The sequence below is a fragment of the Haemorhous mexicanus genome, chromosome 2 (genome assembly GCF_027477595.1).
Source record: "Haemorhous mexicanus isolate bHaeMex1 chromosome 2, bHaeMex1.pri, whole genome shotgun sequence".
NCBI lineage: Eukaryota > Metazoa > Chordata > Aves > Passeriformes > Fringillidae > Haemorhous > Haemorhous mexicanus.
The window spans coordinates 94,069,910-94,141,764 of record NC_082342.1 but is presented as its reverse complement, the minus strand read 5'-3'; the positions used below and the strand labels follow the sequence as shown (position 1 = coordinate 94,141,764).

General features: G+C 39.9%; 2 protein-coding genes across 3 annotated transcripts in view; one reads left to right on the top strand and one right to left on the bottom strand.

Annotated features, from left to right (window-relative positions):
• Positions 1-8,332, bottom strand: part of C2H2orf49 (chromosome 2 C2orf49 homolog) — an 8,520-nt gene extending 188 nt beyond the window's left edge. Inside the window, exons 1-4 of the mRNA XM_059839572.1 lie at positions 8,166-8,332; positions 6,126-6,292; positions 3,417-3,789; positions 1-1,360 (exon numbers count right to left, since the gene is read on the bottom strand). The exon at positions 1-1,360 is cut by the window's left edge and continues 188 nt beyond it. Of these exons, the coding sequence (XP_059695555.1) occupies positions 1,304-1,360; positions 3,417-3,789; positions 6,126-6,292; positions 8,166-8,303 (735 nt within the window). The 5' untranslated portion in view covers positions 8,304-8,332 and the 3' untranslated portion in view covers positions 1-1,303. The remainder of the gene's footprint in view (positions 1,361-3,416; positions 3,790-6,125; positions 6,293-8,165) is intronic.
• Positions 8,333-11,744: 3,412 nt separating this feature from the next.
• On the top strand, positions 11,745-48,960 carry TGFBRAP1 (transforming growth factor beta receptor associated protein 1). Of its 2 annotated transcripts, none has more exons than XM_059839571.1 (12): positions 11,745-11,868; positions 14,571-15,272; positions 22,041-22,235; positions 23,209-23,363; positions 28,973-29,055; positions 34,985-35,326; positions 36,657-36,714; positions 38,013-38,156; positions 39,368-39,514; positions 40,817-40,976; positions 42,627-43,060; positions 43,682-48,960. In XM_059839571.1, exons 2-12 carry the CDS (start codon positions 14,588-14,590, stop codon positions 43,868-43,870), a joined length of 2,592 nt encoding a protein of 863 aa, XP_059695554.1. In that variant the 5' UTR covers positions 11,745-11,868; positions 14,571-14,587; the 3' UTR covers positions 43,871-48,960. The 2 variants fall into 2 exon arrangements, with proteins under 2 accessions (XP_059695554.1, XP_059695553.1); XM_059839570.1 differs by lacking the exon at positions 11,745-11,868 and adding an exon at positions 11,895-12,072.
• Positions 48,961-71,855: the final 22,895 nt, after the last annotated feature.

The following is a 71,855-nucleotide window of genomic DNA, read 5'->3' as shown; positions in this document are numbered from 1 at the left end:
GAAGTGCCTTTTACATCCTATCAGTGAATGGAGATTTCTGTAAAGAACTAAGCTACAGTTTTTGGTTTCAATATAAACCTATGTTAAAACTGTAAACAAGCTTTCTGATCACTACCAAACTTCTTTCACTGGGTTAACTAAGTGGATTCAGAAGTTGATTCTCTTTTTGTTTTACCAAGCCTGGGAGCATTCTTCTTATTCTTATTTACCACCTGTATCTAAAACTGATCTAAACTGACTTCACCCTGAGCCAGTAAGTTCTAATAAAAATATTTCCATTAACGTAATTAGATTTTTGCCCTGTGAGGCACTACCAATAATCCAGATGAAACACCAAATTTCACTGAAAACCAAAATCCATCTGAAATCAAAGGAAGGGAAAACAGGTTTGTGGGTTTTTTTCTAGAGTGCAATCACATATGTTAATGCTCTCAAGGTACTTCTGTCTTCCCATCCACAACCCTCTTCAACTCTCTGTAGGCTGAGAAAGCACTGGTCTGCATTCCATCGGTTTTCCCCATATTTTATAAATAAGCATGATTGTAACCAGGAAAACAATCAAATTTCCTACACTGGCACATTTTTACACTTATGCATGTCAAAAATATGCCTGTGTACTTAACAGAACATGGCACTAATCCATTCACTACTTCCTCTCAAAGTTTCATATCAGTCTAGTCACGTTTTTCCATCTGTGCATTCCTTGTTTCATATATCAAGAGAAACTTCAATTTGAAGTAATGCTGTTAAAATAGTTCATCTCTTATTAGCAACCTAACTTGTACTGCAAATTCTACACTCCTGTGCAATAAAAAGGAAAAAAAAAGTTCTGTAGACTATCTTATCAGCAGAATGGTCAGTTTTCTCACCTAAATTAATTACCTTTTTAAAGCCAAGAAGGCTCTAGGGATCACTCTAAATTTCAATTCCTATTTTAACTATTTAATCAGACGTGGAATAAAACTGAATCTTAGTGAAACAATGTGTGAATCACAGTGACATGGAGGAGATGAACTATAATAATCTTGAAAACTAAGAGTGGAGAGTTTAGTATAGTGTAATATCACCACCTTTTAAAGAAGTAATTAACTACTTGGTGTACAAGAGTGGATACTTTTAAGGTGACTGGTGATAGTGACTCCAGCTTTACAACAGGGAGTTGTTAAACTTGTTAAAACTTCACAGCAATCTGAATCTCTGTAAGTCTGCAAATTTTAAAATAATTTTATTTCAACTGTTTAAATATGACCTATCTATTTGAAAATATGGAGTAATATTTATATTTCGAGCACCATTAGCTACTTCATGGCCATGTAACATGCTGGATTTTCTTCTTTGCTTCCGAAGGCTTTAGGTCATTCTGAAATACAAGAAAATACATAATTATTCTTAGAGATACTGTGCAAACAGGAGTCAGTCATTAATCTGGCATATTTCAATCTGGTACTATTACAGTGTTCAACTGCAGGCTACTACAACAGCTTTCTATTGCCATCTTGTGGAGAAAGCTAAATATTACAGAATTTCTCTGGTGAAGATAAAAATAGAGCCAATGAATTTAACTACTTCCAAATCATACATGTGTTTTGGTTTTCAGCAACCTACAATTAAATATTCTTAAATTTTAAAAAATTTCTTTCAGTTATGCAGCTTAGAAACAGGTACATACTGGAGTTTCAAAACATATTTCTGAAGTTATTTCAGGTTGTCTTCTTAAAATACTTGTTGAAATGGAATTGTGTAAGGAAAATTCCCCAAATACACAACTAGGAAACCAATTTACTTTTTACTATTTGTCAAATAGTAAAAAACATTAAAAAAAGAAAAAGAAAATTTGGTCTTCTTTTGTAATGACCTAGATAAAAAGAAGAGAAATAATTGCCAAAGCCTCAGATGAACTCATCTTTCAAGTCCCTCTGCCCAAAGAAACTTGTAAAAATCAAGAAAGCCCAAAGCAAAGAAATGGTAGATCAAGTGGTAAAATAATTCCCCTCCATCATCTTAAGTAATTAAGTCAATATTAAGTAATAATAAAAAAAAAGTGAGAAATTAGGGCTTTAAAGGTTCACATAAGCAGAGAAAATACAGGTATATGAGTTTTCAAGAGCATACTGCAACACACTGGTTCAGGGAGCACAATCTAGAGATTGCTCCTCTCTTTAAAAGAGATACTGTAAATATCTCATTTTTTATCCCTGTAAATAAAATAAAAAACTTTAAACTAACACTTTCACTGTTAGTTTATTTACAGGAATACTGTGGACTGCAACCATTGAATGGTTTAAGGGAATTAGACCCAAAGATAATAGGGATAGTTCTGTGCTATTTATTAAATTTTTCTTGAACGTCAAGGAACAGTCACTTGCTTGGGGACACAATTGTCTTTACTGTCATTACACTAAAAATAGATCAGGCTTTACAGCTATCTGTCAAGTACACTAATTCTTCCTGACAGCTTCACTTTCTATTCAATAGCACATTTAAATTAAATACAAAGAAACTGTGAGGTGTACACTAAACAAGTTTCAAAAGCTCTGTAGGTTCAGATCTGACCAATACTTGGAAGAGTTCTAAATACTGAAAGAAGTTAGTAATACTGGTAGTAGAAAACACACCTCTCAAGCATAAATTCCATTCAGAGCCTCAGCCATGATTCTTTTAAAAGCTAAAGCTGTCTTTCACAACAGCCATGTGTTTTGGTACTCATGTTTAATAAAAGTCTGATGGAACATACCAATCCATACAGCAGAATATTACCTGCATTCTTTCATTAAAGGATTTTTTAAAAATATGTTGATATTTTTATATATTATTATTAATAGGAATGCTTTATTGCATCTCATGAGGCAATATTGAGAACACAAAGTTCAGTGTCATGTCTTAGGAAAATGCTAATCAATGTAACTGCACACAGTATATCTAAAGCTCCCCCTGCAGCTCAGCTGAGAACAGATACTTCTATTACCTCCTTTGAAGCCCAGATTTATGCCAGATATTCCCGTATTACAGTGGAAATGTGAAAACTCCTTCATTTGTATCATGAAGGAATACAACACAAGTGTTAAGACCTATGTCTGTATTGTGGCATGTTTTTAAGAGATGGGCCGTTGCTCCTTGCTCATTGACAAGCCCTGTAATCACACCATTGCCAAAACTAACCACTGTTCTTTGTCCCCATCAGGCAGCTACACTACACCATTACCTACAGAGAAGCTTCCCATGATGAGTACAAATTTCTTTAATTTTGGTATTTCCCAAACTAGCTACACTTTACTAATACTCACTGTTTCTAAATACTCTACCATTACTCTAAAATAAAATCATCCTGAAAACTCTTGCAAGGCTCTAACTCTGGCTCCTGTAAATCTCAATTTAAAAAAGAGAAAGCTGCAAAGCGAGATACTGCACAAACATACCGGCAAATCAGATTCCTCTTTCGGAACAGACCTCTTTAACTTCACAACAGTAGTTCCTGCTATTGGAGACAAAGGGTAAACCTTCAGACCAGTCAACACACAGCTGTCAGTCTTTGAAACATTGTTCTGCTGAGCCTCATTATTCCTTATTCCCAGCTTAGCGTTCTCTGACAAACTGGAGGCTGAAAGGTATGTTGAGGCATTGGAAGGAGCCGATAATCTCCTGACTGTGTTGGTGGTGCTTCCAGCTGGAGGAGGCTTCAGGCGATCAGCAGCTCCGTTCTCTGTCTTTTTCACCTTTATGCTTGTACTTGTTGAATTGCCATCGAATACAATTAATGGCCGTTTCCTTAAACCTTCCACTGTTGTAACACTGAAAATACAAATCATAAAATCCACAGAAACGTAGGTTAGATGATCAAAAAATAGCATATCCATGACATGAGTAGCAAAAATTAATTTTATCCTCCCTGAAGAAAACATATATCCCAAAATATTAATATTAAACTCTGACATGCTCCAAACTTAAATAAAAATAAATATACTTATATACACTTACACATACCCAAATAAAAATAAAAAGCAATAAAAGTCACTTCCAAAATATAAAGGCACAGGGGACTGTGTGAGGACCAGTACTCCTCAGCAAGAAGTAAGGAACTGTCTAAGCAGACAATTATAGCTGTACAACCAAAGGCACTACGCTTCTACCACTGCAGTTACTCTAAAGTAACTACAGAGATAATAAGTGTGAAGTATTTCAAAAGATGAGTATTTAAGGAAGGGTGTGCTGCCTTACCTGTAATAACAGCATCTCATATTCTGATACTTCTAAATTTCCCTGTTTCCACTCTTATTCAAAACCATAATGTTAAGGTAAGTCCGAAAGATTGTTAGCTAAGGAATAAAAACACTAAGCAAAAACTCCACACATTTTTAAAATAAATGTTCCTTTGAACAGGAACGCTAAGTGGATTAAATGACATTTTTTTAATAGTTTGTGCCTTTAAGCCTATGTGTAGTTAGAGCAGACCAGTTTAGTAATCACTGATTCATTAAAAGGAATATTATCAAGCTAATATCAAAACAGTATTATCAGAAAACATCTTGACTGATAAAAAAATAAAGTACAAAGTCAACATAACTCCCACTATATGAATTCAGAGTTTTAAAAATGCAATGCTCAAGAATGACAGTGTTTGGAAAGTGTAGATTTAACAAATAAAAAACCCGAACCACCATTAAGAGATATAATATTCCTGTTTAAAAACTTCAATTTTCAGTTTTGATAAAAAGCTCTTTTGCATCTATTTCAGGACACTAACAGTTTCCTACTCAAACACTAACCTCACACTTCCATCCTCAAGTCCACAGATGTAAACAAACTGAGGTACTCTAACCTCTTATGCACATGGAAAATAAACTGGACAGCTTGGTGTTTTAGCCACTGCTACAATTTTAAAAAACATCTAAAAACTAAAAAAAATTTCTAAAAAAAACCCAAATCACTTGACAGAATTTGTTTAGCTCTTCACAATTAGAAACCTCAGCAAAGCTAAAAGAGACTCAAGACATCAACAAGCTGTAATACTGAAAAACTACAGGAATTTCCATTCATCTTTCCTTAGGATTTACTGCTGAACATATCAGAATACCACTCATACATATCACATGTCAAAGTCTTGGGCAGGTGGAAGACTGAGTGAAGAGATTCAGTAAAAGAAACTTTTGAAGAAGATGTTGCTTTCTGAGCAAATAGAAACAGAAAGATTTTTAAAACAAGACAGAATATTTATTTCAGAAAGCAAATGCTATTTTTGAAACAGACACACAAAATTGCTGCAGCATGCACCCCTCACTCTAGATAGAGTAGGCCACCCCTGTCCCCTGAAGAAAGCACAGTTAAATATGCTTTTAGCACTTTCTTTAAACATGGCAAACATGATTATTAATTAGCAATTATACAGTGAAACGAAAAATATTTCCTTTCTCCTCATTATAAAGTACCTTGAAATCTACCAATAACTCATCATCAACACATGCTGGGGAATGAAGGAACAATACCAATTCTCTGGATCAATACAGACTGAGGGTGAAGGCATTGAGAGTAGCCCTGCTGAGAAGGACTTGGGGATATTGGTGGATGAGAGGCTGGCAACATGTGCTTGCAGCCCAGAAAGCCAAACATGTCCAAAGCAGCATGGCCAGTAGGTCAAGGGAAGTGATTCTGCATCCCCTGGTGCAGATTCTGCTCTGGTGAGACCTCACCTGGAGTGCTGCATCCAGATCTGGAGCCTCTGCAAGAAGGACATGGAGCAGCTCCAGAGGAGGATTATAAAATGATCATAAGGAAAGGCTTGAGAGAGTGGAGGCTGCTCATCATGCAGAAGAGAAGGCCCCAGGAAGACCTTATTGCAGCCTTTCAGTACTTAAAGGGGAAGTACAAGAAAGACAGTTCTGTAAAAAGAAGCCCTATAAGCTAGATAGCACTAATAACCTTTAAATGACAAAAGAAAAAAAATTATCTTCCCCTTTTTTCTATTTTTGCAGTAGTAGAATCTAACACTTCTGACACAGGCAGGCCAACACAGCATTCTCTATAAACTGTAACAAAATCCAGAAGCTGTACAAGCTTCACTAATCAGGCAAAGATTAAACAAAATGCATTGTTCTAAATTGTCCAAGTCTGACCCAATAAAGCTAAATTACCTTTTCTTCTCACTTTTCAAGTCATTTTGCTGTCTTTTCTTTTCCATCATTCTGCCCCATCTACTTTTTGGCAAGTCACGCTGAGGCAGGGGAATGGCATGCTGAATATAGAGATCAGTGAGCCCATCTTTGTCCATCTTTACATCATTTTCACCTAATATATTTTTCTGTGGGGAACAGAAAAAGAGATGTCATTTTTATGACAAATTCAACATTCAACCATCTGAGTGGCATAATTTCTTATTTAAAAATCCACTGTAAAGTATTGTATTGGGCCAGGGTTCCAGAAATAAAGGGGTGGCTGGGATGATCAGTTTGGAAAGGCCATGAACTGCTCAGTGCCAACAACAGCCTGGTCTCCTACCTTCCTACTGTCAACTTCCTTCATTTTCTGTGTGGATTACACTCAGCCTGTCCCTTCAGTGAGGCAATGGGAAACACAAGATGTTTTGGTCAGTGCATAGTGGTTTCTTTTTCTGCCACTGGCAAGTGCATCTCTTCACATGTCTCCACATGTGCGTCTTCCTGTGTGTCCTTTGGAGTCTCCTGCCCCCAGTGTCTGCTGCTCTTTAAGTGCATTTGAGCACAGGTGCCATGAGCAACTGTGCTTCAGATTCAGGGGTGTGATGGGCTGCTTTCTTCAACAGTGTGAGATACATGGACCCAGCTGTGACCAGCACTGGGCAGTCATTCACCTTTGCCCACACAGGTCAACCCTGTAGCCTCTCTCCACCCAAAATACTGCAAGTTTTCCCAAGGAAAATAGCAGCCAAAAAAGGGAAAAGTTATGACAGACATACTGTTGTTGATGGCTGATGTTTTCATGCACTCTTAAACATGCTTCCCGGAATCCAACTACAATAAAAGAGCTCTTTTTCACATGACTAGAAAACAGACAACTAGAATGTAATGCAAGTCAAACTTTTGGATGTAGAACTGTGTTATCTTCCCCAGTTCCCAAAGAATAATGGAAATAACTTTCAACCCAACATGAGGAAGAAGTTTCTTAGATTAAAGATGGCAGAGCACTGAAACAAGCTCCCCAGGGAGGTCGTGGACTCTCCCTCTCCGGAGACATTCAAAACCCACCTGGATGTGTTCTTGTGTTACCTGCTCTAGGCGACCCTCCCATGGCAGGGGGGGCTGGACAAAATGATCTCCAGAGGTCCCTTCCAACCCTGACTATTCAGTGATTCTAGGAACCAACAGTTAGAACACCAATTTTCTTTCTAATCATGTATTGGATTGTGAATATTGAATTTCTTGGTATGTCATGCCAAATTTATGAAAAACTCCAGTAACATCCTACAAATTGAGGTCATCGAGAGCAGGTCAAGCCTCTGTCACTACCGATTCTGGCAACACTTCATGACTTCTGATGTTGGCCTGAAACCTATATGGCCATATAGGCTGCACGGACAAAAGTATATGAAAATTCTTTGAGCTTATACAAAACCCTGAAACTTTAATTACTGTTGTTTCATGCACCTGAAATTTTCAGCCAAGGCAGTAGCTAGTATTGCAAACAACATCGGCTAAAGCTTTTTATGGTCCTAAGACGTTTATAACCCACTTTCAAACTCAATTATTTTCCAATTATCAAGTATCAATATTTACGCATTAAAGCATTTGCTTGACTGATTACATAGGCTGCATTTCTTTAACTCACAGAACTATTAGGGTTGGAGGGGACCTCCGGAGATGATCTAGTCCAACCGACCTGCCCAGGCAGGGTCTCCTAGAGCAGGATACACGGGGTATGGACGTGGCAATTTTAACAGTGTAAAGCTCATCCTTCCACAACCAATTTTGCTGTATGCAGACACTGTCTCGATTTGGGCAAATTGCTTTTTAGCAGCCTCGGTGTTCTAGCACAGCCCCTCTGCAAACACGAAGACATCTCCCGCGCCAGAGCCTCCTCTCCGCAAGTTCGTGGTGTCCAGAGCACCGACTTGGTGCCTGCTCTTCCCTGAACGCCGTGACTCTCTTCGTCCCCCCTCAGGGGCCGCCGCTCCGCCCGGCCCGGCTCCCCGGACGCACCTGCTCCAGGGTGAGCCGCAGGAATTCCTCCGAGAGCAGCTCCGGATGCAGTAACAGCAGCTCCGACTCCGAACGCCCAGACCCGCACTCCTCCTCTCCATCGCCGCCGCTAGCCCGGGCTCTTCCCTGCGCCGCCATCTTCTTCCCCCGGCGGCCCCTTCCCGGACTCCCACAATCCCGCGCGCGGAGGGAAACGCGTCTCTCGAGCAGCCGCGCGCCGCGGTGGCGTCACGGGCTGGAGCGGGGCCGCCACGGGGCAGCGGGGCCGCCACGGGGCAGTGGGGCCGGAACGGGGCCTCCACGGGGCAGCGGGGCCGCCACTTGGCAGCGGGGAGGGACGGCAGGAGCCGGACAGCGGGGCCGAGAGTGCGCCTTGCCGCGGAGGCATCACTCCGCGGGGCAGCCGGGTCGGGGAAAACACGCAGAATCCCACAGAATCACAGAATATCCTGAGCTGGAAGAGGCCCACAAGGATCATCAAAGTCCACCTCCTAGCCCTTCACAGGACAGCCCCAAGTATTGTGCCTCATGTCTTGGAGTGTTTTCCAAATGCATGAGCCCTGTCAGGCTTGGTGCTGTGACCACTTCCCTGGGAAGCCTGTGCAGTGCCTGACCACCCTTTGGTGAAGAACTTTCTTCTGATATCCAACTTAAACCTCCCCTGATACAGCCTCAGGCCATTCCCTTGGGTCCTGTCACTGGTCACCAGAGGGAAGGGATCAGTGCCTGCCCCTCATGAGGATCCTGTAGAACCATGATAAGGTCTTTTCTCAGTCTCCTCTTCTCCACTTGAACAGACCAAGTGTCCTCAGCCACTCCTCACACGGCTTCCCCTCAAGGCCCTTCACCCTCATGGCCCTACTTTGGATGCTTTCCAATAGCTTTATGTCTTTTTTAATACTGTGGCACCCAAAACTGCCCCCTGCACTCGAGGTGAGGCCTCAACTCAGAGCAGAGCGGGACAATCCCCTCCCTTGCCTGGCTGGTGATGCTGTTCCTGATGCCCCTCAGGATAGGGTTGGCCCTCCTGGCTGCCAGAGCACTCCTGGCTCATCTTCAACTTGCCATTGACCCCTGGATCTCTTTCCATGGCACTGCTCTCCAGCCTCTTGTTCCCCAGTCTCTCCATACATCCAGGGTTCTCCCATTGCAGGTGCAGAATGCAGCACTCGCCCTTGTTAAACATCATACAGCTGGTGATTGCACAGCTCTAATTTGTCTGGATTTCACTGCAAGGCCTCTCTGCCCTTGAGGGAGTTAGGTGTTGCTGATAAGGTGAGGTCATCTCCCAGCTGATAGCATAGAACATGGAACTGGGAGAACATCTGTTTTATTGGCATTCTGTCATCCCACCAGAGAATGAACGCTTTGTGCTGCTGCATGCCGGAACTTTGCTGTGGAGTTAAACACAATCTCTGTCCTGGCCATAGTTGTGACACCCACTGGTTAACACTGCTTGATAGGCAACAACAAAAGTTGCTTTGTAATTCTGAAGTACAATAGCTGCCTGCCCTTTGGAGTCTGTTCCCCACTTACACGTTTAAAAGCAGAATAGAGCATTACAAATGGTTACATGTGTAAATAACCATGCAGTTTTTACAACATAAAATTACAAGGTAATTTGAAGTACTTGATCCATTTTACAGAATTGCAAGGCACAGGCAACAATGTAACACAATAAAAGTACATCCACGTGGAAGGAGTTGAAGATGCATGACTATGTACATCACTAGAGCCTACATATGTGCAGCACTTCAAAAGGCATAAATTCAAATTTTCAATATTTAAAAATCATTTAAGTGTACAATGAAGCATATTATATCATATGGCTTTCTCAAAATTGTCTTCTGTCAGTATATACAATTTGTTCCCTTGTGCTTTTTCTCTTCAGGGAAGTGGCATCCAAGGGGAACCAGGGGCTGGGTGCCAGAGCTGCCCAAAGCCCAACTTTATATTTCTGTGCCCAGCAGGCACACAGCTATAGAGTAGTTCTATTTTCATTTTCTCATTAATTTCTCACTTCAGCCAATTATGACACAACTGAACTCAAGTAATCTTGTAAATGAATATAGCTTCTAGGGTGAATGTTCAGCGTGGATTTTGGTGTTTATTTCAATGAATGAAATTACTTTCTTGTAAATTACATGGATCACCTCCCTCTTCCTAAAGAACTTGTAAGTTCTGCCTCACAGAAACATATCCTTGTTAACTGAATTAGTTGTGCTGATCAAGATTTTTACCCTGTGATTTTCTTATGTTACTATTTACTTTGTAGGCATTTAGGCATTTGTACCCAAAATTACAGTTCCTCTTTGATTAACCAAAGCATGTCCCCTCACAATAAAGTTCTGAAAGAGATGAAATGCAAACAGTCTGATAAAAATATGTTTCTTTTCCAGTTGCTGTAAAAATAATAGAATTTTAATGAGCTATATTGCTTTCATAGATTTGTTGTCCCAAAATAGTTTCTTCCACCCAGTGAGTAAGAGACCATCCACACAGAGAATTGAGATATTTGAATTCTTTACAGTTCTATGCAGAAAGATGTGCTGAGCAGCAAATCCACAAAGCCAGCATGATGACCATCAAAATTTACCATTTACGTATTTTGGCAAACAAAGGCATTAATGTTCATTGGCTACAAATTACATCGTTCTTTCATTAATTAGTCTTCTATTGGTCAATGATTCCCTCACTTCTCATGCTGATTAGCCCGCACAGTCTTCCTCTTCTCTTGAGCCGGTTGGTTTCTTGGGCAGTGATTCAGCGATCCCTCCCAGAATTACCTTTTACCCAGTTGGAGCTGATTCCAGCAGAGTTGATGAGCAGGCTTTGTTAGTTTCTTCCTTATCTTGGGAATTTTGCCAAATGTATTTGTGGCCCATAAAGTCTGCATTTTTTGTGTCCACTATCAGGAGCACACCCTTCTCGCTAAGCTGTGTTAACCTCCTCCTAGGTCACTGAGGCATGTCAAGCCCTAAACTTCAACAGGGCAATTCTACCGATAAGTAGTTTATCTTTTTAATGTTTAATAGTTGAGAGTTATGTATATTTATTTATTTATATAAATAATAGTAGTAGTATAAGTCTCTTATAATATATGAGACTTATATAATATATAAAATACTATATACAAACAGCTTTATTGTCTCATAATAGATATGAGACTTTTACTATTATTAAGTCAAATTTGAGTGAGAACACTTTCTGGGAACCTGAAAAAAGCATCTCCCACACATATGTATATATATATATATATATATATATATATATATGTATATGTGTGTGTGTGTGTGTGTGTGTATCCCAAGGCTTTGGACTCTCTTATGTATACATTTTAAATATATATACAAATAAATATTAGAATATAGAGAGATAGATAGATATAGATAGATATATTAAAAAAAAAAAAATGCATGAGTCTCTTCTCTCGGCTGCAAAGTTGTAGAGCTCCCCGAGGCGCACCGGGAGTGCATTCCCGGCCGGTGCAACCGGGCTTTCCCGCACGTGACCGGACGCGGCCTGCCGCCACTGCCCGTGCCCGGTGACGCGGGTCGGGGGCGGGGCCGGCACCGCACCGGAAGCGGCGCGTCCCTCCCGCCCGCCGCCGGCGGATCCCAGCGCGCCCCGAGGCGGCCCCGGCCGCCGCCACCGAACCGCGAGGCCTCGGAACGGCGGGCCCGGCTCCGCCGTGCGCCGGCAGGTGCTGCGGGAGGGCGGCGGGAGAGGCTCCGTGTCCGGGCGGGCGGAGGCGGGCGCGCCGGGGCCGGCCGGCGGCGGGCCTGGCTACCCGCGGTGTGTGTGAGGGGACGGGCAGCGCATCCCTGCCCTCCCGGGGCTCCGCGGCTCGGGAGAGTTGTAGCCACAGGTTAATTCGAGCCCACGCACGGTGTAGGGGTGCGCGCAGGTGAGGGAGCGGTGCGGAGGTGAGGGAGGCAGGGTGTTGCTCTTCAAGGCAGGGAGAGCACAATGTAATGCAAGGTTATTGCTTAACTGGAGCGGGGGAGAGCTGCTTCCCACTTCTTGCAGGAAATGAGTGCGTGCCTGTTATTATTGCGCTTAAAAATCAGTGCCTACTACACTGATAATTTTCTTGACTATTGCTTTATTTTTCTCTCACAGGAAAACATCCCCATTATCTTGTTTTCCGGTCTTCTTACATCTAAATGTGGTATAAGAAATACTATCTCTAACTATGGTGTGGCCTCTTGCACTTCAAAGGAACAGCATGTTCTGTAGAACCTGTTCCTTGCAGGGCTCACTGGCCCCTAAGGTTTCATTATTGAGAACAAGAGAAATGCTAAAAAAGAGCTTATGTCCAGGTCATGCATGTTGTCATTGTTTGTTCCTAAAAGCTTTTTCTCGCATCTTTTTTTGTTCTAGAACGGATGTTTTCATTTCTTTGTTACCAGACTTATGTAGTCCTATGGATTTTTTGTTCTTTCTGTTCAGGAGTCATGTATCTGTTAAGATTTCTTTCATACTTTTAATTCCCATCAACTTTGATTTAGGAGATCCTTTTGGACTTTTTAACACATCTTGGTCAGGAGTAGAGTTCTGCATTTCTCTCAGTGGCACATATTAGTATTTTTACTTTGGGCTGCAGGAACATTAACTGAGCCCTTGGCAGCTTCAGGTATGAAAGCTGCCTGACCTCTGCCGACGGTAGTTTATCACTTCAGGCTAAAACAGGCTCTTAAGAACTGTTGGGGCTGTTTTGGCAGTCAACCTTTGGACAGTCCTCTCTAACTTAAAATGCTGTGTTTCTTTTGATCATGTTGGAGAGTAAGGTGGCTGTGTTGCTAGACTTGCATTATCATTTTACCCTCAGCTATTTCTCTAGTGCTTCCTGGGTTTGTTTGGTTGTTTTTTTGTTGAAGGTCATAACACTAATTTACGCTCCAGGTGAGGATGGAACTTGAAAATGTCATGGAAGCCCAAACTAAAATCTTTTTAACTTCTGGTAAAAACCCAAAAAATGAACTCTGAACTATTTGGCACTAACGCTTACTACTGTATCTTGGGAATATGGTTTGCTTCTAGCCACAATCTTAGTTTTATATAATTTTATTTCATGATTACCTGCAAGTTGTGTGCCTTATCTTTTCTAACTTGGTTATAGAAATTTTTGACCATAGTTTTTAGTGTTCTCTTGTAAAAACAATGGATTTTATTAGATGTAGTAATTGGAAACTAAATTTGTTTTGACTGTGTTTAGTTTAATTTTTGCTTACAGGAGCATGATGTTGGTTTCTCTGTTGGTCCACAGAGATTTAATTTGATGTTTTGTACCACCTCTGTATGTGTGGAGCAGAAGTAATTGTGTATGTTTGAGATGTTTAGTGTTGTGCCTGTCTTGGCTAAGTGACCATTACAGACCAGTCATGACAAATTAAAAAGTGATTAAACAAGGCTCGCAGTTTCTCATTAGCTCTTCTTTGGAGTGTTGAGCACAGTTGTCTGCTGGTTTCTTATAAAAATAACACAAGTCTGGAGTATAATAAAATTGCATGGATTGTTTTTAAAACAGTATTATCTGCTTCATAAATTGCATCTGTCCCTTGACAGTGCTTGATTGGAGAAGGGTAGGTATAGTTTGTAGGATAAATATTAGGCGTGCTGGTTAGCACTTAAAGACAAGCTTTTGGAATTGTTGTGGTAGGGGAAAACAGAAACACTCTGAATTTCTGTGGTACTGCATCTTGAGCTTAATGAAGGCTTTATGGGTCATGCACTCTGCATATGTTAAGAAAAACCAACAAGCTACAGACCCAAACCAACAACTTTTGTTATGAGTTGGATGATACCTTGTGTAAGTTATTATTGAACTGGCTTGGAAAGTATGTATTTCTGATTGCTGGAGACGAAGGAATGTAAAATATGTGTTAAAATGGAATATACCTGTGATATTTTGTGAAGGGGCTGTGTATTAATAGGCCTGCAGTGGAATGTAAAGCAACATGACGTGTTAACCAGTAGCACTAAACGCCTTGCAGCCTCTCAGGAAATCTAAGTCCTGAAGCTTGTCTGTTTTTATGTACAGGTGATAGAAACCTGTGCATGACAGGTTTATAAGTAACTAAGTACTGGCAATAACCTCTTGTAAAGCCAGTGTCTGAGAGAGCCAGTAACATGCTGGTTACTTGTGGAGAAGGCATTACTTCAGAATAGCCGGGTACTGTTGTGAATCTGTTTCAGAATAGGTTAGAAGTTGAAGCATACAATTTGATTATTTTCTGTTGTTATTAATGTGCTTGCTCTGGCTTGTGTAGTTGGGTTAGAAATGGAGTATAGACTTAAAAATGCACTAGTTAAGTTTTTGTATAAGTGGATGTTAAATTGCTTTCTCTGATATTTGATTCTATGTGCAAAGGTAAATAGTAGTGTTTTTTTTTCTTTAATTAGATCACCCAGAAGACACAATGAGCGTTAAAGCGTTCAAGCTTGTTTCTGCTGTTGAGCGGGAAATGTTAATGGGAGACAAAAATTACATCAACATCGAGTGTATTGAGTGTTGTGGGAAGAACCTCTATATTGGAACCAATGACTGCTTTATCTATCACTTCCTGTTGGATGAAAAGGTGTCCACAGCTGGAAAAATAACTTTTGCTGCCACCAAGCAACTACACAAATACCTGGGTTTGAAGAAGCCTGTGAGCGAGTTGAAAGCAGCCTCTGCCCTCACGAGACTGCTCGTGCTTTGTGACAACACGATAACACTAGTGAATATGATCAACTTGGAACCTGTCCCCACTGGTGCTAGGATCAAAGGAGCTGTGACATTCACACTGAATGAAAACCCCGTGAGTGGGGATCCTTTCTGTGTTGAAGTTTGCATTATCTCGGTCAAGCGTCGCACCATTCAAATGTTCATGGTGTTTGAAGACAGAGTCCAGATAGTGAAGGAGGTGTTTACTCCAGAACAACCCTGTGCTGTGGCTGTAGATGGTTACTACCTATGCCTTGCCCTGACTACACAGTATATAATTTTGAATTACAATACTGGCGTCTCCCAGGACCTATTTCCTTATTGCAGTGATGAGAAACGGCCAATTGTGAAAAGAATAGGCAGACAAGAGTTTCTGTTGGCTGGCCCTGGAGGCCTAGGTGAGACTAAGGATTTTAATTTTTTGCAATTATTTATAACTTCTCTTTGTTTCTCTGAATTTCTGAAGCAAAACTTTATAAATTAAGTGTTATGCATAATAATGATGATTTCTTTCACAGGTCTGTATTGGAATGCTGAGATAAAAAATGGGATGGTAAATTTTTGATACTTAGTACTATTATAACTCAATAATACTATTTTAACTAAAAAACCTCACTAAATGTTTTTTTATTAATGCACAAGATTTTATGATTATTTTTATTCTCATGATGTATTATGAGATACAAAGCTTGTATCTTGCAGCCCCTAGCAAAAAAAATTGTTGGGTACCAAGTGGAATTTCAGAGATTGATAGACAGTCTGTGGTGACTAGGGGGACTGGGTTTGTGAACTTTGACACAAAATTGTTCAATTAGTGTAGGTGATTTAATTTTTTCCTCAGTTGCTATTCAGAGCAGCTCATATGAAGTCCATTTTATAGATTTTAACAGATTTGCAAGAAGGTGCTGCAGTATTAGTAAGAAATTTTAATGGAAGTAAGTTGCATCCTACCTCCTATAATAGTAAATGCTGTCCTAACTGTAGGTGTTAGCAGATACTACCCAGTTTTTACACTCTCATTTGCTTAGTATTTTTCAGCTCTGTGTTAGCAGAAAATGATAGTTTAAGTATTCAAAAACCAAAGTTAAATCATGTGAAATCATGCTCTTGTCTAAGAGATGACTGTAAGGACTACTGTAATCTATCTAAATGGACAATATGCTGTGAGGCCAGTAATCTTGAGCTTTTTTTGGAAAAGCTGCAATATCCCAGAGCTGACAGACCACAGGCAGAACGCTTTCATGCTGTTTGCCATATGACTCTGCTTTCAGGAGACACTGTTTATGTATTTTCCCTGAAACATTAGGAATAGCATGGCACAAAGTTCACAGCTAATTAGGTTCTTAATTTGGGTTTTGGTTTTTTAATATAAATTCCAAAGAAAATCAAGTGTGCAATATAAATTCCAAAGAAATTCCAAATCATTGTTTATGTTGAAGCTTTGCTTTGTGAAGCTTTGCAAGATGTACATCAACACACCACCTTTTCTCTAAAGAAGTAGACTCTCAGTAGAATTTGAGTTGATGTGAGTAAAAGATGTTCCAAGATGAACTTGGGGTTTTTTTTTCAGATACAGTGCTTTTCTAAGTCATTTTGGCTGCCAACTTCCTATTAAAGCTCTTAGTTCTTTTAAGTATGGACATGCATTTTTGGACATTAACTGTTATAGTAGTGCTAGGGAAGTTAAAATTTGTCATTTAGCTGATTTTCTGAGAAGATTTCATTCTTACTTTAATTTTTAAAAAATTTAGGCATGTTAAACCAGATTCTGTTCCAGTAATTTCTCTTTTCTTATTTCTTTAAGAATATAATTTCAAATACATAATTGTATTTAATTAGGAATCAGAATTTTATTTAGTCTCACTTTTGCTTTTGTCTGGTGTACTGTAAGAGAGATTCATGAAGAGAAGGTTACTTATAAAGTGCAGCATCCTTGTGTAAGTAGAATGCCAGATAAGGGAGATCTTAAGGAAGTGCATTTGTGCTGCTGTAAACATGCTATAAACCACTCTTTTCCTCATGGTATGGGCAAAGTCTTTCTTGTACTGCCTCAGAGACCTTTTAGAGTATTTGTTATCAACTGTACAGTTTTTCCTTGCTTAATTCACCCTTTTTTAATCTCCTCTTCTATACTCCCTCCCCAGTGATGTTTTGACTAAGTATTATCCATCTTGCTGTTCCTCCTTGGTACAATTCCTAGTGTATTTAATATTTGTCTCTTTGAAGTTATGAAGAGGGTTGGGCACCTTTATAGTAGATAAGTGTTGTGTATCTTGGTATCTCAGGTGGGCCTCTGCTGTGGAATGCATGGACTTGAAAAGGCTTGATGTAAATCTTCAGTTCTAATTTTGTTTGCTTTCATATGTCTCATTGATCAGGGCATGCTGGTTTGGCACGTGTTAGAGCATCTATGCTAAGTTCAACCTCTTTTACAGAGGTGGAGATATTCTGCATTAGTATACTTGGCTTTAGAGTGTTTGAGGTGACACTTATCTGTATTAATTTTCTTTTGAGTTAAGACTGGAATTTAGATTGGCAAAAAACAAGTGCTTAAAATGATAATCAATGTAAAATATCTGTGAGTTTATTGTGTATGTAACCTTTTTCTTTATTTGCACTTTGGATTTTAAGCTGATTGTTAGAATTGTTCATAGCAGATCCTTAGCCATTTGGCACTTTGTTGTCTTCAGTTAGGATTTAGTGCTTTCTTTCAAAAGTAGGAGGAACTTCATTTTTGGTGCTTCACTAATTAATTAATTTACAATTGAAAATCAGTCCTTTCTGAGGTGTATGAAACTGCTTACCAAAATTCAGTTTTTTAGTTTGTGAAGCTCTTGTTGCATGTTTTTAATCAGATTTCCTGTTGTAGAGAGGCTTTAAGTGTTTAAAATTACAGTGGACACTTCTTGATATTGGCACAGGATATGCTTCCCAACACCAGCTGGAACAACTTCCCCAAAAGGTCTGAGGTGTTGACTCAGGCTGAGCTCCCAGTGGAGGGTGCAACTCCTCACACCATAGGCTGAACAGAGTGCCTCCTGCCTCGTGCTGAGACTGGACCAAGATAAAATATTGGCCTTGCCTGTATGTGTGCTTGGTTGAGAATTTCTGTTGCCAAGTAAATGAGATGCAGTGGGAGGTCAGCAGAGTACATGGCACTAGAGATGGCAAAAAGGAAGTTAAGCCCAGGCGTGAGGCTTCAACCTCCAGCTGTACAGAGGGGTAGGACAGGCTGGGTCTCTGCTGTTCTGTGATGTCTGACACAGGAAACTCATGACTTCTGATAGTGGGAAGAATTCTCCTTCTGTACTTGCTGATCTACATCTATATAATATGCTCAGTGCTTACAGTAGCAGATGAAAAGAAGGAAGTTCTGTCCAACAAATCTGAGCCTGTACAATGCAGTAGCACCAGGAGGAATTAGCAAATAACAGTAGTGGGAAACTCCCTCATATTGGAAATTAGGAGTTTTCTCATCAATCCTGCTGGTAAAGAAACATCTTGAGGAGTACCTGGATTGTGCAGATCACCAATATATTTTTTAGCTTTTGGTGATGGGTTTTGTCTTTTAGTACTATGGATCCTTATTTAAGGAAGAGATGGAATCCACCAGGTCAAGTGAGGCAAATGTGGTTTTGCCATCTTGACTGAGCATCGTGGTGAGTTGGATTTAGGTTAGGCATGGTGGTAGGCTGTATTGGCAAGGCAAACAAATCAGTGCAAGGTGGTGTGATGAGAGACTCCATAAGCAGCAGAGCTGAAGAAGCTCTGCTTCAGGCATATGCAGAGAAAGAAGTCTTTACAGAACATTGTGTAGTGGAAGCTCTCTCACTTTTCCTGGGAAATCAGCACAGCTGTGTTTTAACAGCTGAGATGGGAGTTACCTTTTACATGGGAGCAGTAGAAAGATGTGGTGGGGTGCCTTGGAACAAATGACGAGGCCAATAAGAGTTTATGGATTTGGGTTAGAGAGCAAACTAACATGGGTGAGCAAACTCATTGTGATAAGTGCCTAAAGCAGATCACTTCATCAGGAAAAAAATGTAGGTAAGACCCTCTTCAGGTAACAGGAAGAAGTCTGTTTTTGCAGGCCCTGGTTTTTAGGGTACACTTGAACCAGTACTTTCTAAAGGGGCAGCACAGCAGCAGACAAGGAGGCCAGGAGTTTTCCAGAGTGCACTTGATAGTGACTGAGGAGATGACGAAGGGGTGTGCTCTGTTGAACATCAGTGTGTTATCAGCATTGTTCTACTCAATCCAAAACACCAGCTGCTAAGAAGAAAATTAACTCTGTCCAGAACCAGGGCAGAGGCCGATGTCCATCTGGCATTGACTGTGCTGAACACCATGAAGGGCAACAGAAAGAGCTTCTACAAGCATATCAGCAGCACAGGAAGGCTAGTGGAAGCCCACTGTTAAATGGAGTGGAGGGCCTGATGCTAAAGAGCATGAAAAACACTGAGGTGCTTAATGCCTTCTTTATGTAAGTCTACTGGTATGACCTTCTTTCAGGAATCATCAGCCCTTAGGAACAGTGGGAAAATCTGCCCTCAGCAGAGAAGGATCAGGTTATGGGAAAAATCCATGGGACATGATAAGATGTTCTCATGAATGCTTGAGGGTGATGGTCAATGTCATTGTGAGGCAGATATTTTTATCCTTGAAAGATCATGATGAGCAGAGGATGTTCCTCAGAACTGGAAGAAACCAAACGTTTTCACTCCTGCTTTAGGTGATCAAGAGAAAGGAACCCTACCCTGATCCCTCAGGAAGGTGATCTGAGAAAATCCTGGAAGCTGTTTCCAAATATACAAAGGGCAAGAATATGATTTGAAGTAATCCGTGTGGATTTAAAAAGGGGAAATTGCCTGACCAGACTGTCTTCTGTGATTAGAGGCTGGCTTGGTGAATGAGGGGAGCTGTAATCCTGTGAAGTTTAGCAAGACTTTGATGCTCTCTGCCATGACATCCTTTGTAGACAGAGGAAGAATGAGCTGGAGAAACAGCTGAGGTGGATTGAAAGCTTGGCTGAAAGATTTGTAGTCTGCAGTGGACGCCAGCCGCTAGTCTTGTACCCCAGGGGGCCAATGTGAGATGAACACTAATATCATTTTAACAACGTGGCTCTTAGGGAAGGGCACACCTTCAACCGTTTGCAGATGATACAAAATATTTCTGTATCTCTTGGTGCTGAAAACAGTGTAGCTTTGTTTCAGGTAACACTTCTAATCCATGGGTAGCCTATGCAATTTTTAATATGGAAATGATTGCCGGCCTCATCTCAAATTTCATCAGATGAATTCCTGTACTATAAAAAGGCTGTGGTTCCTGGTTGTAGTTATGTTTATTGTTATCCTTAGGTGAGAGATGGATGAAAACAGTGCATCATTATGCCACAGAAGCTCTAGCTATTAAAGGCAGAGGGATGTAGAGTGACATTGACTGGAATGCATATCATTTCACTTCCATAAAGGATTTTTTAAATTACCTAAAAAAGAGCTTTCTCATAAAAAAAAAACAAAAACAAAAACACCACCAAAACCAGGGATTTTTATTTGTTTGTGTTAGAACATCACAGAAATAGAAAAGCCTAAGAATGAGTCTTTCAAATATAATAAGCCCTAAGTTTACTACTGGTTAGCATGTATTTAACACCGGTTTTCTCCCATGTTTTGAAGTAGGGTTATATCATGGAATAACAACTGAAAACCTTTAAAACTGGACAGTGCATTTTGCCTGACATAATATTTTACTGCTGAGTCATAAGAATATCAAGATCTATAGAGTAAATTAGGAATTAAATATTACGACTTAGAAATTTTCTGTAAGGTGCTCTGGTTGAAAAGCTGATCATTGTAGTGGAAAAAAACCCTTAGTCAAGGGGAAAGGGCTGATCATTTGAAAGCCACTGTAAGGGATCCAAAAGCTTGGTCTCTACACTGTAGTTCTGTAAAAGTCTACAATCTTCTGTTTTGTTTTCTCTGTTTTACTTTTTTTTTTCTTTCATTGCAAGAAGGTCCTTGTACCCAGCTCGCCTTGCCTCATTATCCTCTGTTTGGAAGAGATTTTGTAAATTGAATAACATAATCTTTTAAGCTCTTCTGTTCTTTAGAGCTCAGACTTTTTCTGCCAGCTGTCAAGTGGCTCACTGCTGCCAAAGATCAATTTTCATGGGCATGTCTTTTTAATGGCCTGAGAATTCTCGGTTTGAGGGGTATGAATTCATATTTAGAACAGAAGTTTACACTGTGCTGGTAAATATTTATGGAACTAGGCCTGAAAATTGTGACTGAAATTTCTCTTCAATTAATGTCTCAGAATTGGGAAATATCTATATGAATAGAACCAGTGGCATGTGGTCCTAAAGCAATTTAAAAGTTTATTAAGCTAGGAGAAAAATGGAGGACAGAATAGACATGAGGAAAGGTAATGACCTTTTAATCGTTAGAAAACACTCTTCAAATTAACTGAAGCTTTAATCTGGTTATTCTGAAGACAGCATAGGAGTTATCACTGTAATAATAGAAAGTCTTTACTCTACTGCTTTATACACAGCCTCTGCATTTTTTCAAATGATTGAAAATGCAGATGCTTCACAGGAAGTGACTCACCCCAAGGAGCTGGGCCCTTGTTCTCTGAAAAGGTTGGCTGTAGCAAAAGTGAAAAAGTGTAAGTAAACAATTGTGTCCACTAAAGTGCTCTATAGTCATTGGACACTGCAAGAACAAACATATCTGCATTGCCAGATAGGTCAGGTGGTGCAAGTGTGCAGGTCCTACTAAGGCAAGATTGTTTGAAAGCTGGGTTTCAACAAGTGTTACTGTTCTGGTATGAATTCAAACCAAATGGCATAATTCCTTTAAGAAAGCTCTTAAATATACTAAGCTTGAATAATTTTTGCTAGTTTGTTTCAGTATTCATCTCTTATCTCTTTTTGGCATTGTCTCTTCCTGTGCTGAAGAAGAATGAAAAAAAAATTGAGCTGAATTAACCAACATCTCTGTCAGGTCCAGGGAGGTGTGATGTGGTGTCATCATGCTGCCTTGATACTGCACCTGCTCTGAGATTTTCCATTGCTGTACCTTGGTACCCTGCTTTGTGTTAGGAAGAACAGTCTTCAATTCTCAATTAGCATGAGCCTCAAGCTTTGTTTTCCCCTTTTTTAGGCATGTTTGCTACTGTAGATGGGATATCACAGCGCGCCCCAGTGCACTGGTCAGAGAACGTGATTGGGGCAGCTTTGTGCTTTCCTTACGTGGTTGCTCTTGATGATGAGTTCATCACGGTGCACAGCATGCTGGATCAGCAGCAAAAGCAAACCCTGCCTTTTAAAGAAGGTCACATTCTACAGGACTTTGAAGGTATTAAAAAGGACACTTTGTTGCATCAATAAGTCTGGAACAACCACTGAAGTCACTTGGGTTTGTTTTTTAAACAAAGTGTATAACAAGTGTGTTGACTGTTGAAACTTTTGTTGCAAGTGCTTTCCTCATTAGATTCCTTGCAGACTTCAGTAATTCAAAATTCCAAGCTTCTAACAAAATGTATGCTCATTAAATGTGCTGTAATTGTCAAGTTAATTTTTGGGTAGGAGGCTATGGAGTTAGAGCTTTTTTTTGTAACTTGATTATTTCTTTCAAAGGAGCCCTGTTAATTTAATGCTACAACTCAGTAATTGTGATCTACAGGTATTTGTCCATTGACTATCCTGACAAGATTCTTACATATTAGAAAAGAATACAAAATAAAAATAATTTTTAAAATATCTGTGTAAGAGGTTTAAAATTGGGTCTTTCACATAGAATTGGTAACCGGAAAAGTGCAAAAATTTCTATTGATCTGTTCTTCATTTGAGAACACTTAAGTGTGGAATATACTATGCTACTAATTTTTTTTCCAGAAAAACTACAAACTCTAGCACTGTGAACTGTATATTTCTTGCTAGATTTGATGTATGGCTTAAAATTTTCAAATATAAGCCTGGGGGAATACCTGTTGGTTAAAAGTTCCTACTCTCTGGAATCTGGACAATAATTTCAGTGGCCTTATCAGCTTAGTTCATCATGAGTGACTCTAGCCAATTTTTCTTACTTTGAGTGGAACAACATCTGCTCTAAATAAATTTACCAATATCTCTCTAATTCTGAGGTGGAATTCATAGGTAAACCATACTATTGAGTAAATGTGGTAGCAGCAAAGGTCACTTTTGGGACTTGAACCCTGTTTAAGTTCTTATGTCTTAAATATTTATTTATGTGTATTTTAAAGTTTATTTCTGAAATTGCTTTTTCCTGTAGAGGCTGCAAATTGAATATATCTGTTTGTTCTGTCCAGGAAAGGTGATTGTTGCTACTAACAAGGGTGTGTATATCTTGGTGCCACTACCTTTGGAAAAACAGATTCAGGATCTTTTAGCTAGCCACAGAGTGGAAGAAGCCCTTGTTCTAGCAAAAGGAGCTCGAAGGAATATTCCAAAAGAGAAATTTCAGGTTTGTCCTTCCTTTAATTTTCATGAAAACAGAAATTTCACAGTAGGGACATGTATTCCATTGGTCAAGTGATTGGAGAATGTGTGGGAGGAATTTATGTTGTAGAGAAGTTGTAATACCTTTTATGATTTCAGCCTGAGGAAACAGGCACTCTGCTAAATTGTTTTGTACTTGTAGAAGCTGTAACTTTGGCAGAGTTGAATGCTGTTGTTCTTTTGGGGTTTTGTTGAATTTTTTCAACTGTGTAACTTGAGAGAATTGAAAACAAAGCAAAACCAGAAATCTAGTGGCAGAAAATCCAATGAATGCTTCCTTGGTACTAGATTCAGTTATTATTTGCTATTGCTGTTTAAAAATGTATTCTTTATTTCAAATTAGAATTTTGAAATTTTACTTTTTTTATCAAAGATTCTCACCATATCCTAAACTCCACAGTAGCACTTAACTTCAAAGTTAGGTGATGGGGAATCTTAAGCAAATGCATCTTGCTTCAAGCTCTTACAAGTAGTGCTTGTAGTGCTGTGTAACTCGGATTTAAATGTTTTTGTGTGGCGCAGTGTCTTAAACTCTTTGATTACAGTGTTGATTAAAGATTTGTACTCATTCCCTTCTACCCTGGATTTATATTGCCACACATATTCTACTGTATTTTCTCCTATTTAGAGACTTGTAAAAAGCATCATGGCATCTCTACTCATGGAGTAGGTGAATGAATATTTGACTTAGTTTCTTTCCTATTGTAAAAGCAAAATTTGATCTGTAACCTGCAGAAAATCTGTGGTTTTCCTTTTTTTAATATACTTTGGAGCATTTTGTTGCCATTAAAACAGTTATGTTACTTTTGGTTTGTTTAGAAAGGTGTACGTGACTCTGGAAGATACAGGATTGCAGTGGTTCAAAACTGTTCTGGCTGTCAGGATCTTTTTTGTTTTTTAAATTTCAAGAAGCTGCTAATTCCTTTTCATTTCAGTTTCAGTCAAGGCCCAAAAGGCAATCATTAAATGAAACTTGTATCAGCTTTCATTTTGATCCTTAACTCCTCTCTTAAATGAGCATCTGGGAGACTGCTGGAACTAAAAAGCTCATCGAGAAAAGTATTCCCATCCTTTTGTGAAGGTCCAACTCCCTGAAAGTACTTGAAGCTTGAAAGTATTTAGGCAGCTACAGAGTTCAGTTTTCCAGCATGTTTCGCTTTGCATCTTCACTTCCTACTTTTCCCTTCTAATCTGTTTAAAGAAGCAAACAAAAATCTCTCTGGGAGGGTAGGATACATAATGTAATTAATGTCTTCTATGTGTGATGATCTATGATTTTCCAATTATTTCTTTACAGTTCATATAGGTTTAGTGTGGGAATGATTTTCTGTGTTTTGCCACTGGATGAGCTACAATTCATTATCTAAAATACATTATGTGGAATCTCATTTCTCCTCAGTTTTCTTGCATTAAGAATTTTTCAGCCTTTAAAATATGTTACGTTCTTTTCACAAATATCTTAAGTGTGCAGGGTTGGTCTTCCTGAAATTAATTTCCTAGGATATTGGAAGTTCTTTCTAACTTAGTGTGCTTTTAAGGGTATTCACTATTTTAACTCAATGCTACAGCTAGCAAAATAGCTGTTCTGTTTCTGGAGTATATTTGCAAATTGATATTAACCAATTATAAAACTCTTGAATTGATGGAGTTCCCCACTGACTCCTACTAAAGTGACTCAGCTTGGCCTCATTGTTGAGACATTACTTCAGTTTTTCAGAGCTTGTCTATAACTGGAAATGTAACATGTTGAGTTTGCTTTCCAAGGGGACTCTATACCTGATATTGTCATTACAGGTTTGTTACGGGCACATCAGTCTTTCTTTGCTGTAGTCTTGTGTAATGTAAGTCTGATGGATCTCAACCAAATTGCACACCTTACATAAGTTTTTGCAGCATTTCTTTGATATATTTTAACTGACCACACAGTCACTCATTTCTAACTCCTTTTTGAGAGCTATCCTCAGATAGCTGTCATATCTGTTAGAAAATTGGTATTTTCTAATAGGTATCTTCTGGTATCTGTTTGCAAGCATTACTGAATCCTGAGCAGCTCACACTTCAAAGGCATTGTTTTGTCATTTTGTACTAGCAGTAGGATGGAGTGCATAGGGTTGGCATTAAAGCACTTGATCCAGCCACTATAATCTATTCATACATGATAGTGATTATTATTGTGTGGTTCATGAAGTACAGTGTACCCTTTGTCACATGATGTAGTTTTCAATGGCTGATGCCATCTTATGTGTCCCTTGAACCCAGAGCACTGCAGGGCAATTTTGAGGACATAGGGGTTTTTCCCTACAGTTCAGTACTTTGTCACTGCTTGCATACATGGGTGCATGCTCTCCCTCTGTATAACAGCATGAACATTTATCTGTATATGCTGGTAATACAGAGTGGTGGTGGAATAGCAGCAATGAAGTACTGTACTCTCAGAATGATTTGTACAGTCAGTATTTAGTTATTGAAAAGTAGTAGGTCTTCTTAGAAGCTCTAACCTGTTATTTGACTTGTGGTTCCCTCAGACTGCAAATTTAGCTCAGCTGTAACATGAAAATTTTTTTGTTTTTGAGCATCAGGAATTCCTGCTAGGTAAAAAATGCTAAGCAATAGTGCTCCAAGGAGATGGATATCTCTGCTGGATATAATTTTTGATAGATTACAAAGGCCTTTCTACCATGCTACCATGAAATAACTGAATACTACTTATTAATTTTTCAGGACAGCTGACGTTTGCAGAAATCATGGTTGATGGTAGTGAAGACCTTGGTTAGATTGACACACATCTTGCATAGGTATCTCTCTCTTTTTTTTTTTTTTTTTTCTTTTTTCCTTCCTAATTCTTTTTCATTTAAAAAACATATTAACTGCACCCAAATCTGACCAAAAGACAAAGTGGCTTTCTAGAAAAATTCCTTTGGACAATGTAGTTGGTAATTCTGACCATTTTAGAAAGAATTTTTTTAGCAGTTGAGAGAATTAAAACTTCACTACAGCAATCACAGCTTCAGCAGTCATCTTTCTTTTTCCTATTGCTTTTTCAGATATGAATGAATACAAAACTTATGTAATGTTTTTGTAGCTACTGGTCAAAAGTAGCTTCAGTCAACACTGCAGAATTTGCCTAAAGAATTGCAAGTCCTGTGGTGGTTCAATACATTTTTTAGTCCTTTATAATTTCTGAAGAATTTTGACTGGATGTAACTTAGTACCTTTTTTAAAAGAAGCCAGTTCCAGATCTGACAAACAGATCTGGAAGAACTGAAGGTTTTTTTCCTGTCATAAACAGAATTTTTACTGTGTGTGTTTGACATGTAGGTCTAGCCCATTCTTAAAAATCTGTGAGAAATGGAGTTTTGGATTTTCCATAATCTGTTCTGTTTTTCTCCATAATCTCTATTCTAGGACAGCTTAATATCTAGTTTTTATATTGTCAGTTAAAAATCTACCTGGATACTGCCCATCTCATCATTGCATCTTAAAGAACTTCAGAAAGTGTCTGTCTGTAGATATTCTACAATTTTTTGTTGCCTGTCTTTAGAGGAGAATTGAAGATTATGTCAACATTTAAATGAAAGTGAATATCACTTTATCAGTTCAAATTTAAAACTGGTTCCTTCAGCCTATAGTTACACTATCAATGAACTTTTTTCCACTTTTTGTTAAAAAGATGCTGTACAGACTAAGTTCTGCAATTAAAGCAGTGATTTCAGTGAAATTAATTCAAACTTTATTACAAAATCATAATCAACTAAATATGTACATTTTAGTGATCTCTCTATTGCAAAAATTGAAAACAGGCTTTGTGGGGGTGAAATTGCCAGCCTATCTACTTTTGATACTAGTCAGTGGGGTAAGAAGTCTTTCGCTGGAAAGTCAGGCTGGATTTTAACATTTTTGTGCTGCCATGAGATGCAAATATTTGCAGACTTTAATCCTTGAGCGGTGTCATTAGCAAGGTGACCAGGTAGGTATTCATTGGTTCACAGATTACTGTGTAGTGGTGTAAAAACACTGTCAGAAATCCAAAATATTCTGGATATTTTGTGAGTCAATTCCCTAGAGAAATTTTACTTTGTAGCTAATTAAATTCTCTTTTAGCTTTAGTTAACTCTATTTTTAATCATTACATTGAGTGTAAAGCATTAGTTAATATAAAGATGTCATGAAGTATTGTTTGTTTAATATTATATTGTTATATTTGTCTGAAAAACGGTGCCTGATAACATTACTCTGTTTCCTCTTTTCTCCTATACACTGGGGAGGTAAGAAAAGGCCCACAGCCTTACAAAGCATTTTAGAGACTTGCTAACAACAGAGATTAAATATTTCCATTAGACAAACCATTAGTAAAGCATGCACAAACTAAGTGGACTGAAGCCAAGCTTTTTTGTTGGTAAATCCATAACCTTTAATCGAGGTGAAAAATCATCAGAGAATCAGTCCACTGTACTTGAGGCTTGGTGCTCTTCAGCAATTCCTTCCTGGAGTACATTCCTATTGTACTGTAGTTTCTCTGGGTATTTTTATTGAAAATGTTTTTTTAAGTCTGGTTATTAGTACCAGCCTTCATGTACAGTGTGAAACATTAGAAAGCTGTGTATTCATGAGCAAATCTAAGGGAAAAACTGAGGACATGAGAAGGTAGCTGGGTGTATTTGCCAAAGTACCAGTTTTGTCACAAATGGGAATGCTCTGCAGAGCATAGTTTAGGTTCCTTGCTTTTAGGACTTCTCTTTTGCTGTTGGAAATATTCTGAGCACAAGGATTTAATTTAATCTTGTAATTGGTAGTTGGTTGACCATTCAGATTTAATACCTACCTATCATTTAAAGTAGTTTCTGTGTTCTCTTTCTACTGAGCTTCATTTAAATGCTTTTTTGTCTAGGTGTGACCTTAACAGTAAAGTTTGATAACAAATAACTTTCCATATTATGGTTTACTTGGTCTTTAACTATATTTTTGTGGTACATTGCATAATGTATATATTAGATAGGTTGAGCTGTTTTGGAAGAATTTTTTATTTTTTAAAAAAAATCAAAGTAGGAAAACTGGCAGCAAGTCAAAAATATGGCCATCAGCTGGGGATGAAAATATAAGAGTTGCCAGCAGTTTTGCAGCAGATTGATGAGACAGGAAGAAAGTGGCTGTGTGTGGTTAAGTGGGCCCATCTTTATTTTTTGCACTTACTGAATCGTGGGGATCTTCAGAGATAACCATTGGCTTTTATGTTTGCAATTAACTCAAGAAAAACTTGAAGCAAGTCAGTGTGATGTCAGTTAAGTTATTATTTGAACAAGAAAACTTAAACTTGCTGTTTGTTGACTTTGCTTTTAGTAAGTACTCATGAGCAGTATTGTGTTCACACACATTTGTGTAGGAAATGAGTCAGGGGCTGCCCAAGTACATAATTTAAAATGTAGAGGAGCAAGGTTTATTTTGCTTGTGACTTGTCAGGTGTGGCTGAAGATCATTTGTTTGGTGTTTTTTGGCAGGTAGCTATTGCAGTAGTAACTAGCACTACATAAATACAAATATAATAAACCTTTTTTTCCCCCTCCTTCTTTTTTATAGGTAATGTACAAACGCATCCTGCAGCAAGCAGGTTTTATACAGTTTGCACAGCTTCAGTTCCTTGAAGCAAAAGAACTCTTCAGGTAATTGTGTGACAAGAAATTTAATCATTTACCTTCTTTAAATAAGGAGTTAGTGTTCTTGGTTTGAAAAACTTAGTTGCTTGAATGTTTTTTGATGTAGATGTGAGCTCACTATAATAAAATGGTTTAGTTGGGGTTAAGAGCCGAGTAACATTGAAAAGCCTTTTTAGCTGAAGAGTTAATGCAACTGATATATTTTGGGATGCTAACACATAGTAACACTAAGAATTTGAGTATGGAGTACATTTGAGTATATATTTGTATGTATGGAGATTTTTTTTACCTTATGCCCATGAAGGTCAAGGCTTTATCACCGAATCTGTGCTGTGATTTACAGCGTGAACATTGCTTTGTTCTTTTCTTTTTTAAATACTTTTAACAAAAGGTATAACTTAAACATTAGTTACAATTTAAATATTATTGACACAATTGCACTATTTTTTATTAGGATATTGGTACTGAATTTGCTTTAGCACTTGTTCTGCTAGACCTCTCCCAGAAGACAGATTTGTTCTTGAAGTCTGTACTAACCTTGCCAATTTAGCCATTTCAGCAGTCACTTGTTTATAAATTGACCTTGATATTCCACTTTCATTCAGAAAATGCTGCTTGTTATCTTTATTCTACCTGATAATTTCATTTCTGCTAGCCATGCCTCATTCTGTGATGCAGCACTATCTGTAGTTAGTGGAATGCATGCTGACCACATAAAACAACTCTCCTTGTTATCTGCTGAAATTCACTTTAAATCAGTTTAGAGTCTATGGAATAGGATTAAGGTTAGACAATTTTCAGTATACCGTAAGCATATTTACAGTGTAGGAAAAAAGTTGTCCTTGGATTTATGGAAATGCATTGAGGAAAGTAAAGCTTTGAAGAATGCTGCTATTGGTGAGGGACTTTGCTATTTTCCTTCCTGCTCACCAGTATGGTGAGAGACACTGAGCTTGGATGAGTGTGTACGCTGAGTGAAGATGAGGGAATGACAGAAAAGGCCTGAACAGCATTTAGAGACAATTTGTTCTGGCCACAACCACTTCCTCTGTCACCTAGTAACTATTGTTGTTAGTGAGAAACTTGCAGTCTTTCTCCACCCTTATCTTTCAGACACTTGTGTATCTGACCTCTGGGTTGTGTATCTGAAGCAGAAGTACAAGTGGTGCATAGCTAAGAATATTTTAAGAGCAGTGAAATGAGGGAAATGTTTCCTGTGAGGGGTTCTACCACCTTATGGAAGGAGCCAGGATTGTTTAAGCATTCTCCATCCAACTATCAGACCATCTGACAAATAAGCTTTAATTAATAGAATTATGGGAGCTCCTCTGTAGAAACAAACATGCTTCATGAGAAAATGTGCTGTCCAGCCACAACTTTTGCAGCTCAGGCAACATCCCACGTGTTCTTTTCCTCTAAAAGCTGCAACTCCAAAGCAGAACAACAGTTCTGCTGATGAATGAATTGCTGATGTCTGCTCAGGGTAAAAAGCCAGAAAAAGTTTCTGTGCTTTTCTTCTGTCCAGCCATACATAAGCTAAGCAGATCATTTTGGTGACTCTGAAAAAGCTTGCTATGGTAATCAGGTTCCTTGATTTTCAGCCCTGGTGGGCACACTGAGTTAGAGTAACAGCTGCATGTGCCCTGGTACGGTCTCAATCAATCTTGTTAATTTTAAACTTACTGATGCTCACAGGCAAAATGGGAAAGATAGTGGCAGTCTATGAAAAGAGGCTATCTGTGAAGCTTCCTCCCATCCCAGTGCATTGCTCTGCAGATGTTTCAACCTTGTCTTAGAAATCACTTCAGTCTTAATGTCAAAGGGAAACTTGGTACCTATCTGAGGAATAGAGGGTGTTAAGCAGTGAAACAGGGTAGCAGCAGTGCCTCAGAGATCTTGGTGTGATGTGTGGGCCTGCTTCTGGCTAAATATGAAGTGAGATTGTCTCGCTACTTGGAAAATATCTGACAGTTACAGCTTAGCAGGGCGAATTATACAGGATTAAAAGTCTTCATTTTCTTGCATTATTACCCTTCTTGGATAACCTTGTCAAGAAACAGTTCTATCTTGTGCTTAAATTCATAGTTCAAACATAAGGAGCATAATTTTCTTCAGCTAGATTCATTAGCCTTAAAACTGAGTGAGAAGTAACAGTAGGGCTTCTTTGGTCTGACCAATTCTGTTATAAGCAATAACAGAATTGTGATTGTGTTATGCAGTTGTGATTTATAGTTATGCTATTTCATGTTGCTATCATTAGGGTTATACCAAACAGTGCTTTATAGGAGGTCATTTGCTGAATTTTCCATGCCTTGCAGCTACCGTGTTTGGTAGCTGTCATAGGGAAACCAGTTCTCTTCAGTGTTTACTGGTTAGATATTGCTTGCCTTCTGACCCATTGGATACTGGAATTTTTCTAAACTTTACTCTTTTTAACAAATAAAAATGTTCACTCTTTGCACAGGATTTCTCACCTTGGAAAGCCTATAGAGAGAATTTAGGTATAAGTTCTCCTACACTGAAAAGGTTAAAAAAATTGCTGGTACTTGTACCTGGAGAAATAAAAAGTAGGAATGATGTGGGTTTTGCATCTTAAATGTGATTCAAGAATATAAGCTTCCAATGCAGTGGGATTTAGGCAAAACAGTTACCACTGTAGGCTTATTTGGCATCTCTGATACCTGTAGATATAAGGGTCTGAATTTAGGTCTAAATTTCCTGAAAACTTGTAGATTCTTCTTGTTGCATTGTTTATATATATGAAGCCCAAAGAGAATTAATTGAGAATTGCTCAAAGGGAAGTTACCTCACAATACTGATGTCTCTGATGTCTCAAGAGTTTGTTTTCTACTGTGTGATCTGTGTTTTGCTGAGCCTGAAATGTTAGAAGCTGAAGGCTCAGATGTGTTTTTCAAAAGAGATGAGATCCTTTGTAACTGCTCTAAAAGAGTTTTGTCCAGATGTGATAGAAAGGTCCACAAGACATCCACAAATCCCAGAGGCCATAAGCCTTGAGCTGAATGTTAGCCCATTTGTGCAGGTGGGGTCATTGTTTAGTATTTGCTCTTTTTCTGAGGAAGCTGGTGGATAATGTAGTGCTCTAAAGGAGGCTGCTTGATTGCTGCTTGGCACTGCTGTGGGGAGATCAAAACTGTACAGCTAAACTTGAGTCTGACCTGCTGACAGAACCACAGGTGATTCACAACCCAGGCTCAGGGCTAGCCAAAGTTTAAAGTGGATTCTCCTTTTGGAAACAGATCATCATTGAGGCCAGAATCTGTGAAGTCAGAGGTAAGGTAGATGCCTACTTCCTTATGTAGGAAGATGGGTGGTAAGATGAAAGGACTCAGAAACTACTGTAGAAGTTGGAAAAGGTTTTGAAACTTATTAAAAGTGGCATAATAAATATAACATTTTTTAACATCCTCTATTTCAATGATCATAGTCTCCAACTCAAGCTTAGGGCCATCTCCAAATACTTGACAGCATAGCTAGCAAGGGAATCGATGTTTATATTTGAATTTCTCCAGATTTATTAAGACTCCTTTTTTCTGCACAAATTTTGAGCAGCCTGTGGATGTTATTAAAATTATGGGTTGACTTTTGTTCTAAAACAAATCAGGGAAGATTCATTTGGATTGGAGGGGAAAAAAAAACTCTTTCTTCAAATAGGATTAATTTTCTAGTGTAATGCATCTCATATAATATATTTAATCTCAGGACTTGAAATTTTAGAGTAGTTGCAGTAGCTAAAATTGCAGTTAGGTTACTGTGATAAGTTCCTACTGAAAACCCAAATATTCTTGGAACCGTCAGGTCATGCTACTGACAGAACTTGCTACTTCTGGGTTATTTTGCCTCTTATCATAATGTAGATCTAAGAATTTCAAAGCCAAATCCCAAAAGAAGGATTAAAAGAAATTTCAACTGAAGAAATCTGTGAAGTAGACCTGAGTGCTTTACCCTCTGTTAGAGGTGGGTCTTTCTAGTGTGGAGCTGGGCTTTAGGTAGTAGGAGTTCTCTATAGGAATTGGGAAAACTGGCTGTACAAACCTCTCTTCACGGGAAGGCTTCCCAATTTTGTCTGTTGTGGTTCTTCTCTATTGTCTAGGTTGCTGCTCCTGTGCTTTGCAGTCACTAGGTTCTAGAAGAGAGGATGCTGCTGTTAAATTTGCTGTTTCAGCTTTATCCCAGAATTTCCTTCTTCTGGTATAGATTTTTGTAGCCAAGGGACTGTATTAACTTGAAAAGAAAGTTCTAAATGGGAATTGTTGTGGTGATTGCTCCTACTAGTTCATATTTCCTGGATGGTTTTGGAATTGTGTCTCTGGCAAGAAGTGAACGATGCAGGGCATGCCTGTAGTGAAGGGATGAGCCTGTTTATGATGATCTTTCACACTTTATTGCCTGTAGAAATATGCTGCTTTTCTAATTCTGTGTTATCATTTGTTTCTTTTTGGAATTCATTCCAATCAAAGTTGTGAAGAGAAAGTCTTTGAGTTGGCTGATCACCAGGTAGATAAGAATTGTTTTTAAAAAGTTTTTGCAACAAAATAACTAAACAGGGCTTCTTTTAGAGAACTGTCAAGTTAATTTAGATTTTTTTTTCCAGCAACAAAATTTCCTGCAGTTCAGTAATGTTAATTTTTAAACATGAATTCTGAATAAAAACTTTGACAGTGAAATAAAATATTATAGAATATCCTGATATTTTATAATATCAGGATATATTATTTTAAAGCATCAGATATTTCTTGCTGTTCTTCTAAAGCAAGGCCTGGAAAGAGGGTTCACTCTAGCTGTGAAAATTAGGGATTGTTTGCCATGTGGGGGGAAAAAAAAAATTCTTCTGTCACAACATGCATTCTTTAAAAGCTTGAGGAATTTCAATCTAGGCTGAAAGAAAAATGTTTTTGTGGCATATCTATGTTACAACTCACTGCTCAATAAAAGTGTAGGGTGTCCTTCACACCTGAAGTGGAAAAGCCACTCTAGAGGAGCCCCCATAGATGTACATCCAAGGCCTCTGCCTGTACAACAGACTTATTGGTTAAATGGATGCATAATTAGTATCCATGGTTTGCTTACAGAACCTCTCTAAGACAAGAGCCAAGTGAGGAATCTGGTGCTTTTCAGGGTTGGGGAAAATGTTTTCAACATGCATACACATGTTCTAAAAGCTTTAGTTTTGTACAGGAAGTTGCTGTTGTCTCCAGAATTACACTGACACAGTCTTTGTGGCTTGCCTGAAAGGGTTCACTTTTCCTTTTTTTTTTTTTTTTGCCTTTTTTTTTTTTCTTGATTGTTGCTGCCAACAGAAGACTAGCTCCCATAATGTATGGATGAAGTCTAGGGCAGTCCTAGGACTGCTGTAGGGCTGTTCAGCTGATTTTTGTATATGCCAGAGAACAGCTGCGGAAGCTTAAAAGCAAAAGGCTGGCCAGTCTCTGAATTCTCAGAGCTTTCAATGTCTAGAGGAGGAAGAAGAAAATTCAGACTGCCTAGCTAAACTAACAAGCAAAAGCAGGAGCAAAAGCAAGAGCAAAAAGCAAAAGCAGCACTGTGTACTGCGCCAACTGTGGGGGAATAAGCAGGCTGATAACAAAACACAAATTTGCTATTCAGAGCCAGTCTTGAAGGCACAGAACGTAATATCCAGCATAAACAGAACAGACAACTGGGGATACAAGCCTCATAACGTTACCCTAGGGCATTTTTGTCCTGGTTTAGGGCAGATTTGGGAGAAAACCTCCAAAGGGGGCCCCTCCAGAAAGCAAACTCACACGGCCCCTCCCCTAAAGATATAGCAAAAAAGATTTCAGAAACTGCCTACATGCTAGTGTCCTGACTAAGCATATGTGAGCACACATTTTTTTGTGCCTATGTATACTTTTTCTTTCTTTTTGCTTCATCTAGTTTGACACTGTAATTGCAGAAGCGGCCAGCTTGATGTCCGGGAGCTGATCTCTCTGTACCCTTTCCTGTTGCCTACTTCCTCTTCATTTATCCGGTCTCATCCCCCTCTGCACGAGTACGCGGACCTGAACCAGCTGACCCAAGGGGACCAGGAGAAGATGACAAAATGCAAACGATTCCTCATGAGTTACTTGAATGAAGTCCGCAGCACTGAGGTTGCAAATGGCTATAAGGAGGATATTGACACTGCTTTACTCAAACTCTATGCAGAGGCAAATCATGAAAGCCTGCTGGATCTCCTAGTTTCAGAGAACTTCTGTCTTTTAACAGATAGTGCTGCCTGGCTGGAAAAACACAAAAAGTAAGTGGATATTTTTATTATTGCACCTTCTAGATCAGAGGGAAAATTGCCTTAGATGCTCTTGGCTTATCAAAAAATATATTTGAGGACTTGTAGTTCCTGTGCTTACACTTGTCCAAAAGACAATTCAGTCTGAATTGACATTGTTAGCATTTAAAAATATTGGTGAAAAGCTATTACTTGACAATCTAAAGGAAATGCATTGTCTTATCCTGGTAAATGCAGAATTCTACATGAAAGTTTCTTTATCCAACACAAAAATAAAGAACTGGTACAAGTTTGGGAGAAAAAAGTTAAATGTTTGCCCTTGAGATAGAGTGGAATGGCTGCAGTAGTTATACACAGACAGAATGAAAAGATGCTTTAAAGCATGCGCTACCTTAGGTAAAAGCTTTTAACCTGTTAGTGGCTTTAAAATTGTAGTTGCTTGTTCAGGGAAAGAGCTCTTCTGAATTACAAGCTTTCTATGTTCCACTGATTGACCAAAAAGAGGTTCCTTGAGATGACTCCAAATCACTTCAAAACCAGAAATGCCAGCAGGCAGAAAATTAATTATTAAGCAGGAAACATTAGATAGTAAATGTGTAAAATACAAGCTCCAGCCTTATGCAGTATATCTATTTTGGTTTTAATTTCTTTAGCTTTAAACTGTCTGGTGCAATAGTAGCAACTATAGTGGTGAGGAAGAGTCTTTATTGTGATTATATTTGGGGTGATTTCATTTATTTCAGTGTTTTTGTTAAAACCTTTTGGTAAGTGTGGTTTGCGTGGCATACTTTTGCAAGTGTGAATTGAATTAATGTTAGAACGTTGTCCTGTGAGGACAGCCATTAAAGAACTTGGCTGTATTTTTCTTAGAGTACACAAAAACCACTCTGTAGTTGCACTGTACAAAGCTCTTCTTTGCCTGATCTGACTCCATGACACAGTAAAGAAAAAGGTTTCTGATAGTAAAACAGAGTTTTAAATAAACACATAATAAAATATGATTTAATGACAGCTGATGAACTATTGGAGGACTAGTTCCTTGGAGGTGTGTGTAATGTCTGTACATAAAATTGACAGAACGGCATTGGGTACATACTTTGTGTAAGTTGGATCTGGTAACTTCAAAATATCTTGGGGACAGGAATGATGGAGACATACTTTTTGGGGCAGAACTTCTCTTCTTTGATTCATAAAAACAGCCTAGAGAGACTTGTTGAAGTGTAGACAAGGCCATGTACGTGTCATTGTAAGTCATTATTTGTTGTACTTTGTGCTAATCATCCATGATGAAATTAGTGGGAAAGTTCTAGCAATTTTAATATTATCTTCTGTTTCTTTACAGGTATTTTGCACTTGGTCTCCTGTATCACTACAACGGTCAGGATGCTGCAGCACTTCAGGTTAGAATAAAGCTTTTAGTGTCACCTGAAAACCATTCCAAAATACCGGTTTAGCTCTGAGATAAAAATCTGAGGTCTTAATTTAGCTGTTTGAAAAGTTGTGATGTGTGTTTATGAGAAACTTGAAACTTATGGTAAGACTTCCTTGAATTAATTAATATGTTAGATGTAAAAAGTCTGAAGAGCTTACTGAAGTTGACAGCTACTTAGGTACTTGTATGATCTTTTAAAGCAAAACTATACATACCAGAACATATGTTTATACTCCAAAAAGATGGACAAAAGTGCTAAAATAATCAAGCAATCACTTTAAAATATATTTATGGGACTCTAGCAGCATGCCCTGTGCTGATTGATCTGTATACACAGCAAAACAGCATTGTATTCTCATGGCAGACATCGAAAGCAACTGAGGGTTTATTTGCTTGCCTGGTGATGAAGAGTGAACACATTCTGTGAGATCTGTGTGTTTCAGATGGTTAGTAATCCCTTTGGGGACTTTCCATCTGATGTCACTAATACTAGCAGTGGCCTGTACACTGCTGATTAAATAATTCCGTTCTTCCTGTCTGAAAAACTCCATCTAGAGAAATTAGAAAGTTCTTGATGTGTCTCAGACCATATCCAGTATATTAAGTTTGCCTTATTTTGCAGCTTTTTGAACACATTAAACACAGTAACCCAATCAAATGAATTCAGATCAGTAATATAAATAGTAAGAATGGCCTGAAAAGAAAACAGGTAAAGGCAACAAAAACACATCTGTCATGTGCAAGAAATCTTGGAAGAATTTTGATACTGCAAAAAACAAGGTTTATTGGTAAACTGGTCAGCTAGGTGTAGCACATTTTAATTCCAATTATAATGTATATAAAAATAATATCGCCTGGTACTCTTAGTTCTTCAGTCAAAACAAAAGAAAAGCAGAACACCAGTTTTTCTTCTAAATTGCTTGTATCATTTGCTCTTCATCTTGCACACACAGAACACAAGAAAAATATACCATGTGTTGGAGAAAAGGACTTTGGATAGAAGCTTTCTTTGTGATTAGTGTACCTCCTTTAGTCACTCACAGAACGAGAGCACGCATGATATGGGGTTGGCATTGGGTGAATATGGCAGATGCAAGAGAAGGGTGTGATGGCAAAAGTGAGCAATGTTCCTTGCAATTGGGGTTCTTGTCAACTCTTTCTAATTTCACAAGTCCTGGACTAAGTCTTTTAATAGCTAACATAAATTTTGAGCTGGAAGAGCTGGTACATGTTTTAAGCACTTTAATATGTGTGGTTTTATTGCAGTTATGGGTGAAAATAGTTGATGGAGACATTCAAGATTCTACACGTTCAGATCTCTATGACTACATAGTAGACTTCCTTACATTCTGCTCAGACCAAGAGCTAGTGTGGAAGTATTCTGAATGGATTTTACAAAAAAATGAAGAGGTATGTGATTGATATACTTTTAACAGAATATCAGTATTTCCCTGCAGTGGTGTTTGGGTTTTCCTTAGTGTTGGTTTTTCTTGATAGCTGATTGGACCTTGTGCAGAATATTTAATGCCAGTTAAATAGTGATCATCAGAAGAAAACTTCCAGGTTTCTCAATTCATCCAAGTCCCTCTATTAGTAAGTGCTAGTGATAATTGCCTCTTTTTATTCTGGAAACAAAGTTTAGGGCATGGAAAATACAGCATGTCTTGTCTTCTTTATATTGAGCAAGATAATTTTCAAATCTTAAAATAAATAAATAAATAAATAACCTGGCAGATCAGCTGTTGCTGCTGCCTCTTATTTTAAAGAGGATGGTTGATATCTGTGTACACCAGGACATGGAATAAATAGCCTCCATTCAAGACAAGATTTCATTGCTAGAAGAATTAACTAAATCTGCCAAAAAAAAAAAAGTGTGATGTTTGGTGCTGTATGAGACAGTCTGTGCTGTTGGAACTTGTCACTGCCTGATTTATATTAATTTAAGCATAGCTATTTGTGCAGTGGCAGATTCCTAAGCTTTTGGTTTGGTAATTACAGAAGTCTCTTGCTCTGTCTATATCATCACATGTGAAAAGGATTGGAACATTCTGGTCTCTAATTTGAGCTATCCTGGACAGGCCAATGACCCCAGGTCTGAGAAGCATCTTTTGAACTTCTGCCAATCACGCAACGCCCTTACTGGAATGTGGAACTTGACAGACAGCAATTAGGAAGAGGGCAGGGGGAAGGGAAGGAGGAAGTTGTCACAGCTGAGGGACAGGATATAACTTCACACCACAACACAGAAGTCTCTTGCTCTGTCTATATCATCACATGTGAAAAGGATTGGAACATTCTGGTCTCTAATTTGAGCTATCCTGCTGCAAAGGCTGAAGTCTCTTGTTCTGTTGTGCAAATCCATTCAGTACTTTTTTTGGAAGTTGTGCCCAAGCCAAGGTTTATAGGCTGGACAGTGTATTCACTACAAATTGAGGTATGCAGATAGGAGTGAGTGAGATCAAGATAAGCACAGGGCAGTGTAATCCTGTGGTGTTGAGCAAGGTTTTGTGTTTATCTTCCTGAATAATGTATTAACAATAGTGCTATTCCTTTTTCATTTTAAATATTTTGTTAATAAAAAAGTTCCCATTATGATCCTAAATGCAATAAACTCTTTCTAGGTTGGTGTACAGATTTTCACTAAAAGGCCTTTGGAAGAACAGGAAAAAAACAACATTAATCCAGATGATATCATCAGTTGCCTTAACAAATATCCTAAAGCACGTGTCAAATATCTAGAACATCTAGTATTGGAAAGAAAAATAGAGGTGAGTTCTGTGAGAACGCTAAAAGTAGGCATAGGATTAGAATGCAGATAATAATCAACAAGGCTGAAAATAGGCAATGTTTGGAAGAAATAGGCTTAATATGAAGTCTTTCAGGTGTACTCAGAGTAGGCTAGGAGTGTTTTTAAGATTAAAGTAGAAGATGAGGAGAGGATACCTTCATTGTTTTGAATTTTTCAGTGCTTGTGATAGCAAAACAATTGCTTATGTTCCCTCAGACTTAAGGGGTTACATCTGGTTATTGCATACTTTTCTATTTCACTCACTTGATGAGGCTCAAATCTTCTTCTGGTAAGATCATAAAAAATGATCAGCAACAGGTTGATCCTACTGCACTGTGGCAACAATATATTAAAATTGCTGATTCAGTGTTTTACAAGTGAGAATGTTTTATTCTGTCTTTCTAGAGAGATTTGAGCAATTAACAATCAAATTAAATCATGCACCCCTAACTAGAATTCCAAACCACTCTTGATTTTGAATGCTCAAAAGATGCATTCACAAGTCCTAAGTGACAGTGTATTACACTTTTGGGGGCTTTAGCACAGTATAAAAGCAGCCAAATGTTGTGTTTGGATATGAAACATTTTAAGCACAGAAGTTCTTCAATCTGGAAATAAAGCAAGGAAATGAACAGTGAAAGAACTCTGCAGAGCTGATGGTCAGTGCACTAATTCACAATCTTCTAATGCACATCAGATCCATGGTTAACCCTTATTGGTGTTGCAGGTGTGTTACACCAGGACTGATGAATGTACTTGTCTCTGATGTCAGGGATATTTCCAAACAAACTTTTTGAGTTAAACACAGTGCCTTGTAAAATATTAGTGAAAATACTTTACAATTAAATCTACCTGCTAGTAAAAGCTGGGTTATAAAGCAATTTGGTCTTTAAAAATTACTAGATTATTGTGAAGGATTTAGTGAGAATGTTTAAAACAGTCAGATCATCAGCTTATTTTGATGAATATTGGATAGTGGATAACAAAAAAAGCACTGTGCCTTCAGAGTGCTTTTCTACCTCTGGTGGCTTTGTCAGATTTCATTGCAAAAATAGAAAAGGTCTAAGAACATACCTGATTATGAGGAATCCTGTATTTACAATGTAGTTTGTGAGGCTGCTCTGAATTAAGTTATCTATCTGTATGGACAAAAAACTTTGTGATTAATTCAAATTAAATAAGTTAAAACACATTTCTATGTAATTAAGTAAATATTCATCACTGTTATTGCTGGGGCCAAGAGATTTGTAAACTGAGCTAACATTGTTCTATTCATCTGTAGAAAGAAAAGTACCATACTCATCTAGCTGTCTTGTACTTGGAGGCAATACTTCAGCTAAAATCTGTGACCACAGATAATTGTACAGAAACAACTGAACTGCTGTTGAAACTTCGCAGTCTGCTTCAGAAATCTGATCTTTATAGAATTCGCTTTATTTTAGGTAGGTTGCATGTTATCTGCTATAAATGCTGTATGTGATTTCCAGCTGGACACAAAATAATAGTCCTTTCAAGGATAGAAAACTAAAAGATCTAAGGTTTCCCTGTGTGTTTGTTTGATAGGCTGTATTTCTAACAAACACAGGTTAATTTAGAAAGCATGTGTTGTCCTTGGGAGTCCATAGCTCCAATGGTATGATTGCCACTGCACCAGAAACAAAATATCAATTGGCCAGTGCAAATATCTGCATAAAATTTTCTTGATAGTAACCTTCTTTTTAATGATGAGCATGGAAATTTTGCATGACATGACATGACATGACAACCTTTTGCAAAGGAGAGACCTGCAACTTTATTTTTTAAGCAGCTTGCTTCTAGTGAATCTGAGTGAAACTTTAAGGAATCTAATTGCCAAGGACTTACCCATAACCCTGAAACTCATTCTGGGGTTCATGTTAAATAAAAATATGAGCATCTTTAAGGTGAAAAGTGCAACGTATATGTTAGTGTTGGTATAAGGCAAGCAGCAGTTGAGCTAAATATTTTCCTTGGTCAGTGCTTATAATGGTTTATCTTTAATGTTTCATCCACTGGAAGGCAAACATACAGTACAATTAAGCAAGCCAAGTGTTTACATATTTTCTCGTATGGAGGATTATGGCTGGAGAATGATTGAATAGTGGATGAAAGGGAAATGTCTTGTTATTGAATTGAAAGATGTGAAATGAATTTTTTTTTTTTGAAATTCAGGAGGAAAAAAATCCAGTGTAAGTGGAAATAAAAATTGCTGAGTAGCAACTAAAATAATTTGCCAAAGTTTAATGTTTCCTTGCCTTTTCAGGCAGCAAAATGTTATGTGATGGATATTGTACAAATAGAGCACAGTCATTGAAACTCTTGTTATTTTTCATCTTTTAGTCAGTTTTTAAACAAATTTTCAGGGCAAAAGTTGCAAAATGGATTATTCTCTTGAAATCCGTATGCTCCAAAATAAAGGATTTCTTACATGACAATTCTTACATTACATGAAAGTGAGATCAGTGCAAGCTAGTGTGTTCCTCCCTGATAATCAAAACATTTTGGTGAGGAAAAACACTGTATTTCCATGCCTTTTACACATTGTATTTTCCATGCGTAGGCCTTTGCCAAATCTTTATCACTTTTACAATAATTTGATTATTTTCTACTTTATTTTGAAGTGCCAGATGAACTTGCCATTCTACCTGCCTACTGCTGACACTTAAACTTTAAACTGGATCAAGGGTTTGTAGTGTCCTTTTCTTAATGGGGAGTACTATTGGATTTTTATTGTCTTTTATGGAGTTTATTCTGTGTCCTTCTATTATATTGGGAAAAGCAGAGGTTAAAAATATTGCAGCTTCATCTTACAGTTTATTGTACATGGTAGCAGTGTCTGCTAGAATTGAAAAGGTGTCAGTGGCCATAAGTTAAGGTGTCAGTGACCATAAGTTACTATTACTTAGTAATTTCTTTGTCCTATATTTTATGGTGCTCTTTTGTTAGAGATGTTTCCATACATCTGAGCATTCCTGTACTTACAAGCATCTGCCTTCTCTACACTTGCATTGGCTGGGAGAGGGAGCAGGTGTCTCCTCCACTGAGCAAATATTGCCTTGCTTCTCATTTTACAGACAAAATCCAGGGCACAGACCTTCATATGGAGAGTGCAATTTTATATGGGAAACTAGAAGAACACGAGAAGGCTTTGCATATCCTTGTCCATGAGTTGAAGGACTTCCATGCTGCTGAAGAGTACTGTATGTGGAACTCTGAGAACAGAGACTCGCAGTACAGGCGGAGGCTTTTCCATCTGCTGCTGTCAGTGTATTTAACTCCAGGCACTTCGGACTGTGCGCTCGTCATGGCTGCAGTGGATCTCCTGAATAACCACGCTGCAGAATTCGATGCAGGTCTGGTTTTGCAGGTGCTGCCTGACAGCTGGTCGGTGCAGCTCCTCTCCCCATTCCTGGCTGGAGCAGTGAGACAAAGCATTCACACAAAAAGAATGACTCAGGTGGCACTTGGGTTAGCACAAGCTGAAAACTTAATCTACAAGCACGAGAAGGTAGGTCACTGGGGTGTTTTTAAATAAAAGCATTTTGAAGCTTTGCAGTCGAGTCCTTTGATATACAGTAATCAAAAGAAGTTTGAAGAATTAGTACAAAAGCTGTCTTCATGTCTTTGGCATTTATTAGGGTTTTTTTTGCCATGACTACTAGATTCAAAATTAATTGTGTGTTTTCTCTGTAGAACAAGGGAAAGTAGGGGCCTTGAAATAGGAATAACCTTGGTGAGCTTCTGAGATGAATATGAAGTGAGTCTGGGATTTGCAGATTAACAAAGTTCTTGCAGAAACTTTAACAAATGTCAGTTAGCATTTCTTTCACTAGGAGGAAGTGTCAGAATTTTCAATTCAATTTTTTTTACAGTACCACCTATCAAAATTTATTTAAATAATTATTCAACATTTAGTATTAATTGAACCTTATTAGTAGATTTTGTTAATGGTAAATTGAGTTGTAAAGCTTTCTTCTACTCCTAGCTAGAGCAGTGTTGCTTAGAGTTCACAGCAGATTCTTAAAATTGTTTTTGTTTTATCCATTTGGTATAGTTGCAATTATGCTCCATCATTTCCCTTCCTTTCTTGTTAGATTCACATTTGGAATTTTTCCCCCCTCTCTTTTAGGTTAAACAAAAAGGAGCCCCGATTCTTCTTTCAGACAAAAAGGTGTGTCAGGTGTGCCAAAACCCTTTCTGCGAGCCTGTGTTTGTAAGATACCCCAATGGGAGTATGGCCCACACGCACTGTGCTGCAAACAGACATCTCAACTCCAATGTGACTCATCACTCTCCCAGCTCCAGCAATCAGACTTGAAATATTCCCACAGTTCCCATGACTTATACCCCATGGAAAGTGGGCTGGAAAGAAAAAAGTGCAGCTACTTTAAGTATAAATCAAGGTGGACAGCTAGTTTTTGGGTTAATGGGAAGACTTCCAGTAAATATAAAATACTGCTACTTATCTTTTTGATTTCTAATGAATGTAGATAGAAAAGAAAATTCACTACCGCACATGGAGAGGTGCAAATACGGGCTCTTCTGTGAATAGGAGTAAACTCTTAAGAGAAAATGAGCCTTTTCTTCACAGTGAGGATGAATGTTACAGAGTGAAAGCAAACAGTCATTTTAAGAATTGTCACTTTGCACTGACTGTGGTGTTGATAAATTTGTGGAGGGGAAGATGGTATTTATTGGAGTTGGAATTCTTGAAGAGTGATGGGACAAGATTGGCATCATGCAGCTTACTATGGAAGACAGAGATGTGCATCGATTTTAGTGCTTGCTGCAGCATGTCTTCTTTTGGGCTGGATTATCTTCAACAGGATCACATTATCAACTTCAGTTTTTCTGCTCTACAAAATGTTGGCTTTTGATGCACTTTTTAGTACCTCCCTCCCATCCACCTTCTATATGGAATTAAAATGTAAGCACTGTTCTGTTAGGTTTCTGCTCCTGCAGTTACTATAATGTACTGAGTGCAAACCAATAACCTCAATCACACAGGTGAGCTTGGAAGAAGAAAGTAAGTTTGTCTGGACAGACTGTAGTTGCTTTTATATGGGGGAAGAGGCCCTGACTTTAATACTGATTTATTTATTAATATGCAAATATGCTGTACATACAGTTGAATAAATTGATCTTATCATTCTAGCATTTCTTTGGAGGATTAAGATGTAGCTGATACATAAATGTACAGATGATGTGCTAAGTGTTTGCTGTAACATAACTTAGGCAGGTTGGAACTCCACAAAAATAGGTTTTAGTGCTTATGGATGACTTTGTGCAATCAAAACCACAGAGAGAAGGTATAAAATTGTAAGAAATCTACAAAAGTGCACTACAGGGGTACTGGGTTTTTTATATTCTACTAAATATTCTGTGAACTAAAATTTTTCAAATAACACAAACCCTTTACTTAACTGCCCTCATATGTATTCACATTGCTATTTAACAATTTTAAAGTTGATTTAAAAGATGTAGCTTCCCCCAAGAGAGGTTAAAAAATGACAACTTTAAATAAACTTAAGTACTGCAAAGTGAAAGCATTTCTTTGAATTCTGTAAAGCTCTAATAAATACCAGGCTTACTGACCTGCATGCAGTTGAGTTAGTATAGTTGCTCCCTGTTTCAGAATTCCAAATCAGTGGAGGCTTTCAGCAAAATGGAGTATCTGCTTGGTCCTTTCTAGAATCACAGAATAAGCTGAGTTGGAAGGGATGCATCAGAATCATGGAGTCTATGTCCTGGCCCCACGCAGGACACCCCAGAGTCACACCATGGGCCTCAGTGTTGTCCTGATGCAGCCTCCTTGTACAGAAAGGCTGGCTTAGGAAGCTGCCTCCAAGAAGGGGCAGCCAGACCTCATCCAGGGGAAGAGGATGACGTCTGGATGATATCCATCTCTTCTCACAATGGTTTGGGGTGAAAGGGATCTTAAAGATCATTTGCTCCAACCCACCTGCCACTCCAGCCCCACTTTCCACTAGAACAGGTTCTTCAAAGCCTCATCCAACCTGGCCTTGCACACTTCCAAGGATGGGTTGTCCACAACTTCCCTGAGCAACCTGTGCCTATGCCTCACCACCCTCACATTAAAGAATTTTTTCCTAATATCTGATCTAAATTTGCCCTCCTTCAGCTTAAGGGCCCTTTGCCCTGTCACTGCATGCATCTGTACAAAGTCCCTCTTCAGCTCCCTTGCTGTCACCTTTTGGGTTCTGGAAGGTGCTATAAGGTCTTCCAAGAGCCTCTCTCCAGGCTGAACAGCCCCAGCTCTCAGCCTGTGTTCATAGGAGAGGTGCACAAGCCCTGTGGTCATCACTGAGGCCTTACTCTCAACTCCTTCCAACCGTTCAACATCTTTCTTGTATTGTGGGTCCCAGAGCTGTACTTGAGGAGTGGAGTACTTAGATTCAAAGGTTTTTTGCTTTAAAGCATTCTCCTTGCTGATTTTGAAAGTAGGAAAGTATAACTTGTGCTGACTTTTATTTATTTTTGAAAGCATGAGTAGGGAATTTTGCAGTGCTTTGTACTAAGACATGCAAGTCACATTTAGCGAGAGGCACTTCAGAAGAAGTCGAGTGTGGGCATTTCTGACTCAGTTCTGGCACGAGTGATTCTGCTGTGGCACTGGTATAAGCAGAGTCTCTATCTTGTAGTCATGGCTTTTGAACATTGTGTATACAAGTGGCAGTAATGGTATAGAAAATTCATTGTCCCCTGTCCTCAAAATACTTGCTAATTAGAGTGGAAGTGATCTTTACAAAGACCCTGCAAACCTTTTGTGTACACTAGCATGCATTTCTTAAGAAATACTTTCTTTTGCTGCCAGCATCCTGAGTATGCTCTTTCTTTTCTGTTTACTAAGGAGGTACTAAACCAGACCCCTCTCCATGACTTAGAGTAATTTTACCCACTTAGGAATGATGAACTACTGCTGCAATGGAATAAAAATCATATCATTCCAGACCTCAGGAAAGTTCTCAGTTGCTATTGCAAGAAAAAGTATGTCTATAAAAGATTAAATAATTCTTTATTAATAGTCAGTATCTTTTTGCAGATATGTACTTTGGCTAAAATGCAGCAAAACCAGCAATTGTACACACAGAACAAATACAGAAATCAGAATAATGAAAGCCAGCTTTCTGCAATCAAAAAAGTGATTGATATTTAAGTTGGGGGCATCTAGTTCTTTGAAACCCAGTCCCCTGAAATTGTGGACTGGAAAAATTGATGTATTGTTACCTGTTGCTTGGTTAAATTTTATACTAGAACTCATTTGAATGAATTAATGTGGAAATCCCACGGTAAGAAAAAGGAAAAAGCAAAGAAAGGCAATGTGAGGCTGAGGCAGAGCAAGAGCTCAGCAGGGAGGTGGCAGGTGGCCAGTGCTCTTCCTGTGTGTGTCCAGCACGTGAGCAACTGGAAATATTCCCAAGCAGAGGAGATGTCAGCCCACATCAGAGTGCTGTGTGGTGCTCTGGGCTTTGTCACCAGGAAATTTATGAAAGGTCTGCATTCAAATTTCCTTAGGTGGGACAACTGAACACCCCTGGGGTAAGAGAGCTTCATTCTGGGGAACCTGAGTTCAATCCTTCTTTTGTTTTGGCACTGTCAGTTTGGCGATTCTTGGTTTATGTACCTGAAATCCTGGGCCAGCTTTGCTACTCTGGTAAGTTATGGCTGCAGCAGCACAGAGGGAGTGAACAGGGAAGGAGCCACATTTGGGTATTAATTGCTGACTGCATAGGTGAAGGAGGAGAGGCAGGAAAGAGGAATATTTCTCTGACCATTCTTCTAGTTTGGAAACAAATGCTTTTTGGGAGTTAAAGCTTGATATGATTTTTTTATCTCCAGCTAGGGAATGTGGAGTCTAAGACCTGCCCTTGGAGAGTGGAGATTTGGCCAGAATATTTATCCTTAATTTAGCTGTTGCTAAATTATTTGTAAGTCATCTCCCTCACTTTTTCCAATGAGCCTCCTCCAATTTTGCATGTGTCAAAACCGAAACAGTAGTGCAGATTTTTTTTTAATGTGACATTATGTCTATGATCCAGGACATAATAAATGAGATTAGTCTCTCACACTGATGCCTCTGGAGATATTAAGGCATGTTTGTCTAACATGTAGCCCCCAGTTACTGAAAAATTGCAGCTCTGACTTTTTTTCAGCCATTCACTGCTACAGATGATGGTACATACAAAAAGCACTTGTTAAACTTTCCTCTACACTTTCATATCTCCACAGCCCTCATGTAAAAATTACCTATGATGTGTGTATGTCATCATATGCAGTTTTTCTCTCTTTTGGTCAATAAGAGGAAAAATCCTAGTAAAAAAATTACTCAGAATCTGGCACTCTGCTCAAAATAAGATTCGTGGCTGTATATTCATGAGAAAGAATTCAGCTACATCTTCATTTCTTTTCTTCAAGTGGGTAAGTTGTCACATTGAGATCAGTTTTCCTGTAATATTGTCAAAGCCAGGGCACAAGGAGCCTTTGAGGGTTGTTACACAGAGCCCGCCAGAGATACCTATGAACTTGTTCAGGCAGCCCATACCGAGGTGGCTCAGGTGTGCACAGGAGTCCAGGTTACAATGAGAACTTCTCTCTTTCCTCCCCTTGCTCCCATCTTTAGAAGCTTTCCAGCCTTTGTTACCTGACTAATGTCACTCTTCTAGCACTTAACTGACATGGGTACAAATCTTGAGAGGTTTGGGGAGACTCCTGAGCAGATCTGTCTTCAGTAAAATGTCACTTTGTTACTCAGCTACATGAAGCCCTACTAATGTGAGCTGTGGAAAGGTGGTTCTAGGGATGGAGTATATCTATGTTTTCTGAGAACTTTATTACATGTTTAAACACACAAGCATTATCCTGACTGCTGAGTCTTTATAACCACATCAGTTCTTCACAGGACTCCTGTCCTGAATGATATTAAAAATATTTTGTTTAACACAGTTCTATCAGAAAGTAATTTTTTATTTTATAACTCTTCCTGGTTTGCTGCAGTCTCTATTCAGCATGACTCTAAGTGTTTTATTAACATCCTGCTGTTCATAACAGACAGCAACTAATACATTTTCATTGTGAGCTCTCTTCCTATTGCCTGTATTAGCTAATTAATTTTTCTCTTGCTGTACAACACTTTGGGGCTTATGCCTTGTGAACACTGGTAGTTAAATGTGCTGCTACTTTTTAAGGAAAAAGGAGAAAAGTTAATAACATTCTGTAATGTATGATTGATTTCAAAATTGAAGTTCCCCTGCAGTAAATTTCTTCAGATGGAAGTTTGTACCGTTAAGGCTTTTGGACTTAGTGCTAATATTGGTGAACATACCCAGCAGTATGTGGAATGTACAAATGTATAAATATGTCAATTTTTAATAAAATCTTTTAATTACATTTGTCATGGATTCATAGATACATAAACCCTGGAATGTGAGTGTCCAAGTGAAGGGAAAAGATTATCTATTGATGAATAGAGGATTCATCAGGGTGACTGACAGAGGGGTCAGATCCCTGCCACGTGGAAGTGAGGCTGGTGCTTACATACTCTGCAGAAGGCAGAGGTGTTGGTGTTCCTCATCTTCCTCCTCACTGCTCAGGACTAATGGCCCTGGCTTCAGGCCCAAAGGACCAGCTGCTGCCCAGTGACACCACGGTGGCACTGTAGGACAAGGAAGCCCCAGGAAAGGACGGGTGGTAAGGGCTGGCAAAGAGTCTGCGGTAAGCCAAGGAAGCTGGTGTGATCTCTAAGGGGACTGAGGGAGGAATGCAAAGGAGAAGTGCAGAAAAGGAGTGGTTAGGGCATGCAGGTGTGACCTAGTTCAGCTGCGCTCCAGCCTCACGCTGCCAGGCAGTGCAAGCACTGGCAAGGCTGCAGGCACCCCCTGGATGCTGAGGGCAGGTTGTGTGCACAGCTTAACTGGGGATCCAGAGGGGCTAAAATCCAACACAGCTGGAGCTTCAAGGAGCCCTCTCTTGTTTTGAAATTCAGATCTGTGATCACTTGGCAAGGTTCCTACAGCCCTACCAGGTAAAGTTTGTTCCTTTGGCTGAAGTGAAGGCTGTGCATGCTCAGGATGCTCTTACAGAGGGTGTTTAGGATGCAAATACTGAGTGTAGCATTATGCTGGAAGGAATGAAAAACTAACACAACAAGCATGACTTTCTTAGCTCAGCCAGCAGGAAATACACTCTGGAGAGCCCTGGTTTGCATTGCCCCATCCATCCATCCATCCATCCATCCATCCATCCATCCATCCATGGAAAGGTAACACAGAAAGCATTAAGCCCCAAACCCAGTCATGACTCCAGCCCTGTGGGATTTCAGCTAGTTTTGCCTCTAGACAGGGGTTAGAAAATGGTCCATGCTAATCATCCAGATGGCAACTCCTTCCAAGACAAATAATCAATAGAGTGCAGCTGAGTTTAGGCAGAAATGAGTCCCAAAGGTCCAGTTCACTGCCACAACTGTAGCTGCAGGACAGCATAGGGTCAAAGAGGCCAGGGCTGCCAGAAGAAAGCTGATGGCTGAACACATGGCAGCTTTCCAGTAGATAACAAGGCTGATTACAGTGCCTCAAAATCCAATAGCAGTCATGAACATCATTACCAATGCCTATAATTGCCAATAACCCCCTGAAGATATTGTCCTGTGACCACCTTGTCAACACGGTATTTGCACTGATTGGGGCCTGACCAGCCCAATGCAAGTTAAATCCTAGAAAAATCTTGGCTGGTTGGGTTCTTTGGAGATGGTGTTGTCCAAGCCCAACTTGAGGCAGGGTATTCCTGTGTCAGGCTACTTGTCTTGTTTTAAACCAGTGTTGACAAGCTTGAAACCAGATTGGCAAGGGTCCAAGTGTCTTCTTGGCATGTCTTTGCCAGAGGCATGTATTGTTTAAACATTCAAAATACTCTCTGTTAAAGGAAGGTAAAAAGCTAAAAGGTAAATTTGTCTTGAATAAATATGTGGTTTGGTTTTTTTAGGTTTTTTGGTTAGTTGGTTTTCTGGGTTTTTTTTCTTTTTTTTTTTTTTGTTTTGTTTGTTTGTTTTGTTTTTTGCTTTTGTTTTTTGCAAATACTACAGAAAGACTAAATAAGCAGAGGATTTTCAAAAATTAGCAAGTTACTGGTGACAGCTTCAAGATTATGTACTTTGTGTCTCTCTAACCTGGAGAAGTATATTCAAATAAAATGCAAGTTCTTTGTATCTGTTTGAAAGTCCCAGACAGCTTGCAAAGATGTTTCAATCCTTTTAGTCCCTCTAACACACAAGGTTACTCTGCAGTGTCATGCCAGAAAGCTCCCAGAGTGTGACAGAAGTAGGGGTTTTTCTACTTGAATCACAAGCAGTTGAAGATGGAGAGGGAGGAGTGCAGGATGGATTTGTATCTGCTTTTTAAAAAGATGTCATTCACTGGGGATTTGTATTTGCAAAGCAAAAGAAGGTTTTCATTCCTGTCCTTTTTTGATCCATCTTTAGGCTTTAACTTGTCGTATCTCATTTCAAAGCATCTCTGTGGCCTTTTGTGACATGCTGATTTGTCAAGCAGAAGTTTTAGTGTTCCTGCTTCAAAACCTTCCTGAAATCTCTTGTTCTGGGTAGCAGCCACTCAGTACCTCCCCTCCAGATACTCCAGTCAGTGTGTCAGGAGCACTGCTCCTCACAGTTGCTGGTTCTGTAATGTGAATGGCCATACAAGTGTGCTGGTGCCATGGTTTAACCCCAGCCAGCAGCCAAGCCCCACACAGCTCTGTGTAAGCCCTGCTCACCAGTAACACAAACATCTCTCTGTTATCAACCCTGTGCTCAACACAAACCCAAAACACAGCCCCAAACCAACCCCTGTGAAGAAAATCAACTCTATCCCATCCAAAACCAGCACAGATGGTCAAAACTAAAAACTACAAACCAAAGAAATCTCAATCCCAGAGGAGGGAGGAGTCTCTTGCTAAGCTGCTGTTAATTATCAATGCCTCAATACCCTACACTTTTGCTTTTCCCATCTGCCTGATATCAAATCACAAGAGTGTGCAGTGTTTCATACAAATAATGACTTGTGCTGATAACTTTCCTCCCTGTGGACAGGAAAAGGGGGAGATTTTTGTGATTGAAGCCATGCCATGACAAGATTTGAAGGCAGCAAAAGAGAAGACCTGACAGGGCCTTTTTTCAAAGCAAGTGCCCTTAAAAACACCAAGTGAGCTCTGGCTGCAAAAGCCAGGCCTCATGAAATCAGGAACCAGAACAATTTTAAAATGGAAAAAGCTCAGCAGTTGAGTACAGAGAAAGTTTTAGAGGTTTGCAAGCAAATTCCCCACCTCAAGTCTTGTCAAGTCAGGTTTTGACTTCGGTCAAAGCAGAGCAAACACCAATGACTTCCTAAATTGCAGAGCTCCCTCCACCCAGCCCCTTCTCACTGCCTTGGAATGGACCACGCTCCTCCAGCTCTCAGGGGCTGCCAGGCTGCTCTGCCCCCTGGCTTCTGGGGGTCCCTGGCCACCTTCCCTTGCTTGGCCACACCTTGTTGTTCCATGTCTCCCCAGCTGCAGAGCTGTGTGGGTCCTGGGCAGTGCAGGCTGGGCCCTGCCTGGGGTGCTCCCTCTGCCTTGGTTCAACAATTCTTCCCCTCCAGTCTTGTATGAACTTCATACACTTTGATATTAGGCTTTAGTCAAATGCTAGAAGATAAAAATGAGGGAAAACTAAACAGAGATTCCTGACTTTATTAAACAATGTTGCATGAAATAAAAGCAAAGCTGTGCTCTAAGACAACAATTCGTGGTCTCTTAACTTGGTAGCAATATCTTTTTGTGCTGAAATGTTTTCATGTACCCACTACTCTAATGAAGTCTCTCTGATGAAATGTTGTCTTTAATGATTTTACTAAAGAAGCCATGTCTAATACATTGACTTGCTGTTTTAATGCCAAAAAGAGTCCTGTCACATTATGTCCAGCTCTGCAGAAGTCTGAGGAAGCTAAGGGGACAGCCCTGCTGCCTGTGGACTTGCATCATACAAAGAATAGCAAGTCTCTCTGGTGGGGGTAGCCTGGGGGACGTGGAGGAAAAGATGAGCCCTATCCATATTTATTCATCATCTCTTATCAGGTACTTGAGTGCTGCATAACCCAGCACCTAACTGTTGTGTGCTGCCTGCAGCACCAGGTCAGATCCATCCCAGAAAACTCATAAAATGCCTTGTTCAGGTAGTCTCAGCAATGAAAATCATGGAAAACCTAGCAGCTTTGACATGCTTATTTTATGCATCACTACCTGCCTTGGTTTTGCACAACTGTCCTCCTGCTGTCAGAGCACTGGGAATGCTCTGACAAACAAAGTTTCTTCCTGTTCTTTGTAACATTTAAGGGGGGAAAAAACTGTACCCAAGTTAGAAAAGGACCTCATTTCTCCTTGAATACTGTCATGCCTTACCTATGAAGTGAAAGTGGTGGTTCTGAAACTGTGCTCTCACTGATTGTACTTTCCAGTAGGTGATATAACCACAATGTAAAGAAAGCAGGCAGCAGCAGCACAAGTGTGAGTTCTCACCAGTATAACTAGTCTTTTCCTGTATAACCAGTCCTCTCCAGCAGAACTTTGCTCCCAGGAGATGCCAGGAGTTGTGGAGGGAGAGAAGCAGCTCAGCACGGTGGTGGGCACAAAAGTCAGAGGCAAGCATGCCAAGCTGTGCAGCAAAACCAGCTGGCTCCAAGGCTGTCCTTTACTCATCTTTTTTTGATGGAGGCTTTTTTTGAGCCAGGCCCTGCAGCAGGTGGGAGGCTGGGCACCCAAAAGGAGACATCTACAGTACCCACACTGCTCTTCCTAAAGTGCAGTGGCAAAGAGATGCATCAAAGACAGGTACCAACTTTATTGCCACACACCCTACAGCAGAAAAATAACAATATTATAAGAAAAGAAAGATTGACTCACAGCATTCAGCTGTCTTGGTGATGCCCCAGACAACTAGTCTTGCACTTGAGCTGTTTCCTCCATCAAATTACCCAACGTGCCCTTAGGAGCAACATGTGCTGATGGCACCAGTGAAGGTCACCAAACAAATCCACACAATAAAAAAGACTGGCAGCTTCCTCTTAGATAAGGAGACAAGTACCAAGCAGAGGCAATGTTTATTCAGGTCATGCTTGTCACTCTCTGTGGATTCATGCCAGAAAATTTTAAAACCTGAATATGTGCCCCAAAAGATGAGTACATTTTTCCTCTCATAATCATGGAAAATAAATTTCCAGCCTTAGCTGGAAAAGAGCTCTAACACTGTGGAGTTATGCTAGCAAGAAGCCCCTCTTCTTGCTCCCTGCTCCTTGCCCTAGACACCTTTTGGGCATTTCTATTCCATTTGCTGTCTCCACCACCAAATTTTAAAGTGTGTGGTCTTGTAATAATGCAAGTTCCATTTCTGCACAGCCAACACATAAAGCTGATTAATTCAGCCTTTCTGAAATTATGCACACTGCAACAATATAGTGTTTCACCCCTTAAATAGGGTTTTAAAAAAAGGTCACGTTACATTCTCCCATCAATAGTACTTTAGAAACTCTGGAAAAAAACCCATGCCCACAGAAAATGTCAGGGGTCTCGTCCATGTGCCCTGAGCTTACAAGCCTGAGTTTAAGAATGAACTTGTACCTGAACAGTTGCCAGTGCTTTAAGTAGGTACATTTATTATTTAAGGTTTAGCACAAGTCAGGATGTTTTTTACGAAGAGAATAGAGGAGAACAGCCACAACAAAGCAAGAGAAAGAAAAGGGAGGGGAAAAATAAGGTTCGCTCAGTGCTCACTCACTTTTGGGACTACCTTCAGGGCTGGAGGCACCCATATATGCCACCAGGGCACTGAGAATGGTGGTCCAAAGAGCCAAGTGAAACCTCTCCCCTCTTTGTCTCCTCTCTTCCCCTTGGCTTATCCCATCTGCAAGCCTTGGGCTGCACTCTCAAATACAGTGGTCCTCCTGTCACTCTGACCTCTCTGTGCTGGGCTGGGAAGGGACAGGGACAGGGACTGTACCTGACTCATGATGATTTTGTGCACAACCACAGCATCACTGTCTCAGTGAGATGACAAAGTTATTATACCAAGCAGATTCACTAGAAAGGTGACTTATTTACAACTTTAAAATATATACAAAAAGGACAATAACGAGCCTACTTAATGATCATGAAACAGATTTAATGCCATTTAATTACTGCACCTGTATGAAAAGGCAGAAGGAAAAATATAATTAAACTCCAGAATTAGAAAGAACAGGAAAAACAGTCTAATAATAGCTACTTCACCAATAAACATAAAGGTTATAAGTGGAATCCCCAGAATTTCAAAGTCAAAATATATTTGTAAAAGTGAAAAGGTTAGAAGGCAAAAAAATAATAATCAGGCAGCAAAAGGTAAATAATCCATTAATCATGCACATCTGCCGAAGATACTAAGCGAGCAGGATGCAGGACCGCGGGGCGGGATGCTCGGGCTGAGGAGCAGCGGGGGCGGTGCCCGGCAGCACCCAGCGCCTCCAGCGCCCCCAGCGCACCCAGCGACCCCAGCGCCTCCAGCGCCCCCAGAGCACCCAGAGCACCCAGCGCCTCCAGCGCCGCCAGAGCACCCAGCGCACCCAGCGCTCCCAGCGCACCCAGCGCCCCCACCGCACCCAGCGCCCCCAGCGCCCCCAGCGCCCCCAGAGCACCCAGCGCCCCCAGCGCCCCCAGAGCACCCAGCGCACCCAGCGCACCCAGAGCACCCAGCGCCCCCACCGCACCCAGAGCATCCACCGCCCCCAGCGCATCCAGCTCGGCTCCGGCGGTGCCGGGAGGCGCCTGCCCTGCGGCAGGCGAGAGCACCGCCTGCTAGCGGGAGAGAAACAGTCATTAGAAGCAGGCAGCAGGAACGGCTCCTGTGGGAATTGCTGCGCTTACAGGGAAGAAGCATATGGTAAGAGGTAAAACTCAGCAGGCTGCGGCTGGACAGATGCCTGTGGAAAATCACGAGTGATGCAATGGAGAAGGTTGTAGGCAAAGGAGCGTTAGCCAGCCTTTAACCACGGACATGGCAGCTTCGCTCTGCCACTCACCTCCTTCAGCCTCCTTCCTGCAAAAACAATTCCGGGTCTCTGACATGCAGGAAAAAGAAGGGTGTTGTCTTTTCACTGAGGTTGGCAGCTTGCTGCATTTCCTTTGGACACATTGGGGGTTTAGGTCTGTAAAACCCATTAATGACCCCTGACGGCTTGTGCAGAACGGTGCCAATGGACAAACCTTTTCAGATCCCTGAAGGAAAACAGACTCCACGCTGCTTCGTGCCTGAGCACAACACAGGCAGGGATGGGCACAAAAATGAGGCTCCCACACACCTCACTTCCCACATCTGGGAACAGCTGCTGCCCTGGCACATTACTGCATCCCTGAGCAGTGACCTCCGGGCTTATGTGTCTGTTGAGGCACTCTATTGACATGTGAGATGTCTGCTGAAATGAGGCCCACTCTATCTTACTCTGCTCTGAAGCAGGAGGTGTTCTAATGTGGGTGTCTCTTTTGGTCACCCTTCCCTGGTGTCTCTCCTGAAGCAGTCCTGAGGTTGTGAAGGAACATTTGTTCCCTGGTCACTTGAATAACTCCATGCCTTGGCCCAAGGTACGGAATTGCTGTGCTGCTCATTTTGCTTTGTGCTCGTGTGCTTTCCCAGGCAGCCCAACCAATTGTGACACACCCTGCCCTGAGGAGGTTTGCAGATCATGTGTTTCACTTTTGGATGGCAGAAGGGATGAGATACCACCGCAAGCAGGGACCTACTGATGCAGTAGGGCAGGAAAAAATGTTACCAAAAAGGTTGATATTGAACAAGGAGTGAAATCAGATAATTCCTGTAAGATCTTGCTCACTAGACCTTAGTGAATAATGCCTTTGGATGAATTAGAGCACACTTACAAAAAATGCTTTCTTGTGCCTGTCTGTGGTCCAAATTCACAGTAAGAAGGCTGGTCCTTTCATAGAATTGCAATACTGAGGTGCACAGAGGACCCTCAGAGGTTTAGCAAATCTTACTGACATGGAAAAGCAATATGATTTCACAGTGCTTTGATAACCATCATGGAGATTTTTCTCAGAGAAAGGTAGAGATCTGGACTTGGGAAGCAAAGGTCTTTGGCACAAGAGCACACTTTGGCAAGTGGGTTTTTTTCCTGCAGAAAATAGCTTCTTTGAGTACTCTAAGCAATGCAGAATAAAATAGTTTTTCATCAAAATTCTCTGGACTCTTGAAACATTAAAAATGTGAAGCTGAGTTTCATGCAAGTTATTGGGCTGCAAATGTGTACAGGGAGCCATTGAGAACCATTTGAAGGAACATTTTGAGCTTAGACTGTAAAATAAACAAAGAGGAAATGGGTTTGTTTCTTGAGGAAGAAAGACTTTAGTAGTTGTCCTGTAATTCTAACTGCACAGATGAGCTCCAGGCTCCACTGCAAGAACACACGCCAGGCTACTCAAAGGCCCACAGAAATATCTTTAATTTTTTTTTAAAGAAGCTTTTAAAAAAATGCTTTAAAGTCCAAGGTTTTTGGTGTTTGGACTAAGAAGCCTGAAAGTGTATCAAATTAATTGATGACTGCTAATTTAGATCCTTCTACTAGCACGCAGACCTATTTGTTCTCAGTCTATCTCCTGGATATTCTCCCTACCAATGCTTAAGGCAAATTTTATTTTGCCTTAAGCATTATTATTTAATGCTTAAGGCAAAATTTATTATTGAATTGAAAACAGAAAAAAAGCTTCATTTTTATCTTACAAATTAAAAAACAGCATGTAACCAGGAGGTACCCCAATTTATCTACATTTTACCCTCAGTTGCAAGCAAGTCTTAATTAAACAGCCATCTTAATTCAGATGACATTAGAGAAATTATTTAGAAAAAAATAGTTCAGATGATTTAGAACGAAGAAGCTTGCCTAATTCAAGGAGTTGATGTAGAAACTGTAATAAATGAACTAAAAAAAAAAAAAATCAAGCCCACTATCTCGAAAGTAAGATTGTTTCTTGTATTAGCATTGCTGTCCTAAGCTGGTTCTCCTTTCCAGAAAGGTGGAACCATTGGAGGTTATGATTAATTAATAATTTAAAAAGATTTTAAGTTGAAGATTCAGAATTTTAAAAATCTTTAGTCTATTCAAAACACAGCTGGATCATGCAGAACAGTGAAGCAGCTGTGCTAAAAATGCCATTGTTACAAAGCCAAAGGGAAACCTTTGCTGTCCCACTCTGCTGTAGGGTGGCAAAGTTGCTACAGTGACCATGACAAAAAAGGGGCTGATAAACTGCAACAGCTGTGATTTTTCTGCAAGCTTCAGATGACAGCTTCACACACTGCTCCTGGGCTGGAAGCAGCACAGTGTGCATTTGATGTGCATGTGTGTTCCCCTTCTCACTAAATTAATTGAAAAATATGTGCTGAACCAATTTAAGAGGAATCTGCTCTTCACTGAAAAATTCATTCAAATAACAGAAAGTTCAACACAAGCAAAGTAACATGGATAAATATTTTTTTCCATTTTTAAGACCACGTCATAAACAGTTCATATGATTAATATCAGTGTAGCAGAAACTTGTTTCTATGGTGCTTTACTAGAACTCAACCACTACCATTTTATATTTAACAATAATTCCTAAGCCTACTTCTCTACCAGTGAAAACACAGCAAGTCTCTTCTTGTAGCTCTGGTAACCTCTTCTGGATCCATTAACTTTGCCCACTTTCCTATCACTTCTCCCCAGGTCCTTTGCCTCTGATGCAAATAATTCCCAGTGGAAGATGCCCTATGAACAAAACCAGCTTTTAATCCCTGAATAAGGGCCCATGCAAATGAGATGCTCAGCTAAATAAATCCAACCAGTACAATAATGTCGTGGTAACAGACCCCCATAACCTGTCTTTGCTTTTACCCACCACTTGTCAGACATGATCACAACAATAGCAAATTAACTTTAGGGGGAAAAACACCCTGACAGGGCAAAGATACTTGGGCAATATTCAAATGAACCACTTAACCTTTTGGAAGTAAAAGCTTCCTGCAATAATGACACATTAGTCATTAACTCAATATGTGCTTTGTTAAATATTAGACAAGAGCTCACATTCAATTTAGCTCTCACATATACTCAGCAACAAAGAGCCATCTGTGCTGACTACAATCTCCAGGATGGAAGTGTGCAGTGAATGGCACTCCAGCCCAGTAAAACTCTGCTGTACTGGGGGAAAGTACACAGCAGCCGGTCTAGCAGGGGAAAAGGTGATCCAGAAAGGAGAATAATCCTCTTCATGAGGCTATTCTCCCTCAGTGCTACTGATCCTGTGCTAGCACAAAGGAGAACTGAAATAAAGAAGCTGCATGTAGCTCCTGGGCAAGCAAGGAAAAAACCCTGCCCAAAGCAGAGCATTGCCTGTGACACCCCCAGGGCTTCCCCAACAGGCTGCATCATCTCATTCCTGACACTGGCAGCTGCCATTCACCAGGTCACTGGACGGCACAATCATCATACCAGAGGCAGGGCTTGCATGTGGCCCTGAGGCACTGACTTCCCTTGAAGCTGGGGGAAAAAAGGGGAAGAGAATGATAACTTTAAAATATTTGCCCAGTTAAGTAAGTGGGCAAAAAGGGTGCATGAATGGGACCTACATATAAAGTGTTTTGAGTTCCTCCCCAAGTACAGGGAAAAAGGAAGAGTAGATTTACTGTCTGTCAAAAATTAATTTGTGTCTTCTTGTGTTTAGTGCAGAAATTTGTTCTGTACCCTCCTTACCCGCCAGCTTTCACTTCCTTGGCCCCTCCTGGCTCCCCAGTCACCTTGACTGATGTGCAGTTGGTAGATAAAGTCAGCTGGGCTTCATATCTTCTCCTATGCTTGACACGAGGTAAAAAACACCCTGACAGACCTCTGCTGGTCAACTGATACTAGCCCAAAGCACATTAGCAGGTTCTCAAACAAAAGTCCTTCAAAATACCTATGTCTGAATTTCATTTACTGTATGATAAAAAAAAAAACCACTTCAAGATGAGCTCCTGGCTATAAAACACCCCATTTATTTGTTTTAAATGTGTATATATATATATATATATATATATATATATATATATATATATATATATATATATATATATATATATATATAGTGACAGTGTTTGCAAGGGTCCCAGGATGAGGGAAGAGACGAGAAAGTTGACTCCATGTTCAGAAGGCTTGATTTATTATTTTATGATAGATAATATATTAAAACTATACTAAAAGAATAGAAGAAAGGATTTAATCAGAAGGCTAAGCTAAGAATAGAAAAGGAATGAAAAACAAAGGCTTGTCTCTGACCGAGACAGTCTGGACAGCTGGACTGTGATTGGCCATTAATTAGAAACAGCCAGATGAGACCAATCACAGATCCACCTGTTGCATTCCACAGCAGCAGATAAGAGTTGTTTGCATTTTGTTCCTGAGGCCTCTCAGCTTCTCAGGAGGAAAAATCCTAAGGAAAGGATTTTTTATAAAACATGTAGGTGATATATATATATATATATATATATATATATATATATAAATTATTATTATTATTGCTTGTGTTAAAATAAGAAATATTAGTTTTCTGTCACCACATGTGCTTCAACTGCCTGAATTTTTCTTCTTGCTCCACAAGAACTCAGGAAGTGCTTTAGACAGCTCCTGACCAAGACACAGTACAAGTGTTATCATGTTTAGCTTTAATGATATTGCTCTGGGCAAGGTCAGATATTTCATATTGTTCTGTCAAGAAAAGAAAACATATAAGCAATAAGATCTGAAAGGTTTCAGGCCTCCTGGGAATTCTCCCTGTAAAGATCACTGCAGCAGAGTCTCAGCAGGAACAGTGACAAAAATATACAGCAAGAGAAACAATGTTTCACAGCATAAATTTATATTTTCAATAATTTCTAAGACTTTAGAGTCAGAGGAATGTTTTTTTACAATTTCTACTGAATTACAATTTCTACAGAGGGCTTCTCAACAGCACTTGAAAATTCAGAGGATTCTTCAACTTCACAAGTTCCTGATTTGTGACATATATCCAAATAAAGTAATTCTTATTTGAACAACTCAGTTAAGCTTCTGGAAGTGAACTAAGTTCACTTAGTTAGATTTACAACTAAATCCCTCTCCTGTGAGCCATAATTTCTGTATATTTAGGATTTTCGTGTGAGTTAGTTGCTCCCTTTTTTCCAAGGACAGAAACCAGCTCTACTCCATCTTGGAAAGTCTACAGAAACTTTGCAGTTGCAGGCCATAGAAGTTTTCAGCTGGTGTCTTGTCCTTCTGCTGGAAGATGTCAGACAGAAACACACATGTTAAAAACAACTGGAAAACAGCAGGAGATCTGCTACAATTTGTCCTGTATTTGTTACTGCAAAGATTTTTCTCAACTACTTCTCTATAATATCTTGCCAGACACGGTGAAGAACTGAGAATACATTGAATGCCAAAACATAAAGCTGAACAGTTCTTGTCACAGTACATTATGATATGATGATAGTGCTTTTTCTGAATTGTTCCATTAGAAAAGCTATTCTAAGGGGGAAAAATCTGTGGTTAGCAGTCAAAATATTAGGAAGAATTCTTAGTAAATGACACCTTTAAAAGTCTACTAGAATAGCTATGGAGATTGCACACATATGGGGAAAAAAAAAACCAAAACCAAACAGTACCTGGGTTTGACTGAAAGATTCAATCTATGTTAGAGCTATATAGGTGAACAGGAAAATAAACATTTTTTAGAAATATTTATGGATTTGGACAATAATATACAGGGTTAAAGGTAACTAATAAAATGAATCTGTAACTGAGGATACATGCTTATACTGAGAAATACAAGCAGGCCCCTGCCTGATAATGAGAAGCTGTGGAAACATCAATCCAGCTTCAGTCATAGCCTGGAAACAGGACCTGAGACAAATGTTTTACTCTAGGTTACAAATGAGCACAGTGAATTTTAAAAACTCACACCACCTCATGCCCATGAGGGGTTATTTGGGTTATGGTGACTGGTTTTACAGATGCACAAGTCTATTACCATAGACTTGTGCATCTGTAAAAATCTGGCATTAAATTCAGAATCACAAATACTGAAGTTCAGTAGCAAAGAAAAATCAGATCCCAACAGATTTCTCTACTAGCTGCACATAACCTCTCCTTTCTGGAGAAAGAAAAGCAAAGCTGTCCTGTCAGAGCCAGCACAAGATGGTTATTGCTTGGAGAGGTACAGCAGGGTTGGATGCCAGGGAATCTACAGACACCATCCCTCTCCATCATTAATCCCTTGCCAGCTCTCATGGGGCACTGCCAGGCTCAGGGTTAAGGTCTGGTCAGGAGCTTCAAGGGTGTGAAACACTGAGATTTGGAAAGTGAACAGGGGGCTATCATGGCAGAGCACTGTCCCACCTCTGTGGGATGTTGCTGGTCAGCCCAGGGGGGCTGGTGCCCTACCATCGACCCTCTTCATCCAGGGTATTTCAAGTGAGGGGAATGAATCAGCCAGAATTAATTCTGGTTATTACTTAGGGTCTGGGTATTTTGCCCATTTAACAAACCAGCACCCCATGTATGTGTGAATTGATTATGGTATAAATGTTACTTTCTCAAATCTATAGTTTTATAGTCTATATCTTAACTACAGTCATTGTTGTATTTGTAGTGAGTTGTATTGAGTCACTTGGTAAATGTTAAAGTACTCAATGATTAAGTGCTGCTAATCCCTTTTGCAACCTTATCTTTGCACCCATATCCTTGGCACCCTTTTGCATTCCTAGCTGCCATGTAAATCATTCCAAATTGCTTCTAACTTTTTATCATCCTATGGATGCTTTAAATTGTACAGTAAGTAATAGAGCGAACCTTGCCATCAAAATTTGTAAGTCATATTTTCACAAATCCATATTAAACCCTGCTTTTGCCAATACCTTTGATAGGGTTTCTTTAAGTGGCCAAATCACTCAATCATGACAAAAATTCATCGCAGTAAACTCAAACAGGCCCAGAGGAGGATTCCAAGCAAGGCTTTCCACAGCTTTGCAATGAGTTTGTTGCCCGTTTCTGAGCTGCTCAAGGGTGGTAACCAGCACCAGCTGCCCCAATGGGGACCTGTCTCCCCTCCCTGCACTGACACTTTCAGGAAACCTGGCCAGAGCCACACTCAGGGAGCTCTGCTGGCCAGCTCCAGGGCCCCGGGGCTTGGTGGGGGACTCCCACAAGGGTGTACTGGAGGAAAGCTTCTCTATGTACAGAACTACATGTGGGGCATGGGACATTTGGAAAGGATTTTCATCTGCTTTGGGACACTCCTTGTTCTCAAATCTTGAAAAGGTGGGTTTCAACTTTGCCTTAAATATGCACTATGTATTTTATCAATGCATGTACAACACACACATATATATATATATATATATATATATATATATATATATATATATATATATATATATATATGCATATGCACCTATACGTAACTATAGAATTGTCATTATTAATGACTGATTCCTACAGAGAAGCAAACTAGGCATTGTGTGGATGTCTCATATAACTGTTACAAAGTTTTTCCAGATTTGGGGAGGGGGAAAAGGGGGAAAGGATAGGGAAGGAAGAGAGAAACTGCATGTGAACATTTTTGTTTGGGGGGCATTGAAGGCGTTTAAGGGACCTTTACAAAAATCACATATAAGAGACCTCTCGTTCATCTTGCAAATAGTACAAGAGCTTGCAGGAAATGATAATTATCTCCTACTACCACTTGCTGGTACACTATAAAATATTCTTTTAAAATATCTAATGCGTTGAGGTGTGTCAAGTAGCTTTTTCACCACATGATGTGTGATAAACAGGATATCTCTCGTAATCAGAAATCTAAAGCACGCGGGATGTAAAGTTTAAAAGAGCAGTGTTTTTCCTTAAATGAATGTAATCAATGTGCTTATTAGTTTGCTGCAGCAGAAGGAGGGAGTGGGTGGGTGTTTCAGAGTTGGCACATGTCTATTTGGCAACAGTGAATAGCCTGAGTGTTTATAGAGAGAGCTCTGTGGAATCCCTAGATTCTGCAGATTTTCTTACCAATTTTGTCTCAGATAATTAAGGATTTTAAATAATAAAAGAAAAAGTTAAAGAGGAAGTATGAGCTCCAGCTGGATCAAATAAAAAATAATAAAAAAGAAAGAAGGGTGTTTAAATTCTCAATATTGCCTTAAAACTAAAAATCAGCACTAAGGCACAATTTGGCTCTTAAAAGTAACTATGGAAAACTGGCACCTGCTTCCTCAACAGATCTCCTCCCTGGGTGTATCCAGAGATATATCTTCTTAAACTAGTGATTTTAAAAAGTTTCTACAGCTGTTGGACCTGGAAGACACCACCCATAAATGGGACAGGACTGAGCTAGAGATGTCCTGGTCCATAACTGGCAGAATTTCATCGCTTCACTGACACTGCAAGCAACAACCCCAATGTCTCGAAATCCCACCCTCCCCTGCAAGTAAGGACAAAAGGTTACAGCAACCCTAAAAAGAAAAAAAAAAAAATTAAGTTTGCACAAATGCAGCCGAGTTGCTCTCTGGTCATGCCTGGGGATAACTGCGGCAGACTTCCAGCTGGACAAAGCTTCTCTTTCCTGCCTCACGGGCAGGACAGCTGAGGCTTAGGCACAGCATCACCCGTGGGAGGAAACTTCTCACTGCAACAAACTGGCCACGGTGTTAGTGCCTCCTCCATGCACACGGGAGCCAGCTCAGGCACCAGTGCTGACATCAAGGAGGAGGGGAAGACACAGAGAAAGGATCTAATTCAGTTTTGAGGAATGATACCCAAGCAGTTTTGAGGAATGCCACCCCAAGCAGTGGTCATTCATGGTATCTCCAGCACTGCTAATGGCAGCAGAAACAAAAGGTCTGACCTGGCCTCCTGCCCCACCCTTCCTCCTTTCTATAGTTCAGCCTCTCATCCTAGAAACACAATTCTCCTTCATCTACAGCTCCAAAAAGTCATAGGCCAGTTTTGAGCACCAGCTGAAAGCTGTGTAGCCATTTAAGGTTCAGTAAGTTCTAAAAGCCAGTTGAACTGAGAACCCCCTCGGGGGTCTTGTGGCAGGCTTGGAGCAGGTGAGGAGGTTGTGCTGCTGTTCTCTGAGAGCAGCACCTTTGGTGTCATCAGACACAAAGACTTAGCTCAGGACACAGCATGAGGGCTGCAGAGGAAGCTGCAAGCTGCCTGAGAGCAGCCATGAGGACGGACAGACAGGGCCAGGGTGACTGACATTAGCATACTCATATCTGGATTCTCTCCTGAAAGCTTGGACACTGTAATGAGCTGAACAGGTCATTGCCTCTGTTCAGGTATCACCAGATGCCTGCAGCCCATGGTCAGGCATTAAGAAATTCTTCACAGTCACATACAAGCTCTGGAAAGGAGCAGGAGCTGAACTATGTGCTTGCCCAGCATCATAACACCTTCCTAACTGCAACTTTATTCTGAATTGTTCCAGTCCTTATAGCTAAGTCATAACCATAGCAGAGTTGTCAAATTAGCTCAAGGAATAATTTATTTATTTAAATCAGAAAGAATTACATATCTTCCCTAGTTCTAATAGAAGTAAGTTTGTAATACCTGGATGCAAATGTGTGTTCATGTACACATGCACACAATACACTGGTCAAGCATTAACATCGGGTGTGAACATCGGGTTGACCACAATCTGTTTCCTGATTCTACTCTGACTAAAAGAGATTGATACTCTTGGGCAGTTTATTTTTTTGCCAGTTATATTAAATGAAAAGCTAAGCCATACCAGCAGTAACTCAAAATAGGGAAAAACCTGTATATTGTAAAGATGTTATATTTCATTTTGTCCAGGCAGTGACTAAACAAATTAGATTATATTCAATAAAACAAAATATATTTCTTAAAATGTATACCTACTAGGTGCACTTTGCCCTTTTTTCTTTTTAAAATTTAATGTTCAAAAGTTAAACTGAGCCACTAAACCATTTAACACTAAGGCTATGTGTAATCTTAATTCACACATCGCAGGTCTGTGCCAGACCCCCATAAGGGAGGCTGTGGCTGTCATGAAGTCAGCTCATTCTCAAACATTGGCATCCTCTTTCTTCCCCCCAAAAAGAAAGATCCTGTGTTTTTATACCCTCTCCAAGAGCCATGCTCATGCACTGCTATCAGTGGTATCAGACCCAATGGTATCAGACCCAATGTCCAATGCTAGTTTAAAGCAATCTTTGCTTTAAAGCCATTGCACTGAGGCCTCCCTGCCTTAGAGGCATCCTCCCTCCTGGGGAAACGCTCTCAGGGATCCAGCAAGGGACCCCAAAAGGCACAGCAAGGCTTGCAGCTCTCTCAAGGCGTTCAGTGCTTGATGCCACATCACAATGGGTGGTCACAGCTCCAGAGGCTTTGCCAGCTTCCAGAGCCTCACCAGATTCTTCTGATCAACAGCTGCAGAGCATGGAGGAGCCTCTTGGCTCAAGACATTTCTGCTTGGTGTATGCAGAGGGAGAAGGGACAAACCTCCACCTCATTCACTCTCCAGTGAACTGAAAAATCTGAAGGAGTGCAGCCCATAAACCACACTGTGCAACAGGCATTGATAGGAGTTCACCAGAGGGATCTTAAATCCTTAAAAATGTAAGGACCTGATGTAAAGGTTTCCACTGACTTCAGATCAGGTCCAGAGTGTAGCACACAGTGGGATATTATCCTTAGGCAAGTCCACAACACTCATCTGGAAGAGTAAGGCTGAAGAAAGAGGTGTTGCTCATCCTGAGCTGTGGGGTACATCCAAAGCCCTATCCCACATCCACATTTCTCAGCACACACACAGCATCTGGATTGAACATTTTAAACTGTATCCTTCAAAGCACTTTCCCAACTATTCAGCTTTGGCAGTGACCATTTTCTCATGAGATTTTGATTACCCCTACCATTTCCATGACCATCTATTATAAATAATGGCCATGCACAGAAGTGTGTAGGTGAAGCACATTAATTTTGATACTGCTCTGTGATGGGGGCATGCGAAGCTGCTTCTTTGGAAAGGTCCCTCCTCCCCTCCTATTTTGATTTTTCTGCTTCTATACTTGATGACTGGCAATAAAAATGGGTAAACAAAGATCCAAGGGAAATGAAACTACATCTGCAGAACATTCAGAGCCAAAATACACAAGGTGGATAATTTGCATGCTGTATGTAAAAAGTAGTTATGCAGCTTTCTTCCTACTCTTTACATCTCCATAAAACATAATAATAGATTTCTAATTATACATCCAAATAATAGGCAAGCTGCAAGATGCTGGGAGAAAATTAGAAAGGGGGAAAGAAACCAACCAAAGGTACAGATGTAACGAGGGTAGTGACATTTCTATAAAGATGCTTTAATGGTTGTTAAGTAGTCATTTTGAAACAGAAAATTTTTAAGTGTCCTAATAGGAGTTTTCATTTTCAAACAATTTGCTGTGCAGTTAAGTGATGTCAGACTACAAGCTGCAATCTACTACAATGACCAAAGAAGAGCTGTTTTCACACCCATCACAATATATAATTGATTCCTAAATTGGCTTTCTACAAAAGAAACCAATCAGATTTATGCCAAATTTAGGCAGTGGATGAAGTCCTGACTTTTGATGTTAAACATCTGATAAACTTTATGCTAACATAACATGCTACATTAAATGATAAGTTCCTTAACATAAAAATAAGCTCACAGTGGATCATGAAACACAGCCAGCGTCCTCTTTTTATTGGCAAATAAAATCAGCTGCATTGCTGTACAGAAGGGGTACATCCTCTGCCCCAACACCGTGTGAGAGTTTCAGCCAGCAGCTCCTGCCAACCTGAGAGCAGCCCAGCTGCCAGGTGGGGGAGATGTGGAACCCCATCCTTCATGAATGAAGGGTGATATCCCCGATAGCTGAAGCACTAAGACACCATCACTGCATCAATCAGTGCCACAGCTTCCACACTGAACAGCAATTCACCACCTGAGGTGGCTCCTTTCAGAGGGCTTCTCTAGACTTCAGCAGCTGGCAGGGCTGGCCTGGTGCTACTGGAAGTTCAGTTGCCCCTGATTCTCTGCAGCTGCTCTCTGCTGTTCTGTCTCCTGCCCAGTTTTTGCTTCATATTTTGGAGTATCTTCATGGGGCAGCTGTTCTGCACATTCCTGGTCTGAGGCAGGAGTCTTCCAGAGGGTGAAGTGTATGCTTTGCACTCAGCCCATCAATATCAGCTCAATCAGCACACCTGGTGCAACCAGCTATCCTGGATGAATTAAGGCAGAGATCACACAGAAATCTGGCTGTTAGAGAAACAAAGAAGCAAATGTCTTTCTAGTGAAATTTTCTAGATATTGTTTTCCTTTCTCATTTTGCCTTAATCAAATAAAATCATTAAGGGATCTTCACAACTTGAGTACAAATGAGTCTTTCAGCTTTGGAAGCATGACTTAGAGAAGAAAATAATCTGCCCACTTGCTTAACCTCTGAAATTATACAGAGTTCAGAGGTAATACAGGGGGAGGAATTAGAATAGGTCTCAAAGTGACTTTCTCACAGGGAAGGAAACTCTTTGAGGGAAGCTGAATGTTAAACCTGTGTCAGCTCTCCTAGCAGAAGCAATAGCTACCAACATCCAAGAGAGGCCAGCACAGGTCAAGGTCTCACTAAAGAACATGCTTTTTAATTCCTAAGAATTTAACTGCAGCTGAGTGAAAAGAAAATTCCTCACTACCTTGTGGGCAATAACAGCCCCTAGATCTCTATTACATTAGCAGGGGCAGCCCTTGCTTCAGCATTGCTGGGGTCCCTCCCCACCAGAACACTCCAGCCTCAGTGAGATCTTTCTGAGCTTCACTTCCCTCTCACAGCAAACCCAGACAGCAAACACACCAGCAGCATGCCTGAACTGCAACACACCCTGCAGCAGCTGCCTGGGGTTTCCTCAGCTCTCCCTAAAGTTTATGACTGGGATGGAGGCGTCCAGCTCAGGTTGAGCATGACAGGTGATGCAGCAGAAAGGTGTAAGATCCTGACAGCCCAGCTGCCCTATGGTTTTATTTGTGAGCTGAGCAAGCAGGACATTGTGCAACGATGTGCTTGCATTCTCCTTTTGCAATGAAGTTGAAGGAAGCAGATGTTTTGTCTCACACAGCCCTGTCAGTATTCATGTCACAGCCTTCTGGGGCATTGCTGCTCCTGCCTAAGAGCACTCTGTGAGGATTTTGCTGGCTCACCTCATTTTGCAGCAATGGGCATGCCATGCTCAGACCAAGTGTGAAAAGAGTTTTGTAAGACAGAGACACAAAGTCCTTTACAAAGCAATGACCTCTTCTTTCTCTGTTACACAGTCTGTAACAATATTCCTACCATTTTATTGTTGACAATGGATAATCTATACTCATTCTTACTTTGTAAAGTATTTTCCTCTAAAACGTCAGTTAATGCTATAGGAAGACATGTTAAACCAACAAAAATATATTGTTGCTATCTCCAGCAGTACAAAAGCATTACAGCTGCCACTGCCCATATGCAATCTAGCACTCAAGGAATTAGGTACATATGGCCCAAGTTTTAGTGGTGCCACCAATCCAAATCCTGCAGGACTACTCTGGGGCTTGAAATAAGTACTTTACCAAGGCATGTTGTAATTTTTTGTAATAATTTCTGCCCTGGTTAGTTAATTGTTAGTGTAATCAATTTTTTCTTAGCATTATGTCAGTTACAACAGTTACTAAGGTAAAGTATTACCAGGCCAGCAAAGAAGTGTCACGACTGGTTCTGGAACCAAGAAGAGTTTGCTTTTGTTGACTTCAGAGGCAAATCAGCACTTTTAGAAAGATTTAACCATCTTGTACCTCAGTCTGAAGTTGCTTCTGTGATGTCCTAGTTAGCTCAGGACATGTGACAAGCACACACTACTCTGCCTGCATTATTATGTCAGTTTCGTCAGCATCTGAATGTGACATTTATTGAAATGATGAAGAAATAGTCAGGACACACCTTGAATGCCTCAAAGATTTAGTGTGTTGAAATACACTGTGCTGGGAGTGGAACACCTTCCTTCAAACTGAGCAAGTCCCCAGCAGAGCAGCAGAATATCCATCACAGCTGATGGGGCTGGTAACTAGGAGAGAAATGGTCCACCTTTAAGATTTGGGTGTTTAATACTGAGAACTAACAGTGAAGGTGATTTCTGACACAATGGCTGAGGGCAGATACTAAGCACCATGAAATCTAAACCCATTTACTGCCCATTTGTTTGCTTGTTTTGTTCTGCTCCCACACTGTTTATGTGGGCAGGTACACAGGCAATGATTTATGTTTACTTGTTTGTCTGGACATTTAGTAAGATACCACAACCCATATCCACTGTGTGCTAGCACAGGATAGAAAATGCTTTCAATTCCAGCCCACAAAATTTTATCCATATAAAATACCAGAGAATACTCAGAAAATTAATTCCAATATTCACAAGAATTTTATGGAACTGTACAGATAAAACACAGTTTCAATAACAAATCTCCCTCCCTTTAGCCAAAACTGATATCTGGCATTTTATTTAAATAATTATATTTATTATGTTATGTATATGTTTGGTATGAGATTTCTAAGGGTAGGTTTAGGTTGGACATAAGGCAGAAATTCTTTACAATGAGGGTGGTAAGATACTGGAACAGGTTGCTCCAAAAAGCTATGGCTGCCCATCCCTGGAAGTGTTCAAGGCTGGGTTGGATGGGGCTGTGAGCCAAGTGGAAAGTGTCCCTGCCAATGGCAGGGAGAGTCAAATCAGATAATCTCTGAAGGTCCCTTCAACCAGAACCATTCCATGATTTTTGATGACTGGCACAATGTTACAGTACCATTTCCAGGCTTCAAAGAGCAGCTGGCATTTCTTAGCATAATGTACTAATAATTTGGAGGTATTACTTACACACTGAAATTAGATTGCTGAAAACTAGTATTAACTGGCACTTACCACTTCTCACTAAAACCTTTTCTCTTTTCATGAGAAAAAGAAGTCCTGGAAAGACAATTCGATTATACGCTTTTGAAACCAATACATTTATTCTCATATTCACCTGTGGTTATGGAAGCAGCGCTCACGAGGAAGATTCCTCCTGTCCTTCCCAAGCATCCTCATCCCAGCCTGGCTCCCCATTCTGTTGCGAACTGCGCCACCTCGTGGCGGCGCGGCAGCATTGCCAACACCGGGGACACCCCGGCTCTGCCCGCAGACCAGGGAACGGGACAAGCACCAGAAAGCGCTGGCACAGACATCTCCCATTTATCTTACAGAAAACTTTGGTATCTTACAGCAAAACCAGCAGTTTGGTGGAGAGGAACGAAAAAAAAAATAGCCTAGATGAATGACAACACACATTGCCCAAAAGCATGGAGGGCTTATTTCTTTTTGCCCACATTCAGAAAATATTTTAATGTTCAGGGTATAAATGCCTGTCACAGGACAGTAAATAACGAAATTTTGCTGGCGAGATAGGCTGGTCCAAACTGCAAGTGTTCAAAATTGAGACTAAGAAGCCTGGCTTGAACACAGAAGCCAGGTGTTCAGGGCTGTTTCTCTCACTAACTTTGGAAATGCAATGGAGTAAGAGGAGCAGGAAGTTAAAACAATTATTCAAACTGATGAATTGATTCTACTGCTGTGCTGCTGTCATAAGCAACAATTAACGACCCTGATAAATTTGGTTCCCCCACATGATACTTGTTCTGATGTCTGTAAAAATGAGTGAAAAAAATGCTAGTTTCACCTTTTCATCAGCTTTAACACTACAGATAATAGTAATCTTTCTTAATACAACAATTTAACTTCCTAACTCCTAAATGTTGACACGTATTGCAGATGATTGAGAGGAACTTCATACAAACGAAAAATGAAAAGAAAAAAACAAACTGTACAATTCTGGGTTGTTTTTTTTTTTTTTTTTCTCTTTTAAAAATGTTTTTTGGCTCACTTTCAGATTTAGTTGAAAGCCTGAGCTGGTAGCTATTAAGCAAGTGACCTGGCTGCATAGTACTAACTAGTATTCCTAGTGACTTTCCTAAAAAGTTGTGGTAAATTCTGAAACTTTATCTCATTTTCTTTGCTCAGTAAAAACATCAAAGACCATGGCCATACTTCTTTAAGACGTAAAACAGTAGTAATTCCTTTAAAACACGATAAAAGGCTTTGCATGTTTTAAGTGCAGATAGGCTGTTGCACTTGTAG

Bases quoted from the DNA above. Each gene is read 5' to 3' on its own strand.
- TGFBRAP1 (XM_059839571.1), top strand. From the start codon at position 14,588: ATGAGCGTTAAAGCGTTCAAGCTTGTTTCTGCTGTTGAGCGGGAAATG. The intron at 23,364-28,972 runs GTTTGTCCTTCC...TCTTTTTTATAG, and splicing joins TTCCAAAAGAGAAATTTCAG to GTAATGTACAAACGCATCCT. The intron at 29,056-34,984 runs GTAATTGTGTGA...CTGTAATTGCAG, and splicing joins GAAGCAAAAGAACTCTTCAG to AAGCGGCCAGCTTGATGTCC.